The sequence below is a fragment of the Juglans microcarpa x Juglans regia genome, chromosome 3D (assembly GCF_004785595.1).
Source record: "Juglans microcarpa x Juglans regia isolate MS1-56 chromosome 3D, Jm3101_v1.0, whole genome shotgun sequence".
Taxonomy (NCBI): domain Eukaryota; kingdom Viridiplantae; phylum Streptophyta; class Magnoliopsida; order Fagales; family Juglandaceae; genus Juglans; species Juglans microcarpa x Juglans regia.
In genome coordinates, this window is record NC_054598.1 from 22,218,737 (window position 1) to 22,290,405 (window position 71,669).

The 71,669-nt window shown below is 38.2% G+C and overlaps 4 protein-coding genes across 11 annotated transcripts; 2 read left to right on the plus strand and 2 right to left on the minus strand.

Moving 5' to 3' along the window:
- Nucleotides 1-25,364: 25,364 nt before the first annotated feature.
- Nucleotides 25,365-27,700, plus strand: LOC121254017 (mitotic spindle checkpoint protein MAD2). Of its 2 annotated transcripts, none has more exons than XM_041153977.1 (7): nt 25,365-25,841; nt 25,977-25,992; nt 26,095-26,225; nt 26,893-27,013; nt 27,113-27,216; nt 27,299-27,420; nt 27,518-27,700. In XM_041153977.1, the coding sequence occupies exons 1-7, from the start codon at nt 25,769-25,771 to the stop codon at nt 27,572-27,574; spliced, it is 624 nt and encodes a 207-aa protein (XP_041009911.1). In that variant the 5' UTR covers nt 25,365-25,768; the 3' UTR covers nt 27,575-27,700. The 2 variants fall into 2 exon arrangements, with proteins under 2 accessions (XP_041009911.1, XP_041009912.1); XM_041153978.1 differs by having other exon boundaries at nt 25,367-25,841; nt 25,977-26,005.
- A 2,626-nt stretch (nt 27,701-30,326) lies between these two features.
- LOC121255653 (trihelix transcription factor GT-1-like) lies at nt 30,327-43,480 on the minus strand. 6 transcript variants are annotated; one of them, XM_041156091.1, is made up of 6 exons: nt 42,630-43,478; nt 40,155-40,193; nt 33,678-33,824; nt 33,168-33,392; nt 30,927-30,960; nt 30,642-30,783 (listed from the first exon to the last, which is right to left on the minus strand). In XM_041156091.1, exons 1-5 carry the CDS (start codon nt 43,168-43,170, stop codon nt 30,944-30,946), a joined length of 969 nt encoding a protein of 322 aa, XP_041012025.1. In that variant the 5' UTR covers nt 43,171-43,478; the 3' UTR covers nt 30,642-30,783; nt 30,927-30,943. The 6 variants fall into 6 exon arrangements, with proteins under 6 accessions (XP_041012022.1, XP_041012023.1, XP_041012025.1 ...); XM_041156090.1 differs by having other exon boundaries at nt 30,669-30,806; XM_041156088.1 differs by lacking the exon at nt 30,927-30,960 and having other exon boundaries at nt 30,327-30,783; nt 42,630-43,476.
- Nucleotides 43,481-52,480: 9,000 nt separating this feature from the next.
- On the minus strand, nt 52,481-53,501 carry LOC121255141. The gene is made up of 2 exons (XM_041155420.1): nt 53,142-53,501; nt 52,481-52,828 (listed from the first exon to the last, which is right to left on the minus strand). Exons 1-2 carry the CDS (start codon nt 53,499-53,501, stop codon nt 52,481-52,483), a joined length of 708 nt encoding a protein of 235 aa, XP_041011354.1.
- A 7,114-nt stretch (nt 53,502-60,615) lies between these two features.
- LOC121254166 lies at nt 60,616-65,206 on the plus strand. 2 transcript variants are annotated; one of them, XM_041154121.1, is made up of 3 exons: nt 60,616-60,962; nt 62,680-62,880; nt 64,101-65,206. In XM_041154121.1, the coding sequence occupies exons 2-3, from the start codon at nt 62,772-62,774 to the stop codon at nt 65,102-65,104; spliced, it is 1,113 nt and encodes a 370-aa protein (XP_041010055.1). In that variant the 5' UTR covers nt 60,616-60,962; nt 62,680-62,771; the 3' UTR covers nt 65,105-65,206. The 2 variants fall into 2 exon arrangements, with proteins under 2 accessions (XP_041010055.1, XP_041010056.1); XM_041154122.1 differs by having other exon boundaries at nt 60,618-60,962; nt 64,117-65,206.
- Nucleotides 65,207-71,669: the final 6,463 nt, after the last annotated feature.

Sequence of the window (71,669 nt, forward strand, 5' to 3'; positions counted from 1 at the left end):
CTGCTAAGGTCTCTGAACCCCAGACCTCCTTGATTTTTAACCTTTCTCAAATACCTCCATGATTTCCAATGGATGCCTTTCCCCTCACCTTTATTACACCACCAGAATCTAGCCAAGAGAGCTTTTATTTCTTTGAGAAGTAGCCCATGCAGTTTGAATACAGTCATGGTGTAGGTTGAGATAGCCTGTAGCACACTCTTTATAAGAATCTCTTTCCCTGTTGAGGACAAGAGTTTGGTTTTCATGCTGTTGATCATTTTCCATACCTTTTCCTTCAAAACTCTGAAAGTGTTATACTTGAATCTCCCTACCACAATTGGGAGACCAAGGTATCTGTTATAGTCATTGCATCTTAATCCATTCACTTGTTGCAAGATAAATTGCTTAGCTTCCACCCTAGTATTCGAGCTGAAAAAGACACTAGTTTTTTCTTTGTTTAGAGTTTGGTCTGATGCTTTCTCGTATAGAAGTAGTAAGTCACGGATAAGGTACCATTCAACCAGCCTTGCTCTACAAAAGATTACATAGTTGTCAGCAAAAAGGAGGTGGTTTATCCTCAGACCACCCCTTGTCATTACCACCCCCTTGATGAGACCCTTAGATTCTGCATTGTACAATAGAGAGCTGAGGCCTTCAGCACAGATTAAGAACAAATAAGGTGACAAGGGGTCACCTTGACGTAAGCCTCTGGATGGTAAAATAATTTTACCAGGTTCCCCATTAGTCATGACAGCATAAGAGACTATCTTTACACACTCCATCACTAGATCAGTCCATTTCTTTTCAAACCCAAGCTTAAGCATCATTTCTTCTAGAAAGACCCACTCCACTCTGTCGTATGCTTTTGACATATCAAGCTTGATAGCCATAGAGCCTTCCCTGCCTTTCTGTTTAGAATTCATGATATGGAGTCAGTCATAAGCCACCATTATGTTATCTGTAATCAGTCTATTGGGGATGAAGACACTTTGGTTCCAAGATATCACCTTATCCAACATACCTTTCATTCTATTTGCAATGACTTTGGAAATAAGTAACATTACAGAGGGAGATAGGCTTATATTCATGCATTGAGTTGGGGGAGTTGACCTTGGGGATTAGCACTAGATGGGTGTGGTTTAACTCCTTTGGCATCTTCCCTGTTTTGAGAAATTCTAAAACTGCCTGAGTCACTTCGATCCCCACTAGTTTCCAGTGCTCTTGATAAAAGCCTGCACTGAATCCATCAGGCCCAGGAAACTTAAAGGTGACATTTGCATTAGGGCCTCTTCCACCTCTTTCTCTGTAAAGTCCTTCTCTAATTGTTGTTGCATTTCAGTTGACAGCCTTGTATTGATCCCCTTAAGGCATTGATCCACACAATCTGAGTCTGGTTGTGCATACTGGAAAATTGAAGGGAAGTATCTCTTAAAGCCATCTGCTATCTCAGATTTCCCAATTAAAATTGCCCCATTCATATCAGAGACTCTATTGATTGAGTTTTTTTCCTCCCTGGTTCACTCGTGCATGATAAAACTTTATATTTCTATCCTTGCCTAACAACCAATGTCTATTTGCTCTTTGTCTCAAACTTGTGTTTCCTTGATCTAAAAGGAAGTCTAAATCTTGTTGTAGCCTTTTATGTTGAGTCATATTGTTAGGTCCTTCATTCTGCAGCTTGCTTAACAATTTGGTCTTGTCTCGAATGGCTTTGGTTTTGTCCCTTACTATGTTTTTACTTCACTGTTTCAGTCCCTTCTCTGTTTCAGTCCCTTCTTGGTTGCTTCCAACTTACATAGCACACTATCCATATGACTAACCCCCCCACGTCTACCCTTCCAAACTTCAGAAACAACATCACTGCATCCCACCTCCTTATTCTAGCCTGCTTCATACTTAAAGAAGATATGAGTCCTTCGAATTGAAGGCCTTCGACTACTACATTGCAGTGGTATTGGGCTATGATCAGAGCACACTGCAGGGAGAGTTTCTACTGAGAACTTAGGGTATTTAACTCTCCAAACATTGTTGGCAATGGCTTGGTCAAGTCTTTCTTTGGTAAAAGACTCATCTTCATGAAGATTGCACCAGGTAAACTTATTTCCCCTCCACCCAAATCAAAGAGATTTCCTTCCTCCATGACCCTCCTAAACATACTCATTAGTCTTTCACTTCGAGGACTCCCCCCCCCCCCCCCTTACCTTCTCTTCCTTGTATAATATCTCATTAAATTCACCTATAACTCCCCATCCCCCATCCAAAGGCTTGAATGAAGATAGTAGCTTACAAGTCTGGTTTCTTAGGTTAGCTTTTGGTTGGCCATAAAAACAAGGCAGCAACCATTTAAAGTTGCACCTTTCATCATTAACAAATACATTGATATGGTGTTGGGAGTAATTTACCAATTCTATCAAGTCATCCTGTTTCCACAAAAGCATAAGTCCTCCACTCCTTCCTCTGGCCTCAACTACAATACACACATCAAACTTTAGCCTCTTTGCTACCCTAAGGCCATTAACATCAGCCAGTTTGGTCTCCATCAAGAAAACCAAATCAGGCAACTTATCCTTCACAATCAAGCAAAGGTTTTGAACTGTTCGGGGGTTCCCAAGCCCCCGATAGTTCCATCTTAACAGTTTCATTGATACCGGCGGGGCTGACTCGTAACTACCACCGATTCCACAGGGCTAGTGCTGTCCACCAACTTAACATCAGCTCAAGTTTTCCTACTTTTTTTTAAAGGAACTGAGCTAACCTTTTTATCATCTGTTTACCGTTGTTTCCTAGGGGAAAGGTGAGATGCAAGTACTACTGGATAAATTCCTTGAACTCGAGCACACCTCTTCCATTTTCGACCCCCACTTTGCCTTTGAGTACTTAGAACCAAACACGTCTGCTCCTGTATTTCCTTTACTGGGTTACTAGCCGTTGGAGTAATAGAGGCCAGTGTTTTAAGGCCTTTTTTATCCAACACCAACCCTACGTTAGGTTGAGGCCCACTCCCTGCCCCAGGCCAATCGCGTATTTGAGTCTCAAGAACAATTTCCCGCCATCATCTTCCCCTCCATCAGGTTTTGCCGCCGAAAGTACATCCCCTTTTTGCAAATCCTGCGAGAATTTCTCCCCCAATTCTGAGGAAGGAACTGTTCCCAATACTACGTCCCCTCCCTCTAATTCCACTGACAACAACCCTTTGTTCCCTACGCCTACAGTGCTTCCCCTTTGTACAACTCTAGGGTTCTGGAGCTGAGGAAAAAAGCTGCCAGGTTGACATTGCTCCCCTCCCGTCTCCGGTAACCCTTCAGCTGGGCTGCTTGCTATGGTCTCCACATCCATCCTGCCCTTGTCCTTCTTGTCTTCCTTTCCCCCTTCTCCTCTACCATTACTGGAAGATGATGGTCGCTGTCTCATTATTCTTTCAGCACGTAACCACGGCCCAAATTGTGGGCCTGACCCTGCATTTTCTCCTTTATCCTCACGAACTGACTTACACCCCTCGTCACCATGAATTATCCAACCGCATTGGAAACAAATCTTAGGTAAATTCTCATATCGGAATTGAACCCAGTGTTTAGAGCTCTGATAGCTTATAAAACGACCCCTTGCGATGGCTTTATATAGAAAGACTTCCACCCTTACCCGTAAACATCTCCCCCATCCAATGTCGTCCTCCTCAACATCAACTTCTAGAACTCGTCCCACATAACCTCCAATTTGAGTCCACCATTCCATTGTCATGCAGCCTAGAGGTACGTCATGTATTTGCAACCAGAACACTTCCTTATTGAAATTGAGTTTTCCTGGCCGCATAACACCATCGTATGGCCATAATTGACACAAAGCATTATCAAACGTCCCTCCAGAATTTTGTTCATATCCACATGGGTCTCAAACGTAATAGTGAAGACATTTTTATTAACTTCTTGAAAAGTAGCCCTTTTACCAATCCTCCATATTTTTACCATTGTGTTGCTAATGAGATTCTTTCCCACTACTATATATGTGCAAACCTTCCCAATGAGACTTTTGTCACCCTTCCGTGATATCTCTTCAGCACCACTGCTATCTATTTCCAGAACCACCTCTTCTTCTTCCGTCAACCTAAAATTCCTCCACTGGTCCTCAAGACCATCCATCATATTTTCCTCCTCACATGCCATAACTGACCTTGATAGAAACTAGTAGACCCAAACTATTTCGCCACCTCTGGTTTGCAAGCCAGAGAGGAGACATTTTTACATTGAATGGATATTTGACAATTATATTTTCGAACTCATAGTTTAATCACGCCATCTATTTATATGTTAACTAATCCTAAATTTAAAATAATTTGAAAGTTTAGAAATATTTCATCTCTTTCGTTACTAGCAGTTCATTTTCTTCCCTCTACATGTAATTCCTAGAATTAATAATCGAAGAAATTCACGTTCAAAACATTTCACACTTTGGTAATAAACAAAATTAAAAATAGAATAAAATAAAAAATTAGTAATTTTCCGAATAGGTGCATGACTATTTCATTTAACTTTAGAGAACATTAATCTAATATGATTAAATACTGTATTAAGACTTTCATTGTACCCATTAAAAAGAAATCTGGTTAATTAACGTTTATTGATTTTTTTTTAATTTTTTATAACTAGTGGATTAGCTTGAACAGAGAGATATTAGCCGATGCCAATTAGTCAAATGTTTTCTACCATGGATGCAAATTTATTAAAATTCTGTATATTTAATACATATATATGTATATATATAGAAAAATGATACTTTGTCTCTTCAAAATCACCGCTCGAATATTTTAATTTTTTTATTTAATAATTAAGGAAATAATTATTAATAAAATTGTAGATTTTTTTAAATAGTTAAAGATATTTTACAAAAAAAATCTCAAATAAACTAAGGGCAGATCCAAGGGTGGCGGCCCCTAGAATTGTCTATTTATATATATATATATATATGGAAAACGATGGCAAAAGGATGATGTGTAACGTAAATCCCACAATACCATTATATATTGTAAGCGGGGCTCACTCACTTGAAAGGATGGAATCGGATGTAGTGGAGCATGGATGACAGACACGTGCTAATAGATATGCTTCCTCAAGTTCCCATTTCTTTGGACTTCTTGAATACCTCATGATATGTCAACTTCGGGTTACTTGCTCTCCTTTCTTCCCATTATAACTCTTTCCCCAATTTTAAGTACACATGATTCATGCCTCAAGACAATCTCCAAATTGGTTTTTTTTTTTCTTAAAAATCAACCCATAATAACTCATTTAGATTTTATTTTAAAATTATAATTATATTATTGTTAGATTATAATATTAATATTTTTTAAATAGAACTACAATAGACACAGAAATTATATAAAAGTAAACCTACAAACAAAAGTGAATTAATGAGATTCATTAGATCGTAACTTTACAATCTGAGGTACTACATTAAGACATGTAAGTTTATAGGTTTACTTTTGTGAAATCTATTTGTGGTTAAAATATTTATATTTTTGAATATGTTTATATCTTTATTATTGATATTATAATTCTTGACATATGCTCATATTTTTAATTATTGGGTTTGTAATATTGGTTTTATTATTGGTTAAAATTTGAAAAAATTAATATTTTTTTGTTAGTTAGTAATCAGTCTTATTGTTTTTTCCTGAAGATATTGTAGCTATTAATAAATATAAATTTTAACTTTTATGTGAGATTATATTAATCAGGTCAACTAAATTATGCTGGTTAGTTCAACACATTTATATAAAACGAGTTGAAATGAATCCTATCGTGTTCATTCATTTCTAATTATTATTAAAATAGTCAAAACGGATGACACGACATGATCCGTTATTTAAATGAATCGTATTAATGTGAAATACAAACCAACTTAACGATATAGGCAATACTACTAATTAAACAATGAGCCCGAGTTGGATACAAAAATCCTCCTAACTCATCTCAATTCATCTTATCTAATCATTACAACTTTCTCAATTTCTTACACAAAATATAATAAATAATTCAACTTTTTCAAATTTCAAAACAATAATAATATTAAAAAATAATATTTTATCCAACTTTTAATTTATATCTCATCTCACCTCATTCCAACTAAATATCCCAACATTCCCTACCAAATAAGATCTTTTAATTTTCTGTGAGTATGCAAAGTTACGTGGTCTACTCCTAAGATGCCACCAGTACTTGTGAATCATACCTATCTTAATTTGGGTTGTTGGGACACCTTGTGCCGCTTGGAGGCTTTGACCGCTTTTGCAACTTTTGTTTTTTGTTTTTAATGAATGCTTAGTCACTTAAGGGTAATCCAAATATCAATGAGATGGTACCACACCCTTTGCGATTTTTTGTAACTAAGGCACGTAACAGTGTTAGATTTTTTGTGATTTTTCGTAGAAATTACCCCTGTAGCCCCGTTCGAAATTTCAAAATTAAAAATTTAACTTTTAAAAATAATATTTACAGTGATAAAATGCATAAATGTCGTTAATCTCTTTAAAAAAAAATAAATAAATACATAATCTACATAAAAAAAATATTAATTTTTTAATAATAAAATTTATTCTTTTTTAAAATAATTACGCAATACTTACGAATTCTACGACTGTATGAAATATTACCGAGACAATTCCCAGTCACAGTGCCCACATTATGTTCGGATGATCCTTCCTTTTCACTCGATGGTTCATATTGGTGATATGCTTGTTCATGGTTACTTAATCATAAATAACTAGACGTCAGTGTTGACGTTGTTGGTTCAATCTCCCTTTCTTCCCTTTTTCTTTTATACCCTTGCATACCGGTCACTAGGCCTTCAATCTCCTCCAACTCTTTGTTGGACTTAACTCTTGCATTCATTTTACTTCCAATAGGATTTTTCGCTTTGGGCTTTGCTACCCACTTATTTACACTACACATCCCACTTGTTTAAATTTTTTTTTTTTTTTGTTTATTCCTATTAAACTAATTTCTACTTATCATTCTCATACTACATATTTATTAAGAAAAAAAAATAAAAAAATCAAAAATCAAAATAAGTATACGATATAGGAATGACGAGTAAAATTTTTCTTTCACTTTATCCGCTACTAGAGAACTTAATTTTGACGAACAAATAGAAATACTAAGTGAATATAGTAAAATATATGAATAATGCTAGAGCCACCGTTGGATCCCCCACTAGAAGCTCCCGTTGGGCTTTTTTTTATGTTTTTTTTGTAGTTCTTTTTTTATATAGATTTTTTTAACAATTTTAAATATTTAAAAAAATACAACATTATTAAAAAATACTTCTTTAATCAAGAAATAAAATAAAAAATAAAAAAATATTTTTTATTTTACTTCGTGATTAAGGAAGTATTTTTTAATGATTTTTTTTTACTTTCTGATTAAGGAAGTGTCTTTAATGATATTCTAAATTTATTTTATTTTTAAAATATTAAAAAGTATTAAAAAAATCTATGTAAAAAATAACCTAAAAAACACATGAAAAAATACATGCTAGAGCCAGCGGGAGCTCCCAACAGGAGCCCCTAGCGGTGGCTCTAGCATTGTCCAAAATATATTTATTGTGAATGATAAAATTAGCTAACTCCTATATTTAGAATATGAATAAATAATAAATAACGAGTCATATTTTTAAAACAAATGTCTGCCCGCCACGCATTGGTGGGTAGCTAGCACCAAAGGGTTAGCAGGTAGCCCATCGCACTCCACGTGGCTGACCCAGTTTTTTATTTTTTATTAGAGAAATGCTACCCCTCATCCTCATACTATACACCAATATGTGTTTTTTCATTTTTATCATTCTATTTAAATACACATGTTTACATATCAATATGTATGTGTTTAAATAGAATGATAAAAATAGCAAATCATATATTAGTGTGTGGTATAGAGGATGATGAGTAGAATCTTTCTTTTTGTTATTATTATCAAATAATAGTCATTTGGAATAATACGTAGAGTAACTATTCCCATGGAACTATTCTTTATTAAAAAAAAAAACAAATAAAAGAATATTCATTCTTATAGAATTGCCATTCTCCGAAAAAATGAAAGAATAACTATTAAATGGATATATGTGTAAAAATTTTAAAAATTATTTTCATGTTTTTTTTTTAAATTATGTTGGCTGACTAGCGACCATTTTTAGCGACTGTCTGGAAGTGTAGCCAACTAGCCACCTTGCAATGGTCTTGATGACCCTCCTACTGTCATGGGGGTAGTCACGCCACCCTGAAAACTCTCTTTGGGGTGGCTTGAGTCATGCCTGTGGCGACAACGAGGGTGGCTAGGCCACCCTTTGAATAACTATCTAGGGGTGGTTCAGCCATCCCCTAGGCTTTTATATGTGGCTGACCACTACTTATATATATTTTTTAAATTATTTAAATTTAAAAATAATATTTTTGTGAAAAGGTTGTGATGCTCGAGTATTTTAGAAATGGAATGTCCATTAGGATGTTCATCTCTTGTCACCAAACAAATGCATATGAATGTCATTCCTATATCTAAAGAAATGGGAATAGGAATTCTATTTCATTTCTTTAGGTATAGGAAATTCCATTTTGCGAACAGAATGTCTTTAATTTTTATTAAATTTTAGTGAGGGTATTCATTCTAAACAATTTGATTGGGATTTCTATGTTTTTAAAAGAAACAAAAATTCTATTTAATTAGTCGGATAATAAACAAATTGGAAAAAAAATAATAGTGTAGAATGCAAAAGAGAAGTGTTAGGTTAATAAATTTTATACAAACATATGTACAAATTGGTGTAATTTAATGTAATATACCGTAGATTTTATCTCTCGTGATGATGAGAGTCTCTCTCTTGCCATAAGTGCAAAGTCTTTCTTCTCTCTACATTTTGGTGTGGGATTTTCATTCTTATTGGTATTCTGTTTGTGAACTTGTGATATTTTGCGATAACCGATGGTCTTATGGAGCGTTGGAGTTCCCTTTCATTATCTGAAGCAGAGAAATCTACTATACGCTTGTCTGACTCTACAGAATTAAATAAAGCTTTTGATACTACGAAATGCTTCCTGTTTAAGCTTTTGACTGTGGAGTTTTATAATAAGAAGGCATTCAAAAGGATGATGAAGAATTTATGGCATCCATCGGGGGGCTTTCAAATTTATGACATGGGGGAAAATCTATTTTTGGCGGCCTGCTCTACGAAAGGTGAAAAAGAGAGGACATTATCCAACGAACCCTGAACTTTTGGGAATAGTTTGGTAATATGTACTGATTATGACGGGACTCTACAGATTCAAAAGTACCTATGCTATTTGCTTCTTTCTGGGTTCAAATTTATGATTTACCAATGGATGGGATAAATGCACGGACAGTTTGGAAAATAGCAAGAACTCTAGGTGATGTTGAAGATGTTGGTCTCATTGAGACGAGGCATGGCTGGGGGGAATTTGTTCGTGTGCACATATCCATGGATATAAGTAAACCTTTGCCGCATGGTAAACGAGTTGCTGTGGGAGAATCAAATTATGTATGGGTCCATTTTAAGTTTGAAAGGTTGCCACAATTCTATTATTATTGTGGGCTGCTAGGACACGTCGAGTGTGATTGCCTGCAATGGATTAATATTAGAGGTGATGCTGGAGACACTGAATTTTCTTATGGTCCATGGCTAAGGGTGGGGAGTGCTTCTATGAGAGCACGCAATCATTTGGGATCGTCGATTGAAGGAAGTACAGGATACTCTTCTCCTGTAGATGATAATCAGAGCAATTTGCCAGTGAAAGATTGGTGGCAGTTACTGATGACGGTTGTAGACAAAGAACTGTTGTGTACAACTGCTCAGAGGACAATTAAACAATTAACTACTGTGAAAGTTGATGGGCCTAGCATGGGCTTGGGGCCCAACTCAAATTTAACTCAACTGCCTTCTATGCACATGCAGCAAGACCACTCAGAACCAGCATCTTCTTCTTCTTGTAAGGACAAACAGAGAATATCAAGGGCGGATTGTGCCCGTCGTGCACGATTGTCTTGTCTTCCTTTGACTCCTTCAAAGCAACAATTGAATGAGAAGGTTTTAGGAGATTCAGGTGATTTGATTCAGCTGAAGAAGCAGAAATCTGTCGAAGATGATTCACTGGTGGATGTCCCAATCACATTGGCGGAGGCTGAGATTGAGCCCCGCTGACAACCATGAAAATCATGAGCTAGAACTCCCGAGAGCTTGGGAACCCTCAGGAAGTTAGACTTCGAGATCTTGTTCATAGGGAAGATCCTGATATTGTCTTCGTTATGGAGACACGTTCTGGCTACTCTCGGATGGAGATCCTTAAGGTACGATAGGGGTTTTCTTGTTTTTTAATGGTGGGCAACATTGGTTGTTCTGGTGGACTATGCCTCTTCTAGCAACGGGAGGTAAATCTTGTCTTAAAATCTTATTCTTACTTTCATTTTGATGTTTTTGTTTCGAACCCAATCTCTAGAGTTTCTTGGTATTTGTTTGCAATTTATGGGCATCCGGAGACAAATCTTAGAAGAGATACTTGGGCTTTGCTACTTTTATTGAAAGATCAATTTAATGTGCCATGGTTATGCTATGGTGATTTTAATGAGATTTTGGAAAGCTCGGAGAAATTGGGGGGTAGAGAGAGACCTGCTAGTCAGATGAGGGGTTTTTGGGATACTTTGGATTATTGTCAATTACACAGTATAAATGTTGACTGGTCTTTGTATACATGGAGTAATTTGAGGGAAGGGTCTACTCTTGTTCATGAAAGCTTGGACAGATTTGCTAGTAATGTGGAATGGCTTGAATTATACCCCACTTGTCGAGTTTGCAATCTTATTACTTCAGTCTTAGACCATAGTTGTTTGGTTTTGAGTACGGATGCATTAGTGCGAAATGTCTCCAGGAAGCCTCGTTTGTTTAAGTTTGAATCCATGTGGGTGGGAGAAAGGGGTTGTAAGGAAGCTATTGCAAATGCTTGGTCTTTAAACTCTGATGCCTCCTTGATTGATAAAATAAAACATTGTCGTAGTAACTTGACAGTATGGAGTAAAGGAATATTTTGGTAATGTTAGACATAAATTGGCTATGAAGAGAAATGAGGTGGAATAGTTACAAAATGTATCTTATCCATCTTACCCATCGCATGAGATAAGTTGTGTTAAAAATGATATTAATTATCTCTTGGAGAAGTAAGAATTGATGCGGAAGCAAAGTTCCCATATGCAATGGTTGGCAGATGGGGATCAAAACACTAAGTTCTTCCATTTTAAGGCTTCTCAAAGGCAGCGATGCAATTTTATAACCAGGTTTAGGAATGATGAGGGTGTTATGCATGAAAGATCTAAAATGCTTCCAATGATAAATGACTATTTTTCAAACTTGTTTTGTAGCACTAATCCTTCTAATTTTGATGTAGTATTACAGCCTGTTCAGCCTTGCATTTCTGATTCTATGAATGGTGATCTAGTGGATGTGTTCACAACAACTGAGATAAGGGCAACTTTGTTTCAAATGCAACCATTGAAAGCTCTGGGGCCGGATGGTATGCCTCCCTTATTTTTCTAAAAGTATTGGCCATTTGGTGGGTGACACTGTTATTAACTCTGTTTTACAAGTACTGGTTTCGGGTGTTATGCCTCCTGATTTAATTCCTACAAATATCGTGTTGATTCCAAAGAACAAACAGCCTGAATATTTAAAGGACTATCGACCCATTAGTTTATGTAATGTGGTCTATAAGGTCATTGCAAAGGTAATAGCTAATAGGCTGAAATTAGTTTTACCTGGAGTTATTTGTGAAAACCAATCAGCCTTTGTTCTTGGAAGGCTGATTACTGAAAATGTTCTAGTGGCTTTTGAAACTGTGGATGCTATTAGAAGGAGGAAACTTGGGAGGAAAGGTATTTCGTACAAAGTTCTTGTGAATGGATTTGCCACTCAGCCTATTAAGCCCACCCGTGGTCTACGTCAAGGTGTCCTCTCTCTCCCTACTTATTCGTTTTTATGTGTTGAGGTTCTATCTTTGTTACTGAAGCAAGCTGAAGAGCAGCACCACCTGAGGGGTATTAGTGTGTGTCATAATGCTCCCCGAGTTAGTCACCTATTCTTTGTAGATGATAGTATTATTTTCTGTCAATCATCTGTTTCAGAAAATCAGCATATAAAAAATTTGGTATGTAGTTATGGTGTGGCATTGGGATAACAGCTAAATATGGGAAAAACAGAACTTCTTTTTAGTCGTAAAACAACCAAATGTTATAAATGCTATTAAAAGTGTGTGGGGTGTTTAGGATATTCAGCACCATGCTAAATATCTTGGTCTACCTTCTTTTGTGGGAAAATCATGTTTCCATACTTTTAAAGCAATTAAGGATAGAGTTTGGGCAAAGTTACAAGGTTGGAAAGAAAAGTTATTGTAACAAGCTGGTCCTGAGGTGTTGATTAAAGTTGTTGTACAGGCTAGACCCACTTATACAATGAGATGTTTCAAGACTCCAAAGGGTTTTTGTAAAGAACTTGATGGGATGATTGCACGGTTTTGGTAGGGACAAAGGGGCCAAGAAAGAAGGATTCATTAGCTGAAATGGTGCAACATTTGTTAGTCAAAATTCAATGGTGGCTTGGGATTTCAAGATTTGGAAGTGTTTAACCTAGTATTATTGGCAAAGAAAGGATGGCGCTTACTTCAATCACAATGGTCTCTTTTTGCATCAGTGTTTAAAGCAAAGTATTTTCCTAGTTTTGATTTTTTGTCTTCGGTGCTTGGCTCAAAGCCATCATATGTATGGCGTAGCATATATGAAGCAAAATCTGTAATCAAAGCTAGAAGTTTATGGCATATTGGTAGGGGAGATAAAATCAAGATTTGGAAAAGTAATTGGCTTGCTGACTCGAATTCTAGAAAGGTTATTACTTGCTGCAATACCCTTGCTGAGGATGCTTGTGTAGCTGATTTAATGGATACCTCTTCTCCTAGTGGGTGGAACATAGATTTGGTCAAATAGGTATTCAATCCTTTTGAGGTTAATACTATTCTAAAAACTCCTTTATTCCTACATTGGGGTGATGATAAGTTAGTGTGAAGTGGCACTAGAACTGGAATTTTCACTATAAAGTCAGTGTTTTATCTTGCTCTTAACTTGAAATATGCTTTGGAGAATGGTTATAATAATCAAGACTTGCCTTTATCTTCTTTTTGGAAGGTTTTGTAAAACTTACAGCTTCCAAATAAAATTAAAGATTTTATATGGAGGGCTTGTAAGGATAGTTTGCCTACAAAAAAGCTTTTATTTCATAAGCATATTCTAGGTTCTTCTAAATGTGATTTTTGTTATAATGCTTGTGAAGATGTCTTCCACATTTTATGTAAGTGTCCTTATTTTTTTAAAGTGTGGGAAATGTATTTTGGAAGAGATTTGAGGTTCATATATGGCTATTTTGGTTTTGATAATGCTGTCAAAGCAGTTATGAGTCTTAATGACCCTCTTATTTTGATCTGATTCTTGCTAATTGCCTGGGGTGTGTGGAAATTTCAAAATCTGAAGTTATTCAAGCAAACAAATCTTGATGTGTGTGTTGTGGTTGGCAATTGTTTTGATTATGTTGAGAACTACCAGTTAATTCGAAAGCATGTCAAAGTTCATAACCAGCTTTCAACATTGTGTTGGTTTCCTCCACCATGTGGGTCTTTTAAACTAAATGTAGATGGAGCTATTTTTAGTTCCTTGAATATTTCTGGGGTGGGTGTTGTACTGCGGGATGACAAGGGTTGTATAGTTATGGCAATGTCTAGAAGGGAGTTGGGTATTCATGAGGTGGAAGATATAGAAGCGCTAGCTACTCTAAGGGGGCTTGCAATTAATTTCTCACTTGGGTATCTCTCAATTGATTTTGAAAGGAGATTCACTTGCTGTGATGGAGGCTATATGCTCAAGGGGGAGGATCTGAATAGGTGCAGTATTTTAATCTATGTGGTAAAGAATATGTTGTCTATTTTTATGTCTTTTGAGGTTTTGCATGTTGGAAGACATGGCAATGAGGCTGCACACATTCTAGCTCGTCAAGCTCAGTTTGTGGATGATACTTTGCAGTGGTGGAATGAACCTCCAGATTTTATTCAAAGTAGACTTGAAGTGGATGCAGCTGTTGCTTATTGCTAGTTGTTGTTTATAAGTTGCCTGTCATTGTCACCATGTTGGTGTATTATGTATTTGAATACAATCTCTATGCATGAATGCATAAGTATTTTATTCTCAAAAAAAAAATTATGTAATATATTGTATCTACTTTATAATAAAAAATGTTTTTCAATCTAATAAGTTATATTAAACTATGTTATCATCTAAATAACTGTCAATACAGAGACGCTTTTGCCCCTATTCTAAAAGCCTACTTTGGTATGGTTCTGGTTCTCTTGTGCGATATGCTTGCCGCCGGGGGCCCCTAGGCTCTTCGGCGTCATCCTTCCGTTGGTCCTTTACCGACATGGTGGCCCAAACTCCACAACCTTTACTTGAGGTTGTGATTGCTCTGCGGCCCCCCAAATTCTGGATGGTGAAGTTTTCATCAGTTTCATGAAATAGGAGCTTGTGAGATCAGCTTCTCCATTTGCTTTTTCCTTAGTTCTCAAGTTCCTACGCCAGAGCCCTTCCTTGGACATCATTCGATCAGTGATACACACCAGATGGGGTTTAGAATCCCAACCAGTGGTTTCGGCTATGGCCAAGCCCAGATTGGTTTTCCTGCGATTTTCAAACGAAATGGACTTTAAGAAAAGTTTTTCTAGGGAAACACTTGATGTTAATGGAGTCTCGTTCTGTATGTTCTACTGGTCCTTGGATTACAATGATGTCAAAGAATCTTTAGTGGTGCTGGTGTGGATTTCGGTGCCAGACCTTCCCCCTAATTTCTACCATGAATCCTTTCTTCAGAATATAACCATGCCAATTGGAAAGTTTGTTCGACGTGATAACTACACTCGATGTGTAACTCGCACTGATGGAGCGCAAGTATGTATTGAAATGGATGCTACAAAAAAACCAATTAAGCCATTCTGGATTGGAGTCCCTCATCAACCTGGTAGTAGGCTTCAACAAGTGATCTATGAAAATCTTCCGGCTTATTGTTGTCACTGCCAGGTGCAAGGTCATAACATTCAAAAATGTAAATGGGTGAAACAAAAGGGTGCACAACATGTGCCGGACACCACCAAGGATGGTAAACGATGGAGTCGAAGAGAGATAGAAAAAAAAAAAAGCCTGTTGAGCCTTCCCCTGCTTGTATTGAAACAGAGTCCCATCCGATGCTTCAAGCCATTGTCGATGGTGAGAATCAGCAGGTCTAGATCATTACTATAGAGAGATAGAGGAAGATCCTGAATTGATTACTGCTGATATGATTTTTCAGAATGGTGATCCGAGTACTAATGGCCAAATGAATGCATCCCCAAAAATTGATTCTAATGAAGCTTTGCATGAGGCTAATATCGACGCTAGAATGAAGTTTTCTGGAGATGCAGTGGTGAGTATGCATCCACCGACTGATAACAATGGAATCCATGACGTGGGGACTTTATTAATCAATAAGGAAGTACCCGAGATGATGAACGAGAACCAAAAGCTTGATGTGCAGTAGGTCTCTACAGGTTTGACAGCGTCTAAGAATGTTGATGAAGTAAATGTTGCTATCTCTGTTGATCATGTTTTGACGTTGATCCCTATTTCTTTTACGGAGATTTCTTCATTTGAAAGTAATAAGGCAAGGGGGGTTGTGGAAATTCTACCCGAGGCTGAGGGTGACTCTGTGCAACTAGTTGAAGACATCATTGTAGATGGGTCTTGTTCTGGAGATGGGCTAGAGAATGATATCCATATATGTGCTGGCTCTGAAAATGATTTGGATGATAAAATAGAACACATAGCAAAAGGAAAAAATTATGCCTCTGATACTGAGAAGCAAATCAAGGGTGGGAAAGTTACACAATTAAGGAGTTCTACCAGGTCCCGAAGCAGGCCTCCCAAATTTAATCAATGTTAAGCTCCATTTTGTATTGGAATTTAAGAGGTCTTGGCACCTCTAAGATGAGGCTTCGTAAGTTGGTCCGTATATTTAAACTTGGTATTATTGTTATTGCTGAGCCTTTCTTGTCTGATAGTAGAATGTGGAGTCTTCAACGGTCTCTCCGTTTGTTGAATGGTATTTCTAATGAAACTGAGAATGGAAAATTATGGGTTCTATGAAGGAGGCCTCAAATGTCGAAGTTCTTCATGGGGGCTCTCAACACATTTCAATGGAATATTCAGAAGCTAGGAAATTGATTTGCATTTCGTTTGTATATGCTCGATGTACGCATATAGACCGTAGAGAACTTTGGGCTACTTTAGCAACATATATTCCGAGTGGGTCTTCTTGGCTCATTACTGGGGATTTCAACATTATTCGGGAGGATTTTGAACATCGAGGAGGTCGACATAGATCGCCTTTAGCTATGGAAGAGTTCAATTCTTTCATTGACTCGGTGGGATTATCAAAAATGGGGTCCTCTAGCAATTCTTTTTCGTGGTGTAATGGTCATTCTGGCTTGTCATGTAGTTGGGCGCGATTAGACAAATCATTACTGAACTCGGCAGCTATTGTGAATTTTCCTAGTGCACAAATGCAATATTTACCTCAGACCAACTCTAATCATGCTCCAATGATAATCTGGATGAAAAAGGTGATGGCTCGATATGGGTTCCCCTCTTTTAAATTCCAACAAATGTGGATTTCACATGAAAATTTTTTTGATTGTGTCAAAAAAGCTTGGGAAGATGATGATATTAATGATAAGGGGTTGTTTAGATTGGTTCGGAAGCTTAAAAAGTATAACAGCCTACTAGAACTTCACTGGTAGAATTTCTATTGATTTTAGGAACCTCGTGAAAACCTCATAAGTTTTTATGAATCGACCAATCGCGCAGGTTTTAGTTTGTCAACATAGTCAGTGTTATCACTCACTATGATGCTAGAAATATGAGTTTAATTATTTGAGGTAGTTAGAAGTGTCAGAATGTGTTTTGATCTACGCCATTAGGCTCAGTTGATTATTTAGGATTTTATGGCGCAATAGTCAATTTTCATAATTTTGGATGAAACGGCTGTTCGAAATTGTGAAATTATTTTTAGGGGCACTTCGGGGTTGAATTTCAATAAACGATTTTCACTACATGTTAATATGAATATTTAGAATTTTTCAGTACTAAGTTTATTATGCATTTCTCCGGAGTGAATAATAATCTCAATAAGCGCACCCAGTGCAGTGTTTTCAAAATCACAGTGTGGAATGTCCAAATTAGGTTAGAGAAGTTTTATTGAGACACTTGGCAAGATCTTAGTCACACATAGTGAATAGTATTAGACACTTGGCACCATGAGGAACCATTAGATGGATTTGTGAAGGAAGTCAATGTGTAAGATCATGCCACCTAAGCAAAACTTTATTTCATCTGGTCAACCAAATTGTGCCAGAGCAAAGAGGGTTTCAACCCTAGCAAAACCCTAAATGGTTGGAATCCAAGTGAAACCCCAAAATCTTGATTGAAACCAAAACCCTATACGGTTTCCCCAAACCCTAAAGTTGGCCTCCAAACCCTTTTTAATCCGATTTTTAGCATTGTGTTTAATCACTTGATTAAATCACTTTCACATGCTATTAATTAATCAAACCCTTGTTATGACATCATTATCCAACATTTTAAACCTTGAAAATTTGATTGGGCCAAAAAGAAAATTGGTTTTGGGCTTGATAGCATCTCAAACCCTAATCAACCCACCTTTAAACCCTAGATTGAAGCCCACTTGATTGGGGCCTACCAAGGCCCACGAATTTGGCCACCTTGGCCAAGCTTCTTGAAGAAGTTTTCTCCCCCATATGGCAGACCATCCACTGCCATTGGCTGCAACCCATTAGTGCCTTGATGTGAAGAGAAGTCCACTCCATCAACCTCCATGTCTCACAGCTGATGCAGGCAGTCCTTTGCCCTCATTACTCTCCACTTTATCTCACATAGCCAACTTCAATCAAGGGTCTTTCAAGCCCATAACTTCCCCCTCTATGAGTCTAAAGTCGTGTGCAAGACACACTTCTCTCCATTTTATCACCTCTTCCCCCCGTTCTTAGAGAGAAACCCAAAAGAGCTCTCTCGGGCAGATTTCTAGGTCTTTTTGCGTGGCTATTTCTGACCGTTTGTAAGTATTTTCTCATGATTACTTCTTCATAAAAGTTGTTTTTATTTGAATCTAGTTTTCGTGGATATCTTATTAGTCTCATTCCATACTCATTTGGTTGGTCAAAAGTATTTTTAACCATGGAAAGGTCATTCCGCGAGTGAAACTGGAGAGTATGATATGTTTTGGAATTTTTGACCAAGCTAGTGGACATATCTTGGTCCGAAAATTTTATGGAGTGTTGTTAGCATGTGTTTATGAATTTTCATTGAGGTTTTGTTGCATGGATAAAGCTTTTGATGATAGATTTCCTTAGATTTAGAAACTTGAAAACTGGAAGTGGAAAAACAGTTTTTGTTTTGCGAAAGTTGGAATATTTCGTGGTTTGATCTTATTCCAAAGGTTTTGATATTTTTATATGATGATCCTAAGCCTCTTATATACATTTTAGGATGTTATTTTCAAGATATTTAGTGTTATTTTTAAAGGTATGATTTTTCTATGCAAGAGGATTTCGGTTAGGCCTAAGATTTGATGTTTTTGGGTTAGATCCATGTTTTATTGAGTTTTCGCCATGTGATTTTAATTTTTATGGTTGGATATTCTTTAGGACACATTTTTAAACCATGAGATGTTTTAGTTTGAAGATCACATGTGTTTAAGCCATGGATCAAGAGATTGATCAAAGTTAGTGGAGAGAAAAGTTTCTGTTTTGGACTAAGTTTAAAACCAAAAATTTCAAGTGTTTTTTTGTGATTTTTGGTAGCTTTTTTTTTTTTATGATTTAAAGCATGGTTGATCTTAGGATGATGTTATGAATATTTTAGAAGTAAGATTTGTTTTTTGTTGAATTCTTGGAGATGTTTTTATTAAGGCCAAAACTTGTGATTTAAGGGTTTACTTTTTGTTAGAAAGCTTGGGTCTTTTTACAAAAAGTTTGGTGTTGATGATTAGCTTTTCTTAATGGATATTTTAAGTGCATTTTTAAACTTAGGATAGGAAGATGGAAGATCCTTGTTACAAAATTTTGGTTTAATTATGGGTTTTGAGGATGGAAGAAATTGCAACCAAAATCAAGAGAAATAGCTTGTGAATGTTTCGGCCATTGTGAGTTTTCCATAGTTGTGAATGGTTTTAGATTTTTCTGAATTGATATTTGAGTCGAGGACAAAGTTTACATGAGGAATGTAAATTTTGGTAATTTTTGGAGTTAGGATGTGAAATCCTTAAGTTAGGGGTAAAATTATCATTTTCTCACATGTAGAGGGTAAAATGATAATTTTACTCTAAATTGTCTCTTTTCACATTTATAATTTTTAGTAATTAAAGTTCTAACTTTTAGAATACCCTCTTACAGTTCCTCGTGTTTCATGCTTTAATCTTGTAGAACGCGACGATCGAGGTAAGTTAGCTCTTAACTTACTATCACTTTACTGTGTATGTGTGATGGGTAAGAGAACTACAGTTTATGCTTGTATATTGTTATATATGCCATGTCATCACATGTTTATCTATTAGACAAATTATTCTGTCACGAAATACTTATCTGTTGCATAATATATTATGTCTCATGTTACTATCTGTTGCAAGTATGTCACATTACGTATATCATCATGTTATATGTATGTCATGTCACGTAATATCACAGTCACATTTTATGTCTTGTTATGAAATATTGTTTGTTACATGTTATGCCATGTTACGAAATGTTGTCTGTTACATGTTATGCCATGTTATGAAATGTTGTCTGTTACATGTATGCCATGTTATGAAATATTTTATGTTACATTTATGTCTCAAAGTATGTCATGTATGTCATCTTACGTTCATGTCACGTTACGCTACGCCAGGACTTCTGTCTTCTATGTCACATTACGAGATGTCATGTATGCTAGTTAAGTTATTCATGTCAATCACGACCCTAAGCGCTAGGATGGGGTAATATCCTAGTGGAACTCCTTTGTTCACACTGGAGTGTCTAATTAGGTATGAAACTTCCTAAGTTGACGAAGTGCAGTCAACAGGTTGCAAATGGGGCCTAACTAGCTGGTCACCGGAGCGTACCGGGCACTAATGCCGATGAAACCACACTTTATGTTATGAGTGTCCACAGCAAGTGTGGCACAAAAAATTCATGGGGCCACAACAACTGTGGAGTACGTATTAACGCACTCACAGCTGGTATAGACACATGTGTTGTGATACGGTAATCGGTAGGAACACACGGCTTAAGGGGACCCGTGTAGCACTCGTATGGTCACTTTTATTAATTAAGTTTATTGAATAAGATTCCAAGTTCATGTATTTCACGTTCAAGTCATGTTTCACATTATGTTAAGTTTACGTTCATGTCAAGTTTCAAGTTCATGTTTATGTCATGTTATATTCATGTTCATGTTATGTTCAAGTTCACGTTCATGTTATGTCATGTTCACATTCATGCTATATTTCAAGTCCATGTTATGTTTCAAGTTCACGTTCATGCTATGTTGCTAATCTATGTTATATTTTAAATTCACATACATGCCATGCCACGTCAAGCTAAGTTTCAGTTTCAATTCAAGTTATGTCATTTATGTCATGCTATATGTCAAGTTATGTTATGCTTACTTATGACTTTGATTATGTATTCATCTTTTTACTGTCATGCATGCATCATTAACCTGTGTGGAAGTTTCCTGTTAACTTGCTGAAATTTATAATCAAATTTCACCGTGGTAGTCCCAACTACCATTCCCCCGAATGGTAGGCAATGTGTCAGGATCAGAGCAGGGAGCAGACACTAGTAGTTTGGAGGAGGTTGACTAGACGTCGTAGACGCAACAAGGAGCTTGCAGCCTCCATAATTAGGTCTTTGGATAGTATTCCGGCATCGTTAGTCGAGTTACGCGAGTTACTCAACGAACTAGCCCAATAGTGTATTTTGGCAATGTAATTAGGGAGCCAGGTCTCCGTTGTTTTGAGATTACAGTCTTCTGAGACCCGTGCTGTAATCATAAATGTTTTAAGTATGTATGATTTATGTTTTAACAATTTAGGATTTTATAAGTTTGGTGCATATTATTGCTCAAAAAAAATTATCCGCTGTGAATATTGCATAATGCTAGATGCATGTTAGGAATATTGCATCTTATATGTCATGAACGGGGGCAAGTAACCTCGTGTTGCATGTCTCGACGCTTCAGATGTCCGTCCAATCCCAAGCGGAATCTGGGGGCGTCTCACTAAGGCTTGTTTGAGTGCATGGAATAAAACATATTTTGGGCGAACGGACCTTAACATCAATTTACTAGAGGTTCATATTGAAAATCTAGAGAAAGCCTTACAACATAGTTACTCAGAAATGATGAAAGTGATTTATTAATTTCTCGGTTGGAGTTAAATTTATGGCAACAAAGGGAATCCACTCGATTAGCTCAACAATGCAAACAAAATTGGTTGTCGAATGGTGATCCTAATATTTAGTTCTTCCGAGCCTTAAAGAGTCAGAATAACACTATGGTACATGAGATGTCTCTTCGGGATGGTCATCGGCTTATTTATCCATAAGACATTCACAATGAGGTTGTGAATTATTTTGCGGATTTTCTTGCTTTTAAACAAGGTGCTCAGCTCCCGGATTTGTCTCATTTGGTAAGAACGATGTTCTCTGAACCTGATAATATTGATTTTTGTAAACTCCCTTCAATCCAAGAAATAAAAGAGACTATTTTCTCTATCCCGATTGATAGTAGTCCAGGTCCTGATGGATTTGGCTCGGTCTTTTTCCGTTCTTACTCGAATATTGTTGGTAAAGATGTTGTTGATGCGATTCAAGATTTCTTTAAAGGTACCTCTCTCGCAAGATACTATTTGGCTACGTCTTTGGTCCTTATTCCAAAGATAGATCATCCAACGGGTTTTGATAAGTTCAAACCTATTAGTTTGTGCACCGTGATATATAAGGTTTGTTCCAAACTTCTGGTTAGACGTCTTTCGTCTTTTCTCTCCAAGTTTATCTCTCCAGAGTAAGGTACATTTATTCCTAGAATAAGTATTTTTTATAACATAAGTTTGATTCAGGAAATGAGTCACAGTATTAATAAGCCTCATCGGGGGGCCAATGTCGTTTTGAAAATTGTATTGCCAAGGCTTATGATAGCATCAACTGGGATTTTCTTTTACATCTTCTTAAACACTTGAGTTTCTCGGAAATGGCCTGTGGTTTTATAAATCAATGTGTTCGTTCTCTGTGGTTCTCTGTAGTGATGAATGGAGTTTCAAAAGGTTTTTTCCCAGCTGGGCGAGATTTACGCCAAGGCGATCCGATCTCGCCATATCTCTTTATTATGGTGGAGGAGATTCTTTATCGCATGATTAAGAAAGCCTTTCTGGATGGCAAGATATTGCCTTTCTATCACCCTCGAGGTACGCCTATTGTCTCTCATTTCCTTTATGCCAATGACATTGTGATTTTTACAAATGGGAATAAAGCATCTATGAAGTCGATCTCTGATATTTTAGAGCTCTATGAAGATTGGTCGGGCCAAATAGTGAGTAAAGCTAAATCTTCTTTTATTTTTTCCAAGAGGATATCTCTGCATAGGAGAAGATCTACTCTTAGTATTCCTATTATATCTGGAAGACTTAAGGCTATTCATCTTGATGATCTGGTAAGCAGGGTTCGAAGCCGAGTAGGGGGTTGGCAAAATAAGTTTTTGTCTAATGGGGATTGGCTATTACTTATTAAGTATATTCTTGCAAGTATTCACATTCACACTCACACTCTCTCTATTATTCATGCTCCTTCATTAGTTCTAACCATTATTCAAAAATGTATGTCGAATTTCTTCTGGGGTGCTAGGGAGGGCAAACTAAAGAAACATTGGTGTTCTTGGCAGAATATTAGCAAGCCTTGTCAAGAGGGAGGGTTAGGTATAAAGGACCTCAAAGAGATTAAAAAATCTCTTCATATGAAGTTTGCTTGGAAAGTCATTATGGAGAATTCCTTGTGGTCAAATTTCTTTCGGGGCAAATACATAAAAAATAATCATATTTCTCTTGTCAACCAAGCAAAAGGAAGTAAATTTTGAAAAAGTATTATGTCTTGCATGTTGAAGGTTCTAAAAAACTCCAAATGGAAACTAAAGGATGGCAATATTTCCTTTTGGAGGGACAATTGGCTTGAGGAGGGCCCGCTTCGTGAAATAGTTTCCATTTCTGATTGTCTGAAGCTTAGACTGAAGGACTGTAGAGTGGAGTCTGGGTGGGATGTCTCTTTGATTCAAAGATTAATTGGGGAGAGACATTCGGTTGTTATTCTCCGTATGCTTTGTAATGCTAAAGCAGGGGAAGACATTTTAGTGTGGACAGATAATTTTGATGGTAAATTTTCTACTCACAATGCGTGGGACATTCTGAGAGTTCGATCTCCCAAGGTACAGTGGTCGCACTGGGTTTGGATTTCTATTTTGCCTCATAATATTTCTATTATTGTTTGGAAGGCTTTCAATTTTTCGTTAGGTGTTGATGATTGGTTGAGAAAGGTGGGCATTTACATTGCCTCTAAGTGTGATTGTTGTGTTAATGGCGGCTATGAAGATCAAAACCATGTTTTGGCGAGCACGGATTTTGCTCGAGAGATATGGAAGAAAGCTGTTGTACTTGTTGTTTGAATTATGTTCCTGGGCAAGATTGGCATAACACTATTTCCATGTGGTTCGGTAAGCTTCTAACGTTCTCAATTTGGCCAACTTTTGGGATTTATTCCTATGATTATCACCTGGCAACTGTGGATTAAAAGATGTAAAGATCGTATGGAAGGTCTCTACAACTCAATTAGTGCAGTTTGGCGGGAGATTTTATATTGGATCTGACGAGTGGGTGAAAAATTGAAAGCAGGTACGTCCACAATATCTCATGATGATGAGGTTATTTTACAAAGCCTCAAGATTCCTATTAAACCACTGAAAACAAAACCTATGCACATTGTCAAGTGGCTTAAACCTATTCAAGATCGTGTAAAGCTAAATGTGGATGGCAGTTCGTTAGGCAATCCAGGCCGTTCAGGTGCTGGAAGGGTAATCAGAGATCATAGTGGAAAGTTGATTAGATGTTTTGCAGAACATATTGGCATCGGATCAAGTAACCATGCCGAAGGGATGGGGCTCCTTTTTGGATTACAGATTGTGAAAAGACTGAATCTAATTAATATTGATATTGAGCTTGATTCTATGATTGTTTTCCATTGGGTGCTGAAATCTCATTGTGGTCTATGGTATTTTGAAGATTTTTTGGAAGAAATTCTTGAGAGTCTTGGTACATTAAACTATTTTATTTCTCATATGTATAGATAAGGCAATGCTCATGTGGATTTTTTGGCTCGGATGGGTTTGGACGGTAATAGTATTATATGGGAGGATTTCTCTTCACTTCCACATTTACTAAAAGGAATGTTGAAAACAGACAAAATGGGTCTTCCTCATGTTAGATTTGCTTAATTTTGTTTGTTGTTGTTTTTCTTATAATATTTTTTGCGGTTCTTGTTGGATTTTGGTTATAGAGTATAAGGTTGTTTTTGACACTTGGGTTTTGGGTGTTCTTTTATTCCTATCTTGTAACCCCCCCCCCCCCCCCAAAAGTGTGTTGTTATAATCACCGTATTCTTCCGTCATAAGTGAGGGTTTATGAATAAAATTGAGGAGAGATCACTTACACAAATCTTATATAAAATATTTACACACTAACGTGACTTAATGTAACACATTATATCAATCTTATAATAAAAATTATTCTTATATGTAGTATCCCACACACCACGTACCACATATCTTTTAATTTTTTTTCTCATAACAAATATGTGGTGTATAGATGATGAGTAGAACAACTCAATTAGTTTAGTAAAAATAAATAAAATAAATATAAATATAAAAAAATTTAAAATATATATAATATATAGTGTGAAATGATAAATAGCATAACCCATCCTTTTCGTAAGATTAGGACGTAAATAAAATATTTCACAATTTTATAATAAAAAAAATGTTGACAAGGGCAAGATCGTGTGCACACGCACGTACCCGTGATCCTATGCGCACAGCAAATGCAATGGAAAGTCCGCTCCGCTTTGTTACCGTTAAAGGCGCAAATTCAAAATGTTACCGTTGGCCTCGATAATGAACCAGAGGCTAAAAGGAAGTGGCCGTTGCCAGCTTTTGTTTCCATTTCTTCATAGACTATAATCTATTTCTGCAGCCTTTAGTCTTTCGCGATCTTCGTGTTTAGCATCTTCTTTGAATGAACAAAACCCTTCCTCCCTTTGATATTTAAACTAATAGAGCTCTCACCACTTTTTTTTTTTTTTTTTTTTTTGCAAGATTGAACAAAAAGAAACCCTTACAAAAATTATCCAATTTTTTTGTACCGATCAATTTGAAAAAAAGAAAAAGAAAAGCCTTAGTCTGTGCGCTTCGCTCTTCTTTTACTGATCTTGAACTATTGCCTCTTCAGCTACCGATCTTTTCTTGTACAAATCTCGATTAGTTGGTTTTCTCCTAGCCCAAAACATCTATTCACAGAAAGGTTCTTTATGGCTTCAAGAACAGTCGCTAAAGATATCATCACCCTTCGAGGTTCAGCGGCAATTGCCAGCGAGTTCTTTGGTATATTTCATCGTATCTTATACATCTTTTAGATCCCCTTTTTTTTCTTTTTAACTTTCCGATTTTTCTATTGGGTATTGAGGTTTCCTAGAAATGTTGACTGATTTTTGTGTTTTTTCGCAATTACTCTTTCAGGGTATGCTGCAAACAGGTAACAACATTGGGTATTAAATTTCTTCTTCCTTCTTTAACGTTGCCTGTTTTCAGTTTAATATTTAAGACGTGTATTTGTTAAGTCTTGAAAATTGTGCAGTATTCTCTATAATCGGGGAGTTTATCCGGAAGAAAGTTTTGTCAAGGTAAAAAAATATGGGCTTCCAATGCTGCTTACTCAGGATGAGGGTGTCAAATCCTTTGTTGCCAACTTAACCGCTCAGCTTTCCGGTATGTTCTTCCTTTCCGGCAGTGTTCAGTTTGAATACAAATCAAATGTTGGAAAAGGGGAAAAAATCCAACTACAAAACTTAAGGCTCTTTTTTTTTTCTTTATTTGCTGATTGTATGTGATTCGTATCATCTGAAGTTTCATGCAACATTTAGTAACTGAAAAAAGATATGACAGTTTCTTTCATTTGAACCTCGAACGATTTGGCTTAACTTACTGTTAAAAGACCCAGCTATTAGTCCAACGAGTAATTCTACTCATCATCCATTTTCTCATCCTTCTCTTATCATCCATGATATGACATTAGATAATTTGAGACTATTTATTATATTTCACTTGTGAATCTATCATCTAATATCACATTATGAAATGATGAGAAGATGATACGAAAATAGATAATGAATAGATTTTTTCTAATCCAAAAGTCTATGACTGTTGGATACTAATTTGGCTAAATTTTTTACCTTGGTAACACGAACATTCTGTTTCCCGCTTTCTGAATATCAAAAAAATGAGAAATAAGATTTATTATCATCATCATCATCATCAATATTATTGTTGTTATTGGGTTTGATTCTCTTCCAATTTGTTGAGCATCCATGCTTCAGTTTTATGTTTCCATCAGTACAAATTCAATGACCGAACTGTTTGGATTTCTTGTAAAAAGAATGGCTGGAAGCTGGAAAGTTACAGAGGATTGTTCTTGTAATAATGAGCAAGGCTACCAATGAGGTCCTAGAAAGGTGGAACTTTAGCATCGAGACGGACAGCGAGGTTGTTGTGAAGGGGTAAGTAATTTAACCAAGTCTCGAGTTCAACTTTTTTCTTCCTTGTGCTAAGAAATCACCGATCATTCTCATTGTTTTGTATTCTTTGAGATGATTCAGTGTCTCTAGGGAGAAGAGTGACAAGGAAATCATGAGAGAGATTCAAGCTATCATGCGGCAGATTGCTTCAAGCATTACCTACTTGCCATGCCTCGACGAACCATGTAAAAAAGACTTGGGACTTTCTTCCACTCTAATTTCGATTATTCTTTGTGATTGTTCTAATCAAGTCCCTTTGTTTTATAGGTGTGTTTGATGTGTTGGCATACACTGATAAAGATGTTGCAGTCCCATTCACTTGGATTGAGAGCGACCCCAAACTCATAGCAAATCCACAAATGGTCAAATTGCATTCATTTGATACCAAGGTGAGAGAGACGCACACACCATGAATTTGTATATTATTTGATCTGATTGAGACGAGAATTTCTGGTTGGAAAAGTCATTTTTTGGTGGGTTGTGCAGATTCACAAGGTCGACACTCTTGTTTCGTACAAGAACGACGAATGGGACGAGCAGTAGAGATTCATTCATTCAACACATGCTTAGTTGCCAATTTGTTTGTTTGTGCTTTTTCTCCCCCCTTGTTGGCTTGAGTGGATATTGTGAATCTTTTATTCACATTTTGTATAAAATGTCCATTTATTTGTGTGTGTGGGCTGTAGAAGAAATGCAATGTGCGCATTGTCTTGCTTGCTTGCTTGCTTTCTGGCTGATTCGTTTTCCATCATAATATCATTAATGAGATATCTATGGTAGTAGTAATATTTTAATTAGTTTAAATTAAGTAACAAGATCATTAATGAGAGATATCTAAGGTAATTTTTCCTTTTTCAGAATTGCCATCTAAGAAGATTGCCATCTCAGAATAGTGCATTGTTTCTCTTTAAATCATTTTCATCTTGTTTCTCTTGTATGTAGTAATACTAATTAATACTTACATATATATATATATGGTAATAATACTTTAGAACTTTTAGTAGATAAGTAATTTTTCTTTTATAGAATATTCCACGTTTGTCAAGGCAAGATATGAAGATTGTTTCTCTTGTAAAGAGTTTCTTTATATATCTAGTAATATCCATCCCTCTTTATTTTCCTCAACCGATCTCAAAAAATCTTCATACCATGGGGTCCAGAATAAAGGGGTAAATTTTTCCTGTTGTGCATAAATAAACTTGAAAGTGTAACTTATTTCATCATAGAAAAATGCATTCAAAATAATTTTTTATCAAAAATATTTGGAGAATTCAAAAGAAAAAAAAATATTATTTATTTTTTTAAATAGATTGTATAAGTCCCAAATAGACAAGACATACAACATCCCCTTGTAAAAAAATCAACCCCACCTAAAACAAATGTAAAAAAAACTATATTTTATTAATGGGATCTACTTTTTCAACAAGAGGTTGAGTAAATCATGAAATTAGTTTACGAGACAACTGAGAGTGTGCATATAAATCATGAAATTATTGATGTTAGGTAAAAGTGTGCACCGTAGCAAAAGACAATTAGACATAGTGTCAAATTACGTAAATTTTAATGTTTATTTTTTTTTATTTACAATTTAAATCTTAGTGCTCCAACCATTATTGGACCACCCTCCAACCCCTCAGTGGGCCTATTAGCTTCCAACCTCGACAGAAAAATGCATCAAACATATTATTAGACTGAGCTTCACATGTTTTTAGAGCTTGAAATCTCCTTGATTGTTTATGTTCGATTCAGCCACTGAAAAAGAGTATAACTTAGAGAGACGTCCGTGCTTCGGTTGAGCCCTGAGAGTAGCCTTCTTCAAGAGGAAACCAAAACACCAACCTAAACTTGGGAGAATTAGGCATGTTTAGGTAAGTAATGAGAGATGAGATGAGAATTCTGTAAAATAATAGTAGTAAAATAGTTTAAGTTAAGATATTTTATTGGCTTTTGAAAAAAGAAAGAGAATGTTGAATAAAAATATTATAATTGGCTGAAAAAGAGTAGAACTCAGAGAGACGTCCATGCTTCGGTTGAGCCTTGAGAGTAGCCTTCTTCGAGAGGAAACCAGAACACCAACCTAAACTTGGGAGAATTAGGCATGTTTGGGTAAGTAATGAGAGATGAGATGAGAATTCTATAAAATAATAGTAGTAAAATAGTTTAAATTAAGATATTTTATTGGCTTTTGAAAAAAGAAAGGGAAAATGTTGAATAAAAATATTATAATTGGCTGAAAAAGAGTAGAACTCAGAGAGACGTCCGTGCTTCGGTTGAGCCTTGAGAGTAGCCTTCTTCGAGAGTAAACCAGAACACCAACCTAAACTTGGGAGAATTAGGCATGTTTGGGTAAGTAATGAGAGATGAGATGAGAATTCTATAAAATAATAGTAGTAAAATAGTTTAAATTAAGATATTTTATTGGCTTTTGAAAAAAGAAAGGGAAAATGTTGAATAAAAATATTATAATTGGCTGAAAAAGAGTAGAACTCAGAGAGACGTCCGTGCTTCGGTTGAGCCTTGAGAGTAGCCTTCTTCGAGAGTAAACCAGAACACCAACCTAAACTTGGGAGATAGGCATGTTTGGGTAAGTAATGAGAGATGAGATAAGAATTCTGTAAAACAATAATAGTAAAATAGTTTAAATTACGATATTTTATTGGCTTTTGAAAAAAGAAAGAGAAAATGTTGAATAAAAGTATTATAAATTAAAAAATTATATATATTTTTTTTTATTTTGTTCAAAAATTTGAAAAAGTTGTAATAGGTCATGATTAGATGAAAAAGTTAAAAATTTGAAATTAAAAAGTGTTTTGTGATTGAGTGATATTTGAGAAGAAAATTATGAAAAATTTTGAGATGCGATTCTCACTTCCCAAATATGGACTAAGAATTCACCACATCAATGGCAGCTGTCTCAGGAAATCACCATATCATGCATCAATAAGGCACTCCAGATCTATATCTATTAGTTTTCCCAGGTTGTTCCCTTCATGGAAGCATTCGAAAGGAGGCTCCGAAAAATCAACTTGATGACCCACTGAGTTTGGCTTTAGGACAAGTAGATGACCTAGTTAGTACATTCCCTGGAATTTGAAATACCACTTTCTCATTTCATTATAAGGTTTGAAAAGTTTATCAAAAGAATAAACTGATCCAAGTCCTTCATGCTTTCAGCAATTGTCCATGATTGAAACATGTTCTATTTTCTAGACAAGTAAGTTTATTACTATATTTCAAGTTATAGAAGATGGGTTGGGGAACCCTAGAACTGCCTTAGACCTTAGAATACTCAGACTTAAGTGTTGAAAGTAAAATATTTACAGATTTGTAATGGGCTTTTCCATGTCCTATGAACATATGCATATTGAGCAACATTGTTCTTTATCAGTACAGCGCTTGTATCAAGAAACAGCACAACAAATTCCCTCCACTGCATTGAAGCAAATAAAAGTGGGGGGAATAACATTTATACACAACTGAGCAATACTGTTTCGAACCAGTGACGAACCTATATCAAGATTGAAACAGAATAACGAAATCCCCATGACGACGATGATGACATACCTGTCTTCAATTCATGCCACGATATATTGCACCAGGCCGAAGATCGTCCATATTATCGATGTTTCTATACCCATCAAACTCCCTCAGGCATGACCAGCCCCGGTTGGATAGAAAACTACGGTAATCATCTTCAGTGTAAAAAATCTTATCTTCAGTGTCTTCATAAAGGCACACTTTTATTGCCAATCCTGCAATTAGGAGTTCAACCTTTCTGCTTAGCCCCAACCAAAAAGAAAGGGGAAAAGAGAGAGAGAGAGAAATGCTTAGCAAAAACTTGTACAAAAAGGGGACAAAAAAATTACATCAACTCATCATCCAAGTTACAATCTACCTCTTATAAGTACTTCATTATGCTAGGCATATGTGATAGGACCCCATGCTTTGTGACCCATGACCAAGCCACTAGCCATGCCAGCTAGGCAAGCAATGTCAGTCATGCCCATGGCCCATGCCATGGGCCAGCCTAGCCCACCCATGAGCTCATGCATATCATGGGTCAATGTTTTTTTTATAAGTAATCAAAGATATTGTATTCATAGAAATAGGCAAAGCCCAAGTACACAGGAAGTATACACAAAGAAGTGCCAACTATGTTATTGCTTATTGTTTATTTTATTTTAATTATTTATTTTTCAAGGGACCTATTGGGGGTTCCAAGTCGTAATCCTTATAAATAGGACCATTAGTCTTTGTATTTACATCTTTTGGCAAATTCCCTAGAGGAGGATTATTTTGTTTAAGAGATCAACAATCAGTGCTAGACACTTGGGCTTTTTGGGTGCAATTTGTGAATCCCAAAGAGAGGATCACACCTTGCAATTCGTGAATAGATGTGGTTCATTTATCTTTTTTTTTTTATCAGCAAAAGATAGATATTATATATATGGATGAAAAAAGTATAGCCCTTGTACACAAGAAGTATACATAAGTGCTCCTAAATACATTCTAAGAACGATAAATGTGGTTCATTTATCTTGTTCTTGCAACTTGGTGCCATTCGTAAATCCAAGTTGTGTTATCCTTGTTTTTAACAAGTTATCAATTCATGAGGTTTATTTTAACTATTGTGCAATCCATGAATCGTTACTTGATTTGTTACCTTTTGTTCATTCAAGTTCTTAAGTATTTCACTTTGTTCTTGAGTGTTCATCATTTTGTTCTTGGTGTTCATTCTTCAATTGTTTTTCCAATCCTTCCATACCCTTATTCTCGACCACTAAAGTGTTTGCCACTTTTCATAAATTATTCCCATCATCCAAGTCGCCTTAGCCATATTTCCCACTTACCATACACGACAACAACCCTATCCATCCATACATTTTGATCTTTCCACATACACCACTCGACCAACCCTAGTGTTGCCCTACTTTCCATAAGTGAACCCTTACCATAATTGCCATTCATCCATCACATACTTTGACCTAGCTGAATCCCTAATTACCTTCCATCTTTCCATACAAACACTTATCATATTCAACCACATCATAAATCGTTCCCTCTATAAAACCCTAGCCGCCCACCTCAAGCCCTATAAGATAACTCATTTCTTTTAGGAGTCTTGAGTTCCTCACATTCAAATTTAAATCACATTTCAAATCCCTTAATTTAAAGAATTGACAATCACATTCAATCCCTTAAATCACTTTTCCTAAAATCTCTCTAGTCAACTATTGACTTGCCATCCTAGTTCAAATTCGAATTCCCCTCCTCTCAAAGATTCCCTCCATCTTACAAACTTTCCATATCCATTCCTAAACCAACCAAATCTAGCCAATCTTCCAAAGACGAAGTCAACCCCAATTCGTCCACCTTAGCCAATACCAAATCCAACACTTACCTAAAGATATTCCTACCACTTAGGAATCTTTCCTTAATTTTATCCTAACCAATCCCTAAACTCTAGGAGCAACCTTAGACTCCTTCAAACACCATCCATCTTCATCCACTTACCTTATCCAAATCCTATCTTTCTCATCTTATCTTTAATCAATCCCTAAAGTCAATGAGCAACCCTAGACTCATTCAACCACCAAACCCTAGCCTCACTCTTCCACCTCATTCCCAAAACCTAGCATCATCATAAACTCCAACCCAAAGCCAACTCTTCCAAATCTCGAAATTCACCCTAACTACCTCACAAAACCCTAGCTACACACTTCACCATACCAACCCTAATCACCATCCAAGTGGCCCAAACATCAAGGGCACCCTTCAAGCAACCCACATTGCATCAAACACACATAATCAACACTTAGCCTACCCGAGTTCATCATCATCTCCATCATTTCATCACTCAAACACCATCCCTTTGTTGAAGGTCAAGCAAGTTGGCAAGGTCACTCAATCATCATCCTCACCAAGACAAGCTCGTGATCCTTAGTGTTAGGGACAAGACTGGGGTCCCTAACAATATGGCTGTAGTGTACGTACTTGGTTAGAACAAAAAGATTTCATATTAGCAATATAGAGATCTTTGAAGGGTGGGACAAAGACAGGCTATGATAATTAATTCCAGTAAGAAAAAACTACCACCTTTCAACATATTTTTTTCATCATGCACAGATCACTGTACCTTCATCAAGATGAAGCATATAATTCCCCAAAGGCATATCCCGGTCAAGGCTTCGGACTATCTGGTCCTCATCCTCCAACCAAAAGGACCGTTTAGTTCTTAACCCAAAAGCACATTTAATTGCCTCCTTGATGGCTTCTGCAGTGCCATCAATACCAATTCTTCTAGTGTAATCCCCCCACTTTACTGATATGACCCTTCCACAATATGACTGACTCTCCCCACCTGCCAAAAAAGGGAACAGAGAATAACAGCATTAACATAGAGATGTCATTAGTTTTGTATTGTCCACTTGAAAGAACATGAGAGTGAAGATCCCATGATTCATAGTACTGGGCCTTGATCACACTCACTTGAGCATGTCAGGTGGAGGGCACTCATCAATAGACAAAAAGTGATTGCAATTTATTTATTTATTTATTTATTTTTAGTAAAAGAAAGTGATTACAATTTTTGTTATGAGTAAAAGAAAGTGATGAAAAAAATAGTCACATTTAACAGCAAAGTTACCATTTCCAGGGGTCTCTCTCCAATTCCATGGAGCAGTTGCTGCTGCTGCAACTGCATCAGCAGTGGTAATGGCAAGAGGATGTCCATCATGATCTAAACGTCTCTCAAGATTGAGTGTTGGCCTGCCAGTGGCTGCACACGAAAGAACTTAAAGAGGAGGAAACACATTTTTCTCTGAGATAAACAGTTAACAAGATTAAGGAATCACAAGATATAAAAGTTCCATAACAGGAAAAAGAATAAAATACAAATGAATTTATCAAAGTTAATAAAGAAACCTTAGTTATGGGGTACAAATATTGATAAGGACGCACAGAAACAAGATTGTCCGAACAGAATCTAACACATGAACCAGAGATACAGATAATTCAGATGACTGCCTTGATTCAAATTCTTCAGGTCTCAGCTTGCATGATCCACACATGATATAAATAGGGAATTATCAAAAGACAAGGTGAAACTCCGAAAAATGCACGAGAGTTCTCAACCCAGTTTCCTCTCTATGGACCTTCATGGACTGTTTTTTGGATTACTGAAGTGGAATAGGCCAAAAAAACATATGCAAAGAGAGGATTAAAATATCTACTCACTTGCAACCTCCATTCCCCTAGTTAGCCTAGTCCATGGTAGGCGCAATTAATGCAATTTTTTTTATGATTCTTCTTCGTTTCCTTTAACACTAAGTTTATTGTGTAATAGGATGTTCCCAAAAGAGAGAAAAGAACCAAGAGATCTTTCATAAATACATTTCTAAGTATGCTCTAATAAATGTTTTAGCAAAATTGTTCAGTATTTGCAGAGGATAGACAACGGAGACATAAAATACAGTGTACCATGGGTTGGCATTGCACTGCTATATCCTATACAGAGATCATGTCTTACTCACAAACTGCACAAGTCTATAAAAGGCTTCCATAGTGACACCCCCAATAAATCATTTCTGCCCATATCTGTTGTCCTCTTCACTAACATTTCTCAACTTGCTTTACTTCCCTCGAAAAGGATACTCCAGTTCTCTCATTGTAGAGTTGAAAAATGAAATAAGTTAAAAAAATGATAGCAAAGAATCTTCTGCAAAAACTAGATCATCATTAAGTGACAATGGAAGACCAAAGATCTATTCTCAGAATTGAGATACAGTTCATAGGATTGAGATACAGAGGGCCCTTCAACATCTATGGTAAAATTTACGATTCGTACGTTCGTAAGGGCACTCAGGTTGTGGAACAAGGAATATTTTGGTCAAACACAAACCAGATCCAGGATAAAGACCCAACGACTGAAAACAGGTCCAAGGAACTCCAACTCCAGTCAGAATTACAAGAACAATTGAAGCGAGATGAGTTCAATGGAAACAAAATTCAAGCGTAACTAGGTTGATGGGTCTAGATCTCAATTTAAACTCTTTCATTTATCCACTATCATCCGATGGAGAGTGAACGCAAGTGATTTTTCTCAAACCTGGCATAGATCTCAGACAACCAACAAACCCACCAACTCCAAATAACCTTGATGAGATTTTATGGGAGGAAATCACTCAGGAAGATTATGGGCAATGGAATGCCCGACTCAATTCCTAATGATGAGGACAATAGAGAAGTTATCTTTCCAAATGGGAGCAACAAAGGCAGCAGACTTGGATGGCACTGTGGCTTTATTTTACAAGCCCTACCGGCAAATTGTCAAAAACGACATCACAGCAACAATCAAGAGTTTTTTCAGAAGCGGTTGCCTGTTAAACGAGCTCAACCATGCACATATTTCATTGAACCAAAAATTCCACCACAGCAAGCCACTACCAACCTAACTGTGCAATGCCATTTATAAGGTCATATCTAATATCCTAGCCAAAACAGTCCTCCATAAGATTCTCTCTCCAACACAATTTGCATTCATCCAAGACAATTCCATCTTGGCCCATGAAATATTCCACATAATGAAACACAAAAAAGGGACAGGGGGCTTAATGGCAGTCAAGGTGGATATGGAAAAAGCCTACGGCAAGATGAAATGGAGCTTTATCTTGAAAGTTCTCAAAAACTTTGGCTTCAAAGACACATGTATCAACTGGATCCACCAGTGCATTTCCATGCCCATGTATGCCATCATGCTAAATGGAAGCCTGTTCGGTCTCATCAAGTCTTCTAGAGGATTAAGACAGGTGATCCTCTCTCACCTTTTCCTTAAATCATTGGATCAGAAGTTCTTGCAAGTTTTCAAGCTTACTACTCGAGAAATGGATCACCTGTGTTTGCACAGCATCGAAGTAAGCAAATCTGCTTCAGCCATATCACATTGAGTAGCAACCTCAATCTGATGAGATCGTATTCGGTCATGCAACAAAACAAGAGGCTGGAACTATCTTGAACACTTTCCAATCAACTGTCAAAGCAAAAAACATTAATCCTATCAAATCTAGTGTATTTCATCAAAACTTTGTCCCTGCAGGCCATCCAGACAATCTTCATAGGTAGGTCAAAAAACAAAACTTTGGCTGAGATCGTAGACAAATCCCAAAGCAAGATAGCAGGATGGAAAACAAGTCATATCCCTTAGTTGCTTTTAGCAACTCCCAACCTATAGTATGACCACCTTCCTGCTTCCATAATGGCATGCAACTTCCTTGATAAAATGTTCAAAACTTTTGGTGGGGGCTCTACGAAAAGAGGTATTTACCTCCAAATCATGGGATACTATGTCTATCTAGGGAGGTCAAGAGCCTAGGACTGAGAAGAATGTATGACATTAATAGAGCCCACACTGCTAAACTTAGGTGGTCACTCGAACACTCTACTACCCATGGGTGCAAACTCTAAAGCACAAATATTTAACAGACAACTCTAGCCAAAATCTTTGACAAACCACCAATGCCTCACGGCCCATGGGTTTGTAAGAGTAATCGGAAAACGAATGATATAGTAACATAGGTGATACAGGTTGCATGGCTATCAAGGGCATAGAGGACAAAATGGCTTGGAAGGAGAAGAAAGCTGCACAAGAATGGCTCAACCCGAGAGTTTGCTCAACTCTTGCTCAAAGTTCAATCGAGTTGGAATCCGGCAGAGAACTCGGTTGAGACCTCACTCGAGTCTCGGTCAAACAAACATAGTTGAATCACTTTTATTCTGTATTTTAGATAGATTTTTAATTCAATTTGAGTTATAATTAGCATTTGAGATAATTTTTTTATTGGTAAACAAAATTTTATTGATTATACAAATAGATAAGAGCCCAAGTATACGGGACATATACAAGAGCAACACCTAAGCTTGCTAGTTTAGTGATACAAGGAATTCAATGTCATGCCATGAAAACCGATTGCAATCGACCAATGGAGTAAAGTATTGAAAAAGAAATTTCTAAGCTCATCCATTGACTGCTCTCAATCTTTAAAGCTTCTTTCATTGTTCACCCTTCAAAAACATCAACATAAACATATTGGAACCATCTTCTATATTGTTGCAATCTGAGAGTTGCCCCAAATGTCTTTCCAAGAATCTAGGAGATCAATTACCCTTCTCAGCATCAGGCAAGCTAATCCCATCCGAGCAAAGATTTTATTCTGCAATGTCATGGCAATCTCACAATGAAGTAGTAGATAGTCGACGGACTCTCTGCTCTTTTTGCACATACAACAATCCGTGACTATGATTCGGCATTTCCGTTAGTAGTCTAGTGTGAGGATCTTCGCCAAGGAAGCCATTCATACAAAAAATACTGCCCTTAGGAGTGCCTTTGTCTTCCAAATATGCTTCCATGGGAACAGATTGCTCTAGCGTTCGTACGTATCCCTAGTCGGAGCGAATTTTGTGTATTGTCATGGCTTGGTAAAAAGAGCGGCCTGTGAACTTTCCTTTCTTAGAGGGGCATGAAAAATATTTTCTTCGACTTCCCCCATCAAACGAGTAAAGTAAACTAGATCATAGAACTCCGAAAAAGTGTCAACTTCCCAATCTTGTGCATCTCTGAGGAATGTAACATTCCATCGGGGAGTAACATTCGATAGGATTAAGATGTCCGTAATTGAGGTTTCTTTCATTTTGCTATACCATAAAAAGAATTTATAAGTAAAATTTTATTGATAGTATAAGGCATAGCCCAGTACACAGAAAGTATACACAGAATATAACTATACCATAAACTTGTGGATAAATTTCCTTAAGTGTCATATTGCCACACCATACATCATGCCAAAATTTGATTTTGGATCCATCACCCACCTCAAAACAAATATTTCTTGAATTTCAGCCCCACAACTCAAAGATTTTCTAAAGTCGCAGCCCTTCACCTCCCTTAACATAAACCTTAATTGCAGGCATTCATGTGGTATTTTGAAAAGTTTTCTTCAAGTTGTCTCAAGTCTTTACATCAAGAATTAAATTTAGAAATCAAATAATCATCTATTAGATTTCTACAGCGGTTTTGTCATCAAAGTCAATGCAAGATCCAATATTTCACACCATAACTCATCCAAGTACTCAATACCCAACCACTCTTCGTTTTATTCTATTAGGTAAGAGTCATTATTCAATCCTACAGGATATCTTGCAAAATTGTTGTAAAGTGATTAGAAGGTGAAATACATAGAATGTTGTTTTCAATTCCTAAATGAACTTCCAGAGACAGATGGGCTGCTTTCTCCTTAAATAAGCCTGATTATGACATTCGAGTCTTGGGCTGTTAATTGGATCATGGTGTGTCAGTTATTTCCAAGTCGACTTGAACCCAACATGAATAATTAAACAAGTAAATCACCCCCCGATCTCAACACGCATGTTTCACAGGTTGACCCGACATGGACCGTTTATGTATCCGGGTAGTGCCAAGTTTAAAAGGGGAGAAACCAAATCTGTACTAAACTATTGGAAGCATTGTTTAACAAATATCCAAGATTGATGGTTTACAAATGTGATAGCATCTATTATATGATATGTTACGAACATAAAGTTTTGCATATACTTTTTAATGTGATACTTATGCTATATTATATGTACTGCATGTACTCATGTTATAAACATTTTGAAAATGTTCATTAATGATAGCTATGCTAAAGAATTAATTAAATGAATGAATTATGGTGCATGAATTTATGAATGTTTTAAAAACGTTTTAGTTGCATGATTATGTGCAGTGAATCAGTGACACTGAATTAAAAAGCAGGGGCAAACATCAATGTATGAACCGTGGTGGTTTGATCGTATCATGATGTGCAATGGTATCGAGGCAAAAAGCAATGGCAACCATCAATGTATCGTGGAGGCTTACCCACTTGAGTACCCCATTGTTTATCTAGTGCTATCAGGCCTCATATGTAATTTCATAAGTGGTCAAGGGAACAGAATCAAGATAATTGCAATCTCCAACCCTAACATAGGATGTAAATGTGCATTGGCTACCCAAAAGGTTCACAGAAATTTTTTTTATCATATGTAAAATATTTTGTAGATCTTTTTCATAATTATGTTTACATCTCCTTTTACTGCATGATGTGATATTTCCTACTCATTTTTATGATTGTCAGCCATGACACAGCGTGTAAAGGTGTGTTGGCTACTCAAAAGTTAAAAAACAAAATTGTGTATACAATGTTCTATCGATCCTTTTCAAAGATAAAAGTATGTTTACAACTCTTTTTACTGTATGATATGCCATTTAATTAGTATTCGACTCATTCTGTTTTTATGTTTCTAATGTCTCAAGTAACGATCACAATGAGTATACAGGCCAAAGTCAATAGAGGAGACAATGACTTAGTGAAACTAACTTAGGCTATTCATTTAGGATTATTATGACATTGTGATTTTTCTAAATTTGAACGTGCTGAAGTCTATTCTTATATTATTTCAAGGTTTTGTTAAATGATCGATAGTGTTTGAAATCTATATTGTTCATAGAACTCTTATTAGCTGATGCTATGGAAAGTGCCATGTAGCATTCCTAACCTTATTGGAAAGGGGGTGCTACACAAGTACTAGATGGGCCACCTTCAATAATGTAATTGGAAGCATTCCCACATTGAGCATCCCTCACCACATCTTCAATCCAAACTTCCATTTCGATCCTACTTGATCCCATGTCTTGTAATCTTGCAATCTTGTAATATGCTTATCTTGTAATAATGTCATTGTCAATCTAGTAATATGTTTACTTTATTGGCAGTAATTCCATCCAACCAGTCAAGATATTTTATGGTAGACTGAAGTTTGAACAACACAGCCATCTAAAGAAGCACGTCCCATGCATGTTCAATTCTTTTTCTATCGCTTTACAACTAAACAGGCAATAAACAAAAAATTCCATTAGAATTACAGATACTACGCTAGTCACAAGCCACAAAAAAAATAAATAAATAAATAAATAAGCATCTAAACAAGAGTAAATAGGTGAGAAAGAAACATGGAATACAAATTAGTAGAATATCAATCGAATATTCCTTTTTTAGATAAGTAGTATAATGATAATCAAGTATGTACATACCTTCCACAGGTCCAAAAGAAATGCTGGCATCCTCAATCCCTGCATAAGCACAAAATAGTTAAACAGTGCATCGTATAGACCTCAACATCCTAATATAAGTACGCCATATCATACAATCATAAGATGTAATTAGGTTGCATAGTGCATTACTCCCCTCCATCCTAAGATAGGAGTTTGAAAATGGCACACATCTTAATGAAACAAAATACATATAATATCTTCCTATAATGCCCTTAGTTGGGCCAAGAAGGATGACTTTGAATTTTGAAAAATGTAGGTTCAATATAAATGACAATAGAGGAAAATAAATGGATAAAAACTTTCAATTTTAGTAGAGAATCTTCCTATAATGCCCTTAGGTGGGCCAAGAAGCATGGCTTTAAATTTGGAAAATTGCAGGTTCAGATTTAAGGATAGTGTAGCAAGATAAATGGATAAGTACTTTTGTTTTAGTGAGTTGAATAAGCAGACAAATAATCCTTGCAACGAAACATCCTAATTGGAAGCCTAAAACCAAAGAAAAATCAAGCCAGAAGCCTTTTAGATCCAAGAACAAGTGTCCATGGTAATTCATTGGGTCAATAATATCTGTTTTTATTTATTTGTGGTTTTTTCTAGCTGTAGGCCATAATTGTGAGTCTTGGGCTTCATTTCATTAACAGTCAAGTCATAAAATGTTTGTACGGGTACAGGTGGGTTTGTCCCAATCCAATAGAGTTTTTTTTACTAGATATTTCAAACAGTTCAACCCTAACTTTTTTCCATTCGGTAAGATGGTAACCCACCAAATAAACCCTTAAACATTCTCAACTTGTCAAATCTTGTTGCACAAGCTGTCTGCTTAGAAAATAGACATCTTTACTTTTTAACCCTGTATCATCCAAGCGCAATCCTTTATACAAACCCTCGAGATGTTCTACAATCCTAACCCTTAAACCCCAACCTTCGACCCTAAAGCGCACCACAAGACACACAAGCAGACTCTAAATCTGCCCTAAATTCAATGGAGAAGCTGACCTACATAGCCAGATTGTCAGTTATCTGTTTAAGTTGTGAACAAGGTATTAAAGGATCAAAAGAAAATTATGCAATCAAGTCAAATAATCTACGACAGATAATAAGAAAATGTGCCACAGAAAATTGGTCTTGTATGGAATATCTACATGCTATGTCATTCTAGCAATGCAACTCTACGGGCATTGGTAGAACAACATAGCATTTGAATGAATAGTAAAAATAAAGGGGTAGAAATTTCAAATCAAAAAAGAACTCCTAAGAGTTTTGCACTCGCCAGAGAAAATTATCCAACTTGGATGATATCATCTATCCATTATCTAATATCCATAGATGCATACCCAGTAACCTATATGATCTGTTTATAGGCGCTTTCAATGCACAGGAGCATATGATATTTGGAAACAACCAAAATCAGGGAATATTGTGTGACAAGATATATAGAGAATCCGGTGACGTACTGGATGTTACTGAAAGAAGCTTCATAACTGTCCATGTATATTTTTTACAGAGAAATCACCATAAACAAGTAGAAGTAAACTGAAAGACAGGAGAGGTAATTACCCTAGTGTCGCATTCATTTCCCATCCAGGTCGGCAATTGATATATAGAATGCTTTATAACCATGTAATGTAATTTGATCCAAAAATAACAAATTTCCTCCAATATTTTTCCTCAACAGTAACATAGGTAGATGAATTAAAACTTAATGTTTCGGAATCCAATGAGAGGTAAGATTTTTAGAACAATGTAAAGGGACCTGGGTAATCAAGAAATCACGGAAGATAAATGAAAGCTACAGTGCATTCCACTTCTTTTGCCCTGCCTATGAAATTGAGATGAAAATATTTTTTAATAAGACTATGTTAATCTACAAATCCCCATACACTGGTTGATAAGATACCATGGCTTCTAATTAAAACTAGAAAATGATATTCTAATTATTAATTGGCCTTTATGGCCCCACAGCCAATCCCCACTCCAGTTGAGTTCCAAAGTGATGTAGACTATAACCAGCGTATCATTGCAGTCCACACTCACGGTAGCAAGCAAAAAGAGTCTTCATGTGCCTCGCTATTTTCTCAGAGTGCAGGAAGCACTTAAATAGCAATATCAAGTGCACCCCCCCCCCCCCCTCCCCCCTCAAAAAAAAAAAAAAAAAAGGAAAACAAACATTCTGTAAAGCACTGATTTCAAAGCTTTATCAGATCACTTCATAGAATAGGAAGCTTTACACACGAGATTCTAAGACAAAAGCTCTTTTATGTCGAAGTAGTGCAGCACATAAGCACCGGAATAGCCATAAATGCATCAATCACATTATAGACAGCTGAAATAGCAATGAAACCTACATCCAGAAACACAAATTTGAAGGAACTTTCTTTACAACAACGAATTTTTAGTTCGTACCCAATTCTACTTCTTCGAAAAGAAAGATTGAAACAGAGCTCAAGTCTATACCTTTATCCGAGAATTGCATATAGGTATCAACTTTAGGCGGCGTGGGGCTCTTGTACTGCGCATTCTTACTTCTCTCTCTCAAAATCTCCTCAATTTCCTTGTAATACGACATCTTGGCCGACCCACTCCCCCTATCTTGATGCTTAGCCTTCTTGAATTCCTTAAGCAAGTTCCTCCACTTATCGGTGCACATTGTTGGGGAACGATCGAAACCCTTTTCCCTCATCTTCGAGGAAATCTGCTCCCATAAATGCTTGTTAGACTTAGAGGTATTAAACAACCCGTCCATCTCTCGGCGAAGAGCGATTAGGCTACGGGTCTCGTCCTGGACCCAGGTCTCGGCGCGCTTCTTGGGGGCCTTGACCTCGACCTCGTGGTCCTCGTCGCCGCCGCTGCTATCGCCAAGGATAATCTGCTGGTGGTGGGGGTGAGGGTGGTGGTGAGGTGGGAGGTCGCCATTCGCGACGACCTCGATCATCATGTCGCGAGTGCTTTCCTCCTTGTAGAAATCGATGGGACGGGGCTTCTCGGACAGGTACATGGTGGTCGGTGTTTGTGTCTTCGTCTGAGAGAGAGAGAGAGAGAGAGAGAGAGAGAGACGTGGCTTACGTCTAAAAAGAGATGGGGATTTTGGTGGGCGGAAGTTGGAGTGAGAATAAACTCATTTGTGGGGACTGGAGCTGGTTTGAAACTTTTGATTGCTTTCTTCGATATTTGGTTTCACTTTATGGAGACGTAACAGTAACTTTGAAGGAGCGTGTAATTTCTGTCTGAGTTGTGAAAAACACAGGAAGGAGAGAGAGAGATAGAGAGAGCGTGAAGTTCAAGCTTTGTGTATAATTAGAGAGAATGAGGAGATGGATTCAACTTGAAACATTTTTTTTTTCCTTAAAAAAGAAATGCACACACGAAGTCTCTGTATTTTTTTTTAAACGCATCAGTCACGAAAACATAACTTGATAATTATAAAATTATTATTATTATAAAATAGATTTAAGGTATTATATAAAATTACGTAAATTTATAAATTTATTTTTATAAAATTTCTTTATAAATGTAGTTTTTTTTTCTTTTTCTTTTAATATTAAGCCAACTAAAAAATTGATAGGAAGATCTCATAACATTAAAACGATACGAGAAGAAAATTCGATAATCACCCCAATAATTATAGAGAATATAAATAAATAAAAAATATAAATTAAGAAATAAACTCGATTAAGTTGGACCAACTAGAACACTCTCATTGAAAAGCTAAAGCTAAATAAAATTACCCAAATAACTAATTGGACATAAAAACAAGCAGTATTGGATTAGGCAAACTCATGTAACAACTAGTTTTGGCTACAGTAAATGCAAAGTTTTTGTCATATTTGGTTTAGACTGTAGATAGATCAAAGCTTTTATGAGAAACACTACTTTACATCTTCACTTTGACCGTTCCATTTGACCGATGGTCAAAAATTTTTTTTTTTTTTTTTTTTTTTACTTAGTGATTAAGAAAATGATTTTAAATGTACTGGTGTATTTTTTTATTTTTTAAAAATATTTAAATGGATTAAAAAATGTGAAAAAAAAAAGATGGGCGGTACGCCCAGTGGTAAGAGTGAAGCGGCAGAGTAGCCCCACTCAAGCTTTTATTTATTCTTTCTTGAGAACACTCTCTCTCTCTCTTCTCTCGATATTTTCTCACAAAACTTCCAGTCGATTTTTTTTCCTTTAAATCTTTTCAATCTTGCAATTTCTGCTTCTTTATTCCGCCCAGTCGGTTTCTTTTTCTCTTCTCTTGATATTTTCTCATAAAACTACTTCTTATTTCTCGGGAGAACATAGAAATTTGATTTGTAATTAAGACATTTATATAGAATTTTAAATGGATTTAATTAGACGTTTGTGATTATTAGCATTAAATAACCATCCCAAATATGATTTTTAACCAATAATTTAACTAGAATATGTTTATTAATTAACATATAATCACTAGAATGGTAAAATATGATACTACTAAATAAATTAAGAAGTTATCAAAAAATATTGAATTAATAATATTTTAATATTATATAAAAATAAATAAATAGATAATCTAATGTGGGGATTAGATGTGAATGGAATAGACAAAGGTAAATTCATGTAATATTAACAAAAACTTGAGTTTGACTTTAGCTATTCCAATAAGAGTGCTCTTAATTCTCATCTTAAAGATAAGTGTTGAATTATTGTGGTTGGCATATAATTGAACATATGTGGACAACTATTGTTGAACTCTTGTTCTATGTTGCACATCAAAGGAAAGCAAGACAATGTGCATGCACCATGTAGGTGGGCAAATTTGTGTAGATCTTTCTCCTCAACTTCCCTACAAAGATAGAGAAATCAACATAAAATAGTTAAATAAAATGAACTATGGAAGATTGTCCTCCCATTATCGAGTTCGGGGGAGGAAGTCAGGGACTCCTTCCTCCACCGGAATGGTGGTTGGCCAAGATTTTGTGGAGATGGAAAAGATTAGGTAAAAACAACAAAAGAAAAAAAGCCTAAGTTACTAGTCTTAACCTACATTGTGTTTGGTTACAAAATCATTTGTATTCATTTTATAGCTTTTGATATTGTTGTTTCTCAAAATCCTTGTTCCGTGACATGTTAACATTGCCAAGTAAAACTCCATGCATATGTGGGTCACATACAAGGATGAAGGTGTTAACTTCGTGTTTCGCACGTCTTTGAGCTAGACTTCGACAACTCAAGTTTTCAGAACTAGGTCTGCAAAAGATACGAAGGAAGGCAACTAAGGGAGGATAGCCTTAGGGCTGGGAAGTCTCTGATACCAAAGTTAGTAATTTCTCTTGGAAGTTTGTAAATAAGTGAAAGAGTCTAGGGATCATAGAGGTTTCTCATACTTGAGGCCTGCTATTTATACCATAGGTCTGGGGAGGTGTAGATCGTGTTTGTTTCCATGAAGTTCATGCCCCTCCTACTATCTCTGTTGTCAGAATCCTTTAATGTGGCATGGTTCTGCAATGGCACCATCAATGTGTCTTGTAGCTCAGTAGTGGCGTCATTAATGCGGCGTGGTTTCTTGGCCTTGCTTTATCCTTTGTGAGTCGTAGATGTTCCTATGTCAGCAGATCGAGGGTTCTCCGCATTTCTCGCTGCTTTTCATACAAGTTTCCAGGTTCAGAACGTGGCCGAGTGATGTCAGGCTGATCTGTCTTGTCAATCGCCTGACCTCTTTCTCTGGTTGACATCTTACTTCAAGCATGGTCCTTGTGACTCTGAGGTCGGGTATTAGGCCGAATCCCAGTGGGCTTTGTGAAGTGGGGAAAATCCCCTTATAGTTACCCTACCAATTCCTCTCAGATCTTCCTTTATTCATTTAGTCCTTGCACTACAAGACTACTCAGCCTCTTTTGTTCTGAGCCGAGCAACCGTTGCTCTCCAACTTTTGTGGCTGCATTGTGAAAATTATGTTTTGCATTGAATGTCATCCCTTCGGTTCTTTCATCATGACCTCGTGTCAGGCAGTCATTTATTTCTCGCGTCGTATAAGTGGATATACTCTGTTGAAATCACTACAATCGGGTGATTCTGGTGCTTTGGGGGACACGGGGAGTTATGTTGTCTCAGGAGGTCAATTGTCGATTTTGCCTATAAAAGCCCCCTTCCTCCCTTGTGATAGTCCACTTCACTTATTCTCTCTTTTACTTTGCTCTCTGTGTTCCTTTCTTGCTGTTAGACTCATTCCTTCGCATCATTTTTCTTCCAGTTTTCCTCTGAAGCTCCTTTCTTTCTCTCATAATTACTCATGGCCCCAAAGAAATCTTCTCACCCTTCTAGATTGGTTTGGTCCTCTAGCGATGCTCAAATTGTTGTCGGCCAGGGTGTTATCGCTTCTGAAGAGTTTGCCGGGTTTTCGTGACGATCGGTGGTGACTCTTGCCGAACTAGAGCCGTTGAAGGAGACCTAAAGGGTCCCTTCGAAAGTGGAGTTCATGGTGCCCTCTCCTACAGAAGGGGCAGTTGACTCCGAGGGCTTCGGTACTAAGGTTGCGGTGTACCCCACCATGTTCTACTGTTGCCTTAGGTTGCCCTTCTATTGGCCAGTGCGAGAAGTATTGGACTTCTTCAAGTTGGCACCTGCCCAGCCTCCTCCCAGTGCATGGAGGATTATTGTTTTGTGCTGCATCATTTGATGCCTTGCGTTAGAGGGGGCTGGGGCAGAATGCCCAGACCTCACAGCGCATAAGTTCTTCCTCACCCACAATATTTTGAGGAAGGGCCGGCACCTCTACTGTTGTGAAGGGATATAGTCGTCAATTCTACTTCTTATCGGGTGATGGATGGGAGTTCCCGGTTGGGCAAACCTTTAAGCGCCCTTTTTACGTGTTCGCTATATGGGGCACTGTGGACGAGGATAAGAGTTGTCGCCCTAGCCCGACTCTGGAAGAGGGGCTCAGGCTCAAGGTCGTTTGAGCTTGGGTGTAGGCGCATTCAAATGACGTTTCTTCAGAGGCTTTGCTGACCGAGGATAGCCTTCATCGATATCTAGCTCCCCCGACCAACTTGCACTCAAACATGAGCTTCCCAATCCGCTGGTGGAGAGAAAAGGAAAGAAGCTCTGAAGGATCTCCCCCATTATATCTGATTCTGAAAATGTTCCCATTCCTCTTAGGGGTCCGTCTGTAATGGCACTCGTTATTCATCTCGAACCACCGGCACCCAAGAAGATGGCAACGATAGCGGATCTTCCTCGCATCGTGTCATTGGTTCAAGGCGTTGTTGCCGAAGCCACTCCTATTTTCAAGGTTGTCTCCTCCGGCGATGTCGAAGTGGCGAGGACTGCCGTTTTGGCCGAGGAGGCGATGACACCTAGGGTTCCTGTCGAGGGGGAAGACAAGTAGGTCATCGATGAGGTTTTGGCTGACCTTCGGACGATGGCTTCTGTGGGCCACGTCGACCGCATCCGCAAGGTGGAGGGTAGGCTCAAGAGACTATTCGTAGGGGTAAAATCTTTACTTACACATTCATTAGCCTCTTTGTTTGTTTCCTTTCTTGACCTTGATTCAAACTTCTGTGGCAGGGGTTGGAGCATCTGGCGACCTTCATCGTGGACGGCCAAGAAAAGGTGATGAGCGAGAATCGGACACTTCGATCGCTTGAGCCGTTAGCCTTAGATTATGCGACGAAGGAGTGAAAGTAGAAGGAAAAGGCTGAGGAGGACCTCGCCGACTTGTCAAGATCCTAGGGCGAAGCCGGCGCTTTTCACATCGAGGCCTCACTTGCTTCTGAGGTGAGGAGGTGTTGCAGCAATCTCTCAACAATTGTTAGCTAAAGTTTGAGTTGCTGCAGGTCAAGAACCGAGAGATGTGCCAGCGGCAGGATTTTGACGACCGGACAAACAAGTGGCTGATGAAGTGGTTTTAGGGTGCCAACGAGGCTCTGATGGATAAGAGGAAAGCCTTGGAGGAGGAAAGGAAGTGAATGAGGGAATTGGAGGCTGACCAGAGTGAGGCCAGGTGGGTTTTAGAAGCTCATGAAGCTACGATCTGTAGTCTAAGGGAGGAGTTGTCTGTGGCGTTTGCGATGATGTGTGGTACTTCGGCTATACTGACGGCTTAGAGCGAATGAAGACTCACATTTTTTAGAACCCTCAATGCGACCTTAGGGTCCTATGTGTGGGGGATCTTCCTCCACATAAGAAGTGTCTGGATCGGGGGTGCTTTTCTTAGGAAGAATATAATTCCAAGTGCCCTTGGTGGTAGCCTTGCTGGGAATAATCTCGTCTTTCCTGTTTGCGCCGCTTTCGTCAGCCTTTATCGTGTAGTCATTCTCATGGGGTCTTAGTGACTTAGTTTAACGAGGTCAACGTAAAAAGTTTAACGAGGTCAACGTTCTCCACATTCTTCTTCTAGTCGGGCTTTACCCCGCCTGATTCTTTTATTCTTCCACTTTATCCCACCTTTATCATGTAGTCTTCTAGGTTGGCTGATCCTGCTCTCCGCAGTGGGGAGACGAGGCGGCCTCAGGCTTGGCTTGCCTCCTTGGTCCACGAGGATAAAAGTTGTTCAGGCAGTTTGAAACTGTATCCATCTTCCTCCATTAGTATAAATTTATTTTTCGGGTAGCCGTGGGGTCAATCTCACTTTTCGCTGCAGGGAGACAAGATAGCCTCGGGCCCGACTTACCTCCTTGGTCCGCGAGGAGGTAAGCTATCTGGGTAGTTTGAAACTGTACCCGTCTTCCTCCATTAGCATTCTGTATTTGAATCCTTGTCCGAAAATAAGGACGTTATGATTATTTTGCTATTAAAGGTAGGAGTTAATTTCGCAAACGTGGGCCCCCTGGCCTATATTGTACTGTGCTTGTCGTTTTCTGTCATGACATTGCTGCCCGTGCTATTGATGTCCGTGTTGCTGATACCGTGCTTTTTGCTCCAATATTTGTGAGGTCAATAGACTCTGCTCGCACTCCTTTGGGGAAAGGTCGAAATGCCTCATGCCAAACTGCCTCTCTGTCATTCGGGGAGGTAATTCAAATAGAAATATGGCTAGTCCGCTCCTTCAATGTAGTGGGGTTCGAGGTAAGTATTCGGGTACCCTCGGGGCTGAAACCGCTCTCCTTCGCAGGAGGGACAATGCGACTTTTGGCTCATCTCGTCCCTTTGTTCCCTGCAGGAGGTAGGTTATTCAGACAATCTGTATCTGGACCCGCTCTCACCCGTTGACACCACATGAAAGAGTAAGTTTGGGTCAGGTTGGCACTTATCCCACACTTCGTCATAAGAGGGGTCGAGGTAAGTTATTCGGGTAGCCGAGGGGCTGATCTCGCTCTTTGCTACAGGAGGGACAAGGCAACATTTAGGCCTACCTTTCCCTATGGTATCCTGTAGAGAGGTTAGTTGTTCGGAGCTGAACCTGCTCCCACCCATTGACACTTACGAGGAAGTAAAACTTTATCTTTGGGTAGCTGAGGACTAACCCGCACTCCATCGCGAGAGGGATAAGGCAACTTTTAGGCCTACATTTCCCTTCGGTGCCCAATGGGGGAGGTAATTCTGACAACAATGTAACTGGTCTGCTCATTCGCCTTGATGGAGGTCATGGTAAGTTATTCGGACTGCTGAGAGGGCTAGTCCCACTCTCTCGGACGAGGAGGTTGAGTCGTCTGTCACCAATCATCTTTCGTGAGAAGGTAAGTTGTTCAGGCAGTTGGGGACTGGACCCGCTCCCGTCCATTGACATCGTAGAGAAGGGTAAGTTTGGGTCAGGTTGGCGCTGATCCCTCACTTCATTGCAACAGAGGTCGGGGTAAATTATTTGGGTAGCCGTGGGGCTAATCCCACTCTCTGATGCAGGAGGGACAAAGCAACCTTAATGCCTACATTTCCCTATGGCATCCTGAATGGAGGTAAGCCGTTCGGGCAGTCTATTACTGGACCCACTCTCGTCTGTTGACGCTTAGCGAGGAAGGTAAGTCTTTGTCTTTGGGTGGCCAAGGGCCAACCCACACTCCTCCGCGAGAGGGGTAGAGTAGCCTAAGGCATTACACTCTCCGATTTCGCCTCGCGGGGAGGTAAGTTATTGATGGAGATTTCTTTAATTTTGTTGACGTACATCACATTGATGTGGTTGACTTCATTGATGGAGATTGTTAATTTTGTTGGAGGAGAGTCCGCTTATGGGTTACGTTATGTTCCTGAAATTTGCCATTGAAATATAACACTTTTATTAGGGCCTGTAGCGTGCGCTTGGAAATACATAAATTTATGACAATGAATTAGTTTAACAATAAAATTTTTGTAGATGTTCGGCGTTTTAAGGATGCGGCAACTCATTCCCTTGAGAGTCTTGGAGACAGTAGAAGCCCGGGCGATTTGTGGCGGTGACCACGTAGGGGCCCTCCCATCGAGGGCCTAGCTTTCCTTCGTCCCATGTTGTTGTTCCTTTTTGAGTACAAGATCCCCAACCTTAAACGTTCTTAGGTGCACCCACTTGTTAAAACATCTCTCGGCCCTTCTTTTGTTGGTCGTAGTTCTTATTTCTACTTTCAATCTAACTTACTCCAACAAATCGAGATGTTCCTCTAGCCGCCTTTTATTAGATTCTTGCTCGAAGTACTGAACACAATAGGTGGGAATTCCGATCTCTACTGGCGGCATTGCCTTGTGCTCGTAAGTGAGGGTAAAAGGAGTCTCTCCAATCGGCATTTTCACTATGACACGGTAGGCCCACAAGACGTGATATGAATCCGTGTGAATGAAATCTCTTGAACCCACAATCAATTTGAAAAGAAAACCAAAAATCAAGTCAATGGATTGAGAATCTAGACCCGTTGAGAACTCATTTCAAGAACCTAGATTATATTAAAATCTAGACCCATTGAAGAATCTGTCTCAAGAACTCAGATTACAAGGAGGAACGCCACAAAGATTGTGATTTACTTTTGATAAGTTCAAAAGTTCAATCAAGAACAAGAGCAGTAAACTCAACTCACAATGAAAATTCAATATTGTCTAAGTCTTGTATTGGACATCTACAAGTATTTAAATACCTAAACCCAATTAACCCTAGACCAAAACAAGTCCCCTTTTCTCCAAAATGCCCCTGGATGAACAGTGTCGTGGCTATAGTAATGCAGCTACAGTAACTTTTTGAAAGCTTAGTTCCTAAAAATTAACTTTCCAAATAAGCTCTTGGGCAAAATACAAAGCCTTCCAAAAAATCTTAGTTCATAAGAAATAAGACATATGTGGGCCAAACATCCTCAAACCCACTTATTCTAAACTAATAAAATAAATATTTTAACAAATTGAAAACCTTCAATAATAATAGGACCAAACAATAACTCTAAGTCATGTCTTCCACAACTTGTATCAAGTAAATCAAAACTGGTTCTCCTTCTTTCAAGCCCATCTTGGGTGTAGGCTCTTGCTAGCTTCATCCCAAGTGAATTGCACCAATCCTTGCATTCCTTCATTGATTTTCTTGGCTCATGATCTTGTGATTGGCCAATCTGGAACTTGCAAAAGATCTTTAAGACTAGGCCCACTTTGGTTCCCATCAAGACAGGGGAGTTATTCTGCCCACAACCCTTTTTTTTTTGTCAAGTCATTTCTTGAGCATTCCCATCTGTGTTTTGTTGGTCACCTTAACTTGCCCATTGGACTAGGGGTGTCCTGGGAATGAGTACCGGAACTCAATCCCAATTCTCGACACCAATTGCGGTAGTGATTGGATTCAAATTGCCTCTCGTTATCCGATATGATAGTATGCGAGATGCCAAATTTGCAAACTACCGTCCTCTATAGAAACCGTGTAATGTTGTTCGTCGTGATGGTTGCTAAGGTCTCGGCCTTAACCCACTTGGTGAAGTAGTCTACAGCCACCACCACAAACTTTACTCCTCCTTTGCCCGGGGGAAGCGGGCCAACCAAATCAATTCCCCATTAGGTGAAAGGCCAAGGTGACGTGATCAACGTCAGCTCTTTCGGTGGGCAATCTTGTCTGTCCTCTAGCACCTCATTGGTTTCCAAATACCTGAGTATGTCCTCCGCCCAATCTAGGGCTCTGGGAAATATTTCCATTACCTCGATCCATACAACAGGTACTTTCACGATTCAGATCACTATCTGTCTTGGGAGGGGGGAGTCCTCCTGTCTGAATACCGCACATACGAGCTTGTCTGCTTTCTAATTTTCTGCCCTCGACACTTGCTGAATCTGGAAATACTTAAAATGGGGGCGCTCAACCTCTACTAGTGCTAAATATTTTTACAACTATTCACTTTTTACAGAAAACTCTCATCGCACTTGATTGACCACTACTTGAGAATCGGCCCGTACTTCGATTTCGGTGGCACCTAGAGACCTGGCCACATTAGCCCTGAAAACATTGCTTCATATTTTGCCTCGTTGTTCATCGTTTTGAATGCCAATTTAATGGTGTAATTGTACTCCTCTCCTTCCGACGTAACGATGTGCACTCTCACTCGCTCTCCAGCCTGGCAAGATGAGCCATCAATGAATACTTGCCAGAGTTTCACAGAAGGTGCATCATCACTCTTTTTCGGAAAACTAGTAAACTCAACAACGAAGTCCACTAGCACTTGTCCTTTGATAGTGCTCCTCAGTGCATAGTCAATGTCGAATTCGCCCAACTCCACTGCCCAATTCATGAGTCGGCCTGAGGTGTCCAAACGTTGTATTACCTTTTTTAGGGGGGTTTTCGTGAGGACCCTTATTAGGTGAGCTTGAAAGTACTGGCGCAGCATGTACGTGGTTACTACTAGTGCAAAGGCTAGCTGTTCTAAGCAGGGTATCTAGCTTAGGCCCCCCAATACGCTCGGCTGGTGTAGTAGACCGACCTCTGGACCCCATTCTCCTTGCACACCAAGGTTGAGGAGGCGACTTGGGGGGAGACCGCCACGTATAGGGTCAGCATTTCCCCACATCGGGGTTGGCTAAGGAGAGGGGGGCTCGTGAGGTACTTCTTGAGGGCTTCAAACACCAGGTCACACTCACCATCCCATGCATGTGCTTTCTGTAGGACCTTGAAGAAAGACAGGCATTTGTCGGTGGGGCCATGTTGAGGATGGCTCCCACCTTCTCGAGGTTGGCTTCGATTCCGCATTCAGACACCATGAATCCTATGAACTTTTTTGATCTGACACCGAAAGCGCATTTTGTTGGGTTCAACTTCACTTGGTACTGTAGTAGTACCGTGAAAGTCTCCCTTAAATCATTCAGATGTTGTTTCACAGTCCCATTCTTAACCAACAAGTCGTCCACATAGACCTTCGTGTTCCTTCCTATTTGATTTTTGAACATATGATTGACCAACCGCTGGTAGGTGGCACCTTCATTCTTAAGCCCAAAAGGCATTGCTGTGTAACAATACAAGCCTCGGGGAGTCGATAATTAGATCGAAGCGGGGAAGTGAGAAGCTGTCTTTTGGACAAGCTTTGTTGAGGTCGATGAAATCTACATGCATTCTCGATTTGCCACTCGGCTTCTTTACAAGCACCATGTTGGGCAACCACTCTGGGTAGTGGGCTTCTTGAATGAATCCAACATTCAACAGGCGGTCCACTTCCTCAGCTATGACGATGTTCTTTTCTGCACTGACGCTTCTGCCTCACTCCTTTAGCCTTTTGGTTTACGCTAAGGCTGTGCTATATGACTTCGGGTGCTATTCCGGGCATATCCTCATCTCTCCAGGCAAATACGTCCCGGTGCTCAGCGAGAAGTTGCTGCATGGCACTCTGGGCTTCAGATGTCATTTCGCTGCTAATCCTTGCATGACGTTTGGTTGATCTGGGTAGAGCGGGATGAGCTCCAACAGCTCGCTTGGTATCACCTTTATGAACCTCTACTCATCTCGGACCTCACTTTCGACCTGCATGCAGTCGGGAGGTGGCAACAAGGTGTAGTTACCACTGTTTTCAATCTTGTACCATACCGGTCGGTATGGCCGATATTTGCCGTACCGGCCGCTGGGCTGATACAGGTACCATATACGTTTCGTACTGGCCATACCGACCTCAATTTCAGCCTGTACCGGCTGATATTTCGGCCTTTAATTTTTTTTTTCATTTTTTCAAACTACAAGCTTATTTTTCGAGCCCTAATTCAAACTAGACTATTTATAATTTATATATATATATATGTATTTATATATAATTTATTCATATATAGACTATTATTTTGGAATATAATTTATATATATTTATTTATATAATTTATTCATATATCGACTATCCCGAAATGGTACACGAAACAGTACCGGTACCGAAATATTTCGTTTTAGTGCTTTGATTGGTACGGCTTCCGGTACGGTATTCAAAACATTGGTAGTTACCCACTGCAGGACACACCTCGCTTACCCCGCCGTTCGTAGGCATCTCTTCGCGGATGTGTGCCCATCTTTCTTCTCCTAAGCCCTCTTCGATGTCCAGACCTTGGTTCTTTGGTTGGTCAACTTCCATGTCACCGGTAATACTGGCGAGCTTCCAAATTGTCTGGAACAGGTTGCCTTAGGTGTATAAAGTACACGTAAGATCTAAAAAGATCTCACAGATGGCAACACTGTTAATGTCTTATTTCGCACGTCTTTGGGCCAGGCTCCGACAACTCAAGTCTTCAGAACTGGGTCTGCAAAAGATATGAAGGAGGGCAATTAGGGGAGGGCAACCTTGGGGTCGAGGAGTCTCTGATGCCAAAATTAGTAAATTCTCTTGGAAGTTTGTAAATAAGTGAAAAAGTCTAAGGATTAGTGAGATTTCTCATACCTGATGCCTGTTATTTATACCATGGGTCTGGGGAGGTGCAGATTGTGTTTGTCTCCACGGAGTTCGTGCCCCTCCTACTATTCTTGCTATCAGAGTCTTTTAATGTGGTGTAGTTCTGTGACTGCACCATCAATGTGATGTGTAGCTCGATAGTGGCGCCATTAATACGATGTGGTTTCTTGGCCTTGTTTTATCCTTTGTGAGCCGTAGATGTTCCTATCTCAGCAGATCAAGGGTTCTCCGCATTTCCTTCTGCATTTCCTACAAGTTCCCAGGTTCAGAACATGGCCGAGTGTTGTCAGGCTGATTTGTATTGTCAGTCGCTTCACCCTTTTCCTTGGTTGACACCTTACTTCAAGCATGGTCCTAGTGACCCTAAGGCTGAGTATTGGGCCAAGGCTCAGTGGGCTTTATGAAGTGGGGGAAAATATCCTTACAGAAAGAAAAGAGGAAATGGGTTTCTTTTACGACTACTCCAGTTGATGAATTATAGTATACGTTTAACTTGTTTGACCAAAGAATATGAAATGTATCTAACCCATATCTCTTTTTTTATTTTTTATTTTTATTTTTGTATGCATTGTATTTGCTATTCTCATATGATTGTTGGGGCTCCTTATCTTCATCTCTATCTTATTATTCATGTAATAAAAATGATACACATGGAGCCTTTTCACAATCCTTTATACAACCACGATTTTAATTGAGAATATTTTTATAAAATAATTTATAAAATTAATATCGTTTTACAAAAATATCCATAATTTAAAACATGATTGTATAAAGAGTTGTAAAAAAAAAAAAAATTGTAAAATGGGTTGTATGTGTATGACTTCTCTTAATATAATGCAAGCTTTGAAACAAAATCCACGTGGCACATTTGGATCAAGTAGTAAATTAGAATTTATTCAACCCCACAAGTTGGAAATCTATGTTCCAGCCATCACTTTAGAAAATGCACTAAATAAATAAGAATACAATTCATAAATATAAACAGTATTATTGTTTGCTACTATTTGGTTTTATTTTTATTTCTCTGTATTGTTGTGGTTGTAAAAGAAATTTGCTTCTCTTTGTCAAGCTTTGTTGTGGTTGTATTTCTAATGATTTAGTTTTATTTCATTGTGGTCATTTTGGAAAACTTGGATATAAAAGTGAAAACTATTTTGTTTCACATGAAAAGAGGTCTTTTTTCGGTCATTTCTTCTATAATAAAAAAGTGATTTTAGACCATACTTAATTAGGGGTGCTACCAGCCCCTTACGGGGCGGGGGCACCCCTTCCCCGTACCCCGCCCCACATGGGGCGGGGGGTAGGGTTTTCACCCCCGTCCCCCACCCGGGAGATGCAGGGGTGGGGTGTGGGGCGGATCCTCTTTTCACTTAAAAAAAATACTACATTTATTTAATTTAAAAATTATTTATAAGTAGAAAAGTAATTAAAAATACATTTTTAGATCCAAATTATAAATTTAAATTTTGTAAATATGACTATAATTTAAAAACTATGTAATTTTTAAATTTGCTAATGCATATTTTGTATAAATTGTAGTGTATTAATTTTCAAACTATGTAGTTTTTAAATTTGTCAATACATATTTTATGAACAAGTCTAACAAATTGTAATATATATTTATATATACACAATTTGTAAAATATAAATTTATATATATATATATAATATATATATATATATAATAGGGGCGAGGGCGGGCCCTCCCCACCATCCGCCCCCGCTAGGTGCCCTAGATTTGGGGCGGGGGGCCCCGCCCCGCCATGCGAGGGCAGAGCAGAAGCAGGGCAGGGCAGTGGGGGCGGAATTCATGTGATGACTTGAATTAAAATGTCCTTCTATAGATGTCATGCTGGATTGAGATGCTATTACTACAAATGCTGATCCAACCAAGCTGCACCCTCCAAAAGACCTCGGTTATGATAAAATACCCTATCAAATTTCTAAACTCGCTAAAATAACCCCACAACAAATTCAATTAGACAAACAACTTTGCTCCAAATTTAACCAACCGATGACAATAAAAAATCTACAGAATAAGCTTCATCTCCATCTTCTCTCACACTCCCCACTATCCATCTAGCATCTTATTGTTCTTCATTTTTATCTTTCTCTTCTCCTTCTTCTTCTCCAGAGAAATTGCAGAGCCATGTTTATTTTTCAACCATGGAGTGTGCCACAATCTAATAGACAACTGCGTCGACATGATCAGATCTAGCCAGCGACCTGCAGTGGAAATAACCATAAATATCTTCACTTTTGCACTAGAGACCAACGACTGTGGGTTGAAGATAGAGATTTCTAGTGGGTATTTCTGCCATCATGGGTCTGATATGGAGATTTCTGGTAGAAATTTTTGCCGTGGACTTGACCGAATAGTGCCTTATTCACCCATGATGGATGACCATTCCTTCAATGCTATCACTCACCCTCTTGGATTTTGAGAAGTTTTGCTCACATTCGAACAAAGTGCTCTCTGTTGTTGCTCACCCTTCGTGAGGAGCACTTTGCTCAGAGGTGCAGACTGTTTCGCTTGGTTAAGTGGAGCACTATTGCGCTTCAAGGGGTGAGCTTTATTGCTCGCCTCGGGGTTCGAGATCTCTTTGCTCGTCTCATAGGAGAATGAAGCTCCAACACGATTTGAGCAATTTGACATTTGTCAGATATGTGCTTGGTAGCCAATCTCCAACGTGATCCGATCTATTTCATCAGAGATCGAATCTTATGTTCGATAGTTGAGCTCCCCCATGATCTGATCAATTTTATTTAACTACTTTGATCGAGTGTTGGATACTTATGGAAGTCGGGTACGCTTTAATAGATTGGTGGTTGGATCACATGCTCAAGAACCGAGTTTTTCCATATGATTAAACCTATTTGACCAGGGTAAAATCACGTGCTCAGGAGCAAAGCTCCCACGTGATTCGATAATTTCATTAGCAGTCGGATCACGTGCTCAGGAGCCAAGCTCCCATTTGATCTTGAGCAAGGGCTTATTTATTATTATTATTATTTTTTGTTTGTTAATCGCGAGCTAGAAGTTGGCACAACTCACCAAGGGTTTATTTTCTTCCAGCCTGGTAATCGTGGGCTTGAAATTGGCTTTATTCTAATCACATAATTTCAGTTGGTGAAAAATATTAAAATAAATTAATAAAGTAAAGAAACGTTGACGTGCAAGATAAGATAAGCTGCTAGGAGAGAAAAGGGAAAATATACAACTAGAAAAATAAAAACTTAGCTCTCCATAAGAACAAAAAAATTTAAAGCCAACCCCGAGAGGATAAAGAGCTATAGACTTAAAAATCAAAGGGTCGTAGATACCTGTGAAAGACGAGGGCATATAGCCTACGCACATAACAACTCAACCTCGATTACTTGCTTGGAAATTTCAAGTTTACTTGCTCGAAAATGCTGAGCTTACTTTCTTGGGGTTCTTCAAGCTGTGCAGTTGCCCGGTTCCATGGTTTTTTTTGCTGCCTGGGAACTCATGATTATGCTGATGAGGACATGATCGAGCAAGTCGAGTAGTTTGGTTTGCTTGGTTTCATGTTGGGAGGGTTACTGCCGAGCTTTGTGAACCGAGCTAGATGCTCTATTTGTAATGCATGTGAAATTCGGATACAAGAAATTTCTTTACTCGGGAGTGCAAGTTTGCCTGGGAAGAAAATCCCGTGGAGGTTTTTGCTTGTTATTCATTTTCCATCTTCTCTTCATTTTCAGCCTTAGGCTCGGTTTGTATTCACAATCCATCTCAACTCATCTCAATTTATCTCAACTCATTTTACTACTATTTATTATTATTCATCAACTTTAACTTACAAATCTCACTACTATTCACAATCTATCTCACTACTATTCACAATTCATCTCAATTCATCTCAATTTATTTTCGAATCCAAACGACATCTTAAACTTTTTTTTTCCCTTATGTATTGCATTTTTTCGTCCTATCTTTATTTTTCCGTCCCACGTAATATGAGTTACCACGTAAGCCTTGGATCCTGTAGAGCTTGTACGATTTGTGTGAACTCCAATGGACCATTGGGCACCATTCCGGAACATGTGATGTAACCAAAGTAGAACTCCCTATGCTTGCACCCGGGAGTAGAGGTGGCGAGCATTTCTTGCTCGCATTGAGCAAAGTGCAAGCACTTCACTCGCAATCGTAGATGCGAGGAATTTTGCTTACACCGAGTAAAGTACTCATCCCCGTAGGCAAGATCACTTCATTTAAGCATTTGTGACCAATATCGTTCTCGCCTCGAGCGAGGAATTTTAGTGGCCCCTGCAACAAACACTTTTTCTCTCCAACCCATCGGGCGAGCAATCTTAGCCCCTGGTCAAACCTTCACGCTCTTTCAAAGTGCTCCCCGAGGGGGTGAGCTTTATTTCTTGTATCGAGTATGAAATCTTTCGCTTGCCTTGTGGGAGTTGATGCTGCTTTCCCCGGCGTTCGGGTTCTCTTTGCTCGCACAGATTATGAGTTGACCTTGCTCGCCCGGGGCTACAGCATTCCTTGGTCTCTCCTGGGTTTGAGTGCTATTTCCTCGCCCCGTGGTGCATACACACCCGAACGGGCACTCCTTGCTTGCCCTTAGGCTCGAGTAGTTTTGCTTGCTCCTGATTTCAAGCAGTTTTGCTTGCCTCGGATTGAAAGTTGTGCTCCCCCTCTGGGTTTGAGCACTTGCCTCCTATGGTATTTTGAAAACATCACTACTTCTTGTTTTATTTTATTCGAATTTCAAATAATCTTTATATAGGGGAAGCTGGACACGTGCCCTTCTACTAGTAAATAATAAAGATAAAGAAAATATTTCAAACAATATGTATCTATATTTTAAGAAATAAAACCACGGTTTATATATAGTTTTTATTCTTGTTAGTTTAATTTAATCTTTAATTATTTTGTACCAAGAATCCAATACAAGAGTAAACATAACATATTTTGGAGAAGATAAATAGTTTTTACAGGATGTCTAGGAATTAAAATTAAAAAAAAAAACATGAAAATCTCATATTCTTGAAAAGTCTATTAGTTTTTTTGTTACTTCCGAATATGGATTTAGTCAGAATCTCTAAAACCTAGACTCTCAAACTTCTTAACTCTGAAAATGAAGATACCAAAAATAAGATAAGTTCTGCAAACCTATGGCACCATGGGAATTCTTTTTTTTTTTTTTTTAATCGAGGAAAATACACTTTATACTCCCAAATTATCAGGATTTTTGTATGTTATATTTCAAACAAGCTAGTTTGGACACTGAGAAATTCTCAAGTATTCTCAAATATTTCTTTTTCAAATATCATTTAAATACAAAAAACTTTTTAATTTCAAAATTTTAACTTTTTCATCTAATTATTACCTAATCATTATCCAAATACAAAATCCAATATAACTTTTCCAAACTTCCAAACAAAATACAAAAAATAATATAATTTGTTCAAATTTCAAAACAAAAATAATATTCAAATAATTTGTTAACTTTATAGTGTTTTTAGTCAAATTTTTCTCTCTTATTTTCCAAAATCTAATTAAATATCTTAACTTAAACCATTTCACTATTATTCATAAATCATTTCACTACTGTTCACAAATATTTTGAGATATTCGTGTCCAAACGTGCCTTAATGGTGACTCATTGTATGTCATGACCTGGCCCTTTAGAAGTCGAGACCCAAGACCCTAAATCCAGCCCCCCGGATTATTTGAAAAAAAAAAGCGGGCGAAATGACTCCGTTTTCCTTCTTCCTTTAGCTCCCGGTGCTCCTCTCTATTTCTCTTTGAGTTCCGCCACCCAATCCCTACCCTAGCCCCGACTTCTCTCTCTTCCATCTCTCTCCCTTCTCTCCATCTACTCAACTCACTCACTCACTCTCTTTCTCTCTCTCTTTGTGGAAGGGTAGCCCCTGCAACCAGCAAAGGCCACCGGCGGTAGCCAAACTGCCTCATCTCGCCAAGTGTTTCATACCACCAAAAACCATCTCTAGGCAGCATCACTTCACTCTTGGATTGGCCAACCACTACTCCAAGTTGAGTAAGGTATCCTCGAACTCTACCCATGCTATCACCTTTAGTTTTCACGATTGATTGGTTTGATGCCTACTAGAAGATTGGGTTGTTTATGTTGGAATTGTGGTTTTGAGTAATTTCGTGGCTTGGTTGATGCTTGGAAAGTTCCTTAATGGTAACGTGAGGGTCAAAGGAGGGAATGGGAATGGTTGTAAGATGTGAGTTGTTGTTTTCTGTGATGTGTGTTAGTGGGATTTCAGTGAATCCAATGAGATTGGGCTAATCTATTGGTGGAATAGTGTTTTCGGATGGTGGACTATTTGTTTATGGGCTATTTTTGGGCTCTTATTGAGCTATGGTTCGGATTATAGAATTGTGTTAATTAGGTTGGTTTTGTACTGATATGAATTAATAATGTGTTAGCAATATTTTTCAGGATTAAGCCATGATATTGCTACAGTTGAGGTTTAGATCTTAGTATATTGCAAAAGCTAGGTAAGCAGTGTTCCTATGCTAGACTTTGCTTAAATATGATTGAGGTTGATTTTGTACTCTGGTTCCCTATTGCATAAAATGTGAACATGAAATTTGGTTGTTTTATTACATTATATCTGTTATTGCATTGTATTTGAAAACCCTGAGGCATAAGGTTTTGTTCTGCTTTTGTTTCTGGCCCAGTCACGGGATATAATAGTAGCCTCTATTTTTTGCTCTGCCACAGGATATAATAGTGGTCTCTGGCCCTGTCACGTGATATACTATTGGCCTTTGTATTGAGTGTACTCACTTTGGTGACAAGGTGATTTATGTTTTGATTGGCTAACTGTATATATGCACAACCCTGCCGCAAGGGTAAACATGGCTTATGTTTATGTTTCTGATGTTGTTTTAGTATGCTTGTGGCTATGGTATTTTTTCTATATTAATACTGTAATGAAAAGCTTATGAAAATACCATTGCCATTTTTTAGAATTGTTTGTCTCTACATTCTGTAACTGGCTCATGTTTACATGTTAGTATATGTTTACTACTTACTGATTTTTTGATAGCTCGCATAATTATCTCTATTATTTTTCGAATGAATTTGAGGTTCCAACTGAGGATCAGAAATAAGAAGTACAGATAAGATTAGTTGAACATGGAAGAATAAGTGCCTAAGAGATACAGGTGGGTTAACATATTGCTAAATGGTACAAGGGACTATTGGAGGAATGTTATTCCAGATATTAGTTATTCCACTTTTAAATAGTATTTTTAGATATCGATGCATTATTTGAGATCTTGTGAAATTTCTTTTATTTTATATGTTGGAGGAGTTTAACGATGTTTTTGTGGAGGAGCATATATTTTTTAAAAACTAATTTTACATATTATCGAGTTTGTCTCTTTTATTATTTGGAGATTATATTTTAATGTTGAAAATATGATTTTAAGTGACAGGAAGTAGAAACACACTCTCTAACCCTTTGGGTATGGAGTGTGACATTGTAACATCTAACTCTAAAAAATTTACACTTTGGACTCTCGTTTAATTCTGATCGATTAATATATATAAACAAATATGTGAAACAATATAATTTTAACGATGAAATCTATATTTGTCCAATATTTACTAATCTTTCTGTGATCCGTATGCCTCAGCTTGTTCATGTTGGAGCAACGACGTCGTTCTGGCCTCTGAAATGGATTGAAACGATCTCTCTCCCCTGATTCTATCAGTGTCTCATCCTGGATCCTTGCATTGCAGCAAAACCCTTATTCTGCTGCATACCCTCTCAGCTGCGCAAAGCTGCAAACTTGAACTTCTGGTTTGCTTGGTACCATTCCTCTTCTTCTTTCATGAATATGGTCGTGATTCTAAGAAGTGGAGGGCCCTTCTGCATTCCGAGGCTGCCGTCTGCTCTTTTGTCCCCAAAAGCCATCTCCTTTAGCTCTAGTTCTCTATCAGGTATTAAATCAAGCACCGTACGTTTATTTTCTTCTTCTCGTACATGAAGTAAATAGGCTTATTTGGCTGTCGATAATTGGTTTTCGGCTCTGATTTCTCTTTGGGTTTTCATTGTTTTCCGTTGCTCTTGTCCATTTTAGTATTATGATGTGTAGCCTCTGATTACGTGCGTCATTTCTTATCTGTGAATGAACGATGAAGTTATCACTTTCTCTGCTGCGTATGGTATATTTATTTCTTGGGTTGCATTGTTCTTCAGTTCGAATCATTTGGTTTTAATTTCGAAGATTAAGGATTGTTTGCAGCACATGTCCATGAGTTATTCTTCTTTCTTTTTTTTTTTTTTTTTTTTTTCATTTTACCATGTCTATCTCTAAATTTTGTTCCCTTAACAAGAGGCCTGGAAATAACTTGTTGATGAGAATTTCAAGCTAAATGATCAAATTCATGATTATAAAAGTTTAGGTTAATTGAAATAAAACGATCAATTTTCTCTGATGTCAATGCTACTTCCTGAAATGCATTTGCATGAGCCGGCATAGATTTGTAGTTTCGACTGTACCATGAATTGCATGTTCAGGCATCTTGTTCTAATTGTTTTAGATTGTTCCTCTCCGAGAAAAAAGCATTGCATAATGCTGTTGTAGGAAAATAAACAAAAATCAGTTCTTTTATTCAATACAAATGTCATCTGAAAATAGTTGATTGTCAACTATGACCATATTTGAATGAAATGTAGACCACGATAGGTTTGGATGGTGAGATGAGAATTTTTGGTTTTAGAAAGTTTAAAATATTATATTTTAATATTATTATTATTTTGGGATTTGAAAAAGTTGAATTATTTATTATATTTTGTGTGGAAGTTTGAAAAAGTTGTAATGATGAGATGAGATGAGAATTTTGTGTCTCATCTCACTTGCCAAACCTACCTATTCATCGAGAACAAAATGTGCTTTTGGTAGAGGGGAGAGATAAAATACATTTGTAATGCTCGTTGTTTACATTGTCGTTCTTTATTAGTGGTGTGGCGGTGTGGCAGTAGCATATGATGCTATTTTGCTGCATGCAGTCTTTTTGCATTTGTTTCAGATGATTTTTTTTACCAACTCATTTCTCTCCTCTCTTTGTATTTTGTACTTCACAATCTTATCATGTGTGAGAAAATTCTCCTCTTGTACTTACTCTATGATGAACTCTTCAACTAAAATTTCAAGCAGTATGTGGCTTTTGTAGGAGGATCCTTCTGCCAAATACGTTTCCTGTCAACTGCGTGCTTAGCTCCCTAATGAGCAATGCCTGCATGAGTAGATTCTGTGGCACTTGCCATAAAGCAGCTGCATCACTTTATCCAAGAAAAAATAATGGAATTGGCATTCTGAGAACCATTTCCACATGCACCTCAACGGGAACCTTTCCAACTACTCCTCCAATTGTTCGTCCCCCCTCAGCTATTGTGTTGGCTGCCCACATTACACCACCGGATGCTCCCCAACGTTCAGAGGAATGGTTTGCCCTTCGCAGGGACAAGCTGACCACAAGCACTTTCAGCACTGCCTTGGGCTTTTGGAAAGGAAACCGTCGCTTTGAGCTCTGGCATGAGAAAGTGTTTGAATCAGGAACAGAAATTTTGGAAACTTTAAAAAAGTCTGCCATGGAATGGGGTGTGCTCAATGAAGCAGCAGCTATAGACCGTTACAGAAGCATTACAGGCCGCGAAGTAAGCTCATTAGGGTTTGCAACCCATTCGGAGGAGCGATTTGATTGGATTGGCGCTTCCCCTGATGGCCTTCTTGATTGCTTTCCAGAAGGTGGGATCCTGGAAGTAAAGTGCCCATATAACAAGGGGAAGCCTGAGATGGGTCTGCCCTGGTCAACCATGCCATTCTATTACATGCCTCAGGTGCAGGGTCAGATGGAGATAATGGATAGAGAATGGGTTGATTTGTATTGCTGGACACCGAATGGAAGCTCAATATTCCGTGTGGACAGGGAACGTGGTTATTGGGAGTTAATTCATGGTATTTTACGTGAATTTTGGTGGGAAAATGTGATTCCTGCTAGGGAAGCTGTGTTGCTGGGGAGCAAAGAAGAGGCCATGTCACATAAGCCAGCATCTACGCACAAACGGACAGGACTTGCCATTTTTAAGAGCATAAAGTTAGCTAGTGAAGCAAAGTTGTTGTGTAAGGAGATTGCTGGTCACATAGAATTTTATAGGTGATGGGCAAAATGATCTCTCAGTGGTCTTCCAACATTGTTTGATTGGCTAATAGCTCTTGTTGTACATTTATAAACCGTATTGAAGATATTCTTTCCTATTTCATTATGTTGCCAACCGATTGGGATTCAGGGTCCCTATCTTGTTGCTAACATAGCTTTCATGGTATCGGAGATCATTAGGTGGAGGCAGGGGCGGACCCACAACATTTTTTTTTTTAAATCCTGCAGAGATACGAAAATTCTCAAAATCATCTCCAAAAATACAACTTTGGCCCCCCAAGATTAATTACAACTAAAATATCTTATCACCGGCTGTCCAAAAAGTTATTTCAAGTCTTCCAACAATGACTCATATAACTTAAAAATTCACTTTTAAGTTATAGTTTTCTTCAAATTCTTCTTATCTTGTTACTCTTTTGAAATTTGGAGATATTCAACTCGGAAAGGAACTCATACAGGCAAGGTGTGAAACAAACTTCTAAAATTTGTTTTTGGCATACAAGTTAGTCCCCAAACTAGTTATGAAATGATATTTTGGCATGGATTGACTCCATTAGACATCTATATTAATTTTCAAATTATTTAGTTTCTTTTCCTCGATTTTTTTCCTTTTGTTCTTTTCAAATATTTTAGTTTTTTTTTTTTTTTGGTAAAATAGATGACAATGAAGTTTTTTTTATGTGTTGATATCTTTTAAAGTTTTTTCCTGTCCACATTTAAACATTTTCTTTATCTTGCTTGGTTTTGTGGTTTTAATCGATGAACTTACTTGTCATTCTTTAGCTTGTTAGAGAAATATGGGCATGCAAAAAACAATTGATTCATTATTTAAGAAAAAAGATGCGACTCATTCAAAAGTGGATGCACATTTAGATAGATCTTTATACATGGATATTGGTACTTCAGTAACTAATGAGCATCCCTATAAATATTCAAGAGTTCAATATGTAGAAATGGACACAACCTCTTTGGATCGTAATCTAGAATTACGTCCACGTATATGAGAATTTTCAATTAACTTATAAGATGAAAGTTATTTTAAAGCTGGTCCATATCAACCCAAGCTTTCAAAATATCCATTTTTAGGACCGGATAATCATCGTCGTCGTTTTCAAGCTTCTTGGTTCAACACATTCTCAAATTAGTTGGAATACTCATCCTCAAAGAATAATATATTGTCTTCCATGCTTCAGGTTTGCTAAGAAGTCAACAAATCATCCAGGTCTGGTGCATTTACATTGAAAGGTTTCGACAATTGGAAAAAAGTGAACCATGGAATGAATTGTCCTCTAATAGGACATGTGGGGGAAAGATCCAAATTCACCAAATAAAGTTGTCATGAATCGTTGTGAGGATCTAATGAATTATTCTCGACATATTGATAAGTTAGTTGAAAGACAATCATCTCAAAAAATAGAAAATCATCAGTTGCGGCTCAAAGCTTCAATAGAAAGTGTTCAATGGCTAGCATTTCAAGCATGTGCATTTAGAGGTTATGATGAAAGCTTTGATTTTTTTTTTAAAAAGACAATTTTATTGAATTGATAAACTCTTAGCAACTTATAATGATAAAATTGATAGAGTTATTTCGGAAAATGCTCCATGAAACTCTAAATATACATCACCTAAAATTCAAAACAAAATTTGCATATTATTACAAGTAAAGTACGATATGTAAGTCACAAAGATATTGAGGATGCTAAGTTTTGCATTCTTATTGATAAAGCTCGAGATGAATCGAAAAAGAGTAAATGACTGTTATTTTGAGGTTTGTTGATAGAGAGTTTTATTAGGGAGTGATTGTTCATATTGTGCATGTAAAAGATACTACTGCATTAACTTTAAAAAATTAAGATATGTGTTTTCCTTTCTCGTTATAACCTTCAAATTGATAATATTTGAGGCCAGTGATATGATGGAAGTAGTAATATGCATGGTGAATGGAATTGTCAAGTTTCTTTTCTTAGAGTTACAAAGTATAAAGTAGAGATGCAAAATCTGTCCACTAATTACTTATCCATTTGACTTCCATTATCCATATTGATGTGGACTCTTTCAAACGCAACGATGAATTGCAAGTTGCTCAAGTTGCTAAAATTGAAAGTATGATTGCTTCTATTGAAGTTGAACTAGAAGGGGAATAAACCAAATTGATACTTTGCAACAAGCTGGAAATACTCGATTGTCATCTCATTTTCAATCCGTGTAGCTTGATTAGAATGTTTGGTCCAATTTGTTAAGTTATCTATCTCAAATGAGAGGGAGCTAACTCTTTTCAACATGGTGATTGTTGGGGAAATCAACACAGCGGAAGAAATAAAAACGGTAATAAAATAGTACACTTTACGCACTCAATGACACCAAGAATTTAACGTGGTTCGGCAACTTCCTACATCCACAGAAAAGAGCTTCACTATTCAATAGTGGTACACAAGAAAATATTACAGAGGAGGAGGATCACACTCCACTCAACTCAAGTCTCTTTTTTCTCTCAGAGCTCTCCAGGCTCTCTCTCTTTTCTCTTCTCTTCCTTGGGTGTGAATTGAAGCTCTCGCATGGAGCTTCAATTTATAGGCGACGATCGTGTATGAATGCATTTAATTTTACATTCATTTGCTGGACGTTGGGGCGTTGAGCGTTGGGGAGATGAGTGCTGAGCAGTCAACAATGACTGCTCAGGGCATGGACTTCAACAAATTCTCCCCCTCCATGCCCATTTACCTAGATGCTATCCATTCCAGCTATGTCTCTACATAGCTCAAGCTTCTCACTTGTAACCACCTTCGTCAGCATGTCTGCTGAATTCTCTTTCGTATGGATCTTCACAAGCTTCAATAGCTGTTGTTCCATCGCTTCGCGTATCCAATGATAGCGGATATCAATATGCTTGGTGCGGGAGTGGTACATTGAATTCTTGCTCAAATCTAGAGCACTTTGACTATCACAATGTACCGTGTAGTCTTCTTGACTAACCCCTAGTTCTTGGAGGAAACGCTTCATCCACAACATCTCTTTTCCAGCTTCCGTTGCGGCAATGTACTCTGCCTCAGTTGTAGATAAAGCAATACACTTCTGCAATTTAGACTGCCAAGAGACAGCTCCTCCTGCAAAAGTGAAGAGAAATCCTGAAGTAGATTTCCTGCTATCCAGATCTCCTGCCATATCTGAATCTGTATAGTCTTCCAAAACTGGTTTAGCTCCCCCAAAACACAAGCACATTTTTGATGTACCTTTTAGGTACCTGAGAATCCACTTGACTGCTTCCCAATGATCATTTCCTGGATTTGAAAGGAATCTGCTCACCATGCCTACAGCATGAGCAATATCTGGTCTGGTACAAACCATTGCATACATCAGGCTTCCTACTGCTGAAGAGTAGGGAATTACTTTCATTTCTTCAATCTCTTTCTTTGAAGAAGGACACGAGCTCTTGCTCAACTTGAAGTGGTTAGCAAGTGGAGTATTGACTGGCTTTGCATCTCCCATGTTGAAACGTTTGATGACCCGTTCAACATATTTTTGTTGTGATAGCCACACCCTTTTGACATTCCTATCACGAACAATCTTCATGCCCAAAAGTTGCTGTGCTGGGCCTAAGTCCTTCATGTCAAAGGACTTGGATAGTTCCTTCTTTAGTTTGTTAATCTTGGACCTATCCTCACCAACGATTAACATATCATCAACATAAAGAAGGAGTATGACAAACTTGGCATCCTGGAACCTTCGAACATAGACACACTGATCTACAACAAGTCTCTTGTAACCATGACTCATCATGAATGAGTCGAACTTCTTGTACCATTGCCTCGGCGCTTGCTTAAGGCCATAGAGACTCTTCTTTAGCTTGCAGACTAAGTGATCTTTCCCTGGAACTTCAAACCCTTCTGGTTGCTCCATATAGATTTCCTCCTCCAAATCTCCATGGAGAAAGGCTGTCTTCACATCCATCTGTTCGAGTTCCAAATTCAAGCTGGCTACCAATCCAAGTATGACTCGGATTGACATCATTTTCACCACCGGGAAAAATATCTCGTCAAAGTCGATTCCCTTCTTCTGTTGGAATCCTTTGACAACCAATCTGGCCTTGTGCTTTATCAGCTTTCCTTGGCCATCTTTCTTCAGCTTGAACACCCATTTGCTTTTTAGGGCTTTCTTTCCTTCAGGAAGTTTCACCAACTCATAGGTCTGATTTCTCTGCAAAGAACTCATCTCTTCTTGCATTGCCTGCACCCATAGGCTTCTATCAGCATGAGTTTGAACTTCCTGGAAGCTCTCTGGCTCCCCCTCATCAGTAAACAGAATATAGTCTGATTCCGGATATCTCATCGACGGAATCAATAGGCAGCCTCTTGCCGATCTTCTTGGTTGAGCTTCATCAACCAAAGGAGGTTCATCACCATCTAACCCTTGTGGTGGTACACCAGCTGCTGGTGGAGAGGGTTCTTGCTCCCCCTGCTCGACACCCTGAGCTTCTTCTTCTGCTTCTGGATCTCGATCCTGCATATCCTCATTATCTGTGGCGAACTGTAATGGTGCAGGATGTGTATAGGAACTAAGCTCTACTGACATCGAGGAAGCTTCAGTTCCTATATGCTGGTTTTCATGGAACACAACGTCCCTACTTCTGACAATTCTCTTTGTCACTGGATCCCATAATTTGTATCCGAATTCTTCATCTCCATATCCAACAAAGATACATGGAGTTGACTTGACATCGAGCTTCTGTCTCAGCTCCTTGGATACGTGTGCAAAGGCTTTGCACCCAAACACTCTCAGGTGAGAGTAAGAGACATCTTTTCCAGACCAAACCTTCTCAGGAACTTCAAATTACAGTGGTGCGGAAGGTGATCTGTTGATCAAGTAATAGGCAGCACGAACAGCTTCACCCCAGAATGGCTTTGGTAACTTAGCCATACTGAGCATGCATCTTGTTCTTTCAATGATGGTCCGATTAATTCTTTCGGCTACACCATTGTGCTGAGGGGTATATGGGACCGTCTTCTCATGTCGAATACCGCGATCAGCGCAGTATGCAGCGAACCTTTTGGAAACATATTCTCCTCCATTGTCCGTTCGCAGGCACTTCAACTTCTTTCCCGTCTCTCTTTCCACTAGGGTGTGGAAATTCTTGAAGTGCTCGAAGACCTGATCCTTTGACTTCAAAACATATACCCAGACCTTTCGTGAAGCATCATCAATGAATGTCACGAAATATCTGTTACCTCCCAATGACTCTTCTTCCATGGGACCACATACATCAGAGTGTACCAGACTCAACAACTCTGATCTTCTCTTCGTAGAGGAATTGAACGAGACTCTGCGTTGTTTGCCAAACAAACAGTACTCACAAGGGTTTAACGCTATTCCTTTGGCAACCTTGATGAGTGCCTTTTTCGCAAGCGTATCCAACCCTTTCTCACCCATGTGTCCGAGTCTCTTGTGCCACAGATTTGGTGATGCCTCGTCTTCCGTTGCATTGAGGCTATCAGCATCAATCTTCACATGGGTCTTGTACAACGTACCGCAAATATGTCCTCGGGCGACAACCATGGCACCTTGTGACAACTTCCAAGTGCCATTGCTGAAGTAGCTGTCATAGCCCTGTCGATCAAGGGCTGTTCCCGAAATCAGGTTGAGCCGAAGGTCAGGAATGTGTCGAACATTTTTCAACACCATGTACAACCAACGTTGGTTTTTATCTGCACTTCGCCAACTCCCACGATCTTCGAGGAACTGGCGTTTTCCATCCTTACCGTACCAAAGTCTCCTGCTTTGTACGTAGTGAAAAATTCACTATGGGAAGTGGCATGGTATGATGCTGCTGTGTCTACCACCCACTCAACATCATGGCTTGCAACGTGCAGACACGTCTCGTCACTGGTGGAGAGTATTGCCACATCTCCCGAAAGAGTGACAAGGGTTTCACCATCTTCTTTCTTCAGCTTACTGCTTTGACCTTGCTCCCTTAAAAACTTGCGGCAGTTTTTCCTTATGTGGCCTTCTTTGCCACAATGGTAACATTTCATGTTACCCGTCTGCTGGTTCCTGCTACTGCTGGACCTTCCACGTGGTTGAGACTTCCCTCTGTTTCTGCCTCCACTTCTCCCTCTATCATCACCTCGAGGCCTTTCTCTACTCTCGGTGACAAGGACATGAGTTTGATTCATGCTTGTCTCTTTTCGTCTGGCCTCCTCATTAAACAGGGCATCCTTAACTATCGTTATGGTAAGTTTTCCATCTGGAGTAGAGTTACTGAGGGAGACCACCAGCGTCTCCCAACTATCTGGTAACGAACTGAGAAGTAGCAGGGCTTGTTCTTCATCGCCAAGATTCAGGTTGACGGATCCGAGCTGGTTAACTAGGTTTTGAAACTCGCTAGTGTGCTCGGTAACAGAGGTGTCGCTCTTCAACTTCAAGTTAACAAGCCGTCTCATCAAGAGGGCCTTGTTTCGAGCAGTCTTAGCTTGATACATATCCTCTAACTTTTTTCAGAGGCTATATGCATCTGTCTCCTGGGCCACGTGGTGAAAAACACTATGGTCAATCCATTGTCTGATCTGACCGAT

Excerpts from the sequence above, each read along its gene's own strand:
- LOC121254017 (XM_041153977.1), top strand. The coding sequence starts at position 25,769 with ATGGCTTCAAGAACAGTCGCTAAAGATATCATCACCCTTCGAGGTTCA. Across the intron at positions 27,217-27,298 it reads GCCATGCCTCGACGAACCAT|GTGTGTTTGATGTGTTGGCA; the intron begins GTAAAAAAGACT and ends TTTGTTTTATAG. Across the intron at positions 27,421-27,517 it reads TGCATTCATTTGATACCAAG|ATTCACAAGGTCGACACTCT; the intron begins GTGAGAGAGACG and ends TGGGTTGTGCAG.
- LOC121255141 (XM_041155420.1), bottom strand. The coding sequence starts at position 53,501 with ATGCCTTTTGGGCTTAAGAATGAAGGTGCCACCTACCAGCGGTTGGTC. Across the intron at positions 52,829-53,141 it reads GAAAGCACATGCATGGGATG|GTAATACAACGTTTGGACAC; the intron begins GTGAGTGTGACC and ends CCCCTAAAAAAG.
- LOC121254166 (XM_041154121.1), top strand. The coding sequence starts at position 62,772 with ATGAATATGGTCGTGATTCTAAGAAGTGGAGGGCCCTTCTGCATTCCG. Across the intron at positions 62,881-64,100 it reads TAGCTCTAGTTCTCTATCAG|TATGTGGCTTTTGTAGGAGG; the intron begins GTATTAAATCAA and ends AATTTCAAGCAG.
- LOC121255653 (XM_041156088.1), bottom strand. The coding sequence starts at position 43,170 with ATGTACCTGTCCGAGAAGCCCCGTCCCATCGATTTCTACAAGGAGGAA. Across the intron at positions 40,194-42,629 it reads TATGCAATTCTCGGATAAAG|GGATTGAGGATGCCAGCATT; the intron begins GTATAGACTTGA and ends GTGCTTATGCAG. Across the intron at positions 30,784-33,167 it reads TATGCTTCATCTTGATGAAG|GATTGGCAATAAAAGTGTGC; the intron begins GTACAGTGATCT and ends TCCTAATTGCAG.